The following is a 72,089-nucleotide window of genomic DNA, read 5'->3' as shown; positions in this document are numbered from 1 at the left end:
TAATATTACCTAATATTGTCCCCGATTCATCAGCATAAGCATTCACTAGATTACGTACATGCACGCCCAACCCACACTTATGCATTCATCGCACACTTGCATGACACCCACACATAGTCATTGCACACTTTACACCCACTCACACACATTTTTTTTTCATTCACCACACACTTAACACCACACATACTCACCCATTCATCGCACACTTGATCCCCCACTAACATGCGCTCACCACACACATGACCCCAACTCACGTGCATTCACCACACACTTGACATCCACTCCCACTTATTCATTCACCACACACACTCACCCATTCGTCGCACGATTGACCCCGGGCCCACTCACATGCATTCACTGCAAATTGGACACTCACATGCACTCACCGCACACTTAACCCCACTCACACGCGTTTACCGCACACGACCCCCACTCACGCACATTCAACGCAGATTTGACACTAACTCACACTTACGCATTCATCCTACACTTGACACCCACACACACCCATTCATCACACACTTGATCAACACGGGTCCACTCATATGCATTCACGGTGCATTCACCCTCACATGCATTCACCGCACACTTAATCCCCACTCACACACATTCAGTGCACACGACCCCCACTCACACGCATTCACCGAACATTTGACACTAACTCACAATACGCATTCATCCTACACATGACACCTCCACACACCCATTCAACGCAAACTTGACCACGCGGGCCCACTCACATGCATTAACAGCACATTTTGGCCCTCACATGAATTCACCGGACACTTAATCCCCACTTTACATGCATTTAGCGCACACTTGGCACTCAAGACGTCCTAGCTGGCTCATCTATGTATTTCCTTTTTTTTTTAAACTTCGTATCATCTTGTGTTATTTTGCTAAATAAATCACACACGCACATACACACCGACCCACACACCACAATTTGATACCCACTCACACGTATCAATCACATACTTGACACCCACACACTCACACATCCATCGCACAAAGGACACCCACTCACACTTTTCCATAAATACTCACAGCTGTTTCAAGTTGCTAAGTCCATCAAACGTGCCGTATTGAATTTGGTATAATTTCAAACTGACGAGATGCCTAAAGCGTGGGCGAATAAGTGGTAAAGAATAAAAGGTGACAACAGCTACCATTTTCTGTCAGATTTAGCTAAGGTGAAACGGTGAGGGGTCTACATACCACCTTTTGTATTGTTTGTTTGGATGAAACGTCTACACTTTTCAAATGGATGTTTGTAAACATTCATTCCCGTCAAATTCATTTTAACTATGACCATTGCCATCTTTCATAATAATAATAATTTCTATAAATCAATGAAGATGATCACACCTATTTATTTTCTTTTTAGAGACATAATAACTATATTTCTTTATTATTATTATGATGATTATTAATACAATTATTGTTACTATAAAGAAGAAAAGAATACAAAAAATATTGACATTTCAATTGTTAAATTATAAAAGTTGCATGCAAAACAGAATTATGTTTTGATATCATAATAGTTATCATCATCCCTCTCACAACAAGACAATCCCCAACAATTGAGTCATTTAAGAAGTCCCTTAAAACTTTTTTGTTCAAGGCAACTGACTTCATTTAATATGTCATTTTGACTTTTTGTTTGTAAAAATAAGTTACTGAAATTGTGAGCGCTTTGGGCCATGTGGAAAAAGCGCATTATAAACATTGGGTATTATTATTATTATTATCATTATACCATTATTATTATCAGTGTAATATTTGTATTCCCCTTCTCATCCTCCTCAACGGTTTTGTTAGACGTAATATCAAATAAATACAGTTTGGGAAATGGTATCAAGGGCTAATGGAAATTCGTGTCTTAAATGTATCTCTCTCGTGTCTTTAATAAATTCGTGTCTCAAATTCTCTCTCATAAATTGATATTTAGAACAAAGATAAATGAAGATAATAAGTTCATATAAATATATAAATATAAATACATATATATATATATATATATTTATATATATACCTATATTTATGTATATATTTGTATATATATATATATATATAAATATATATATATATTGATGAGGGCGCAGTTCAACTTCGCTGGATAAGGTGACCATTCCCGGAGAGTGATTAAACCCTCTATTTCTAACGTTTTTGGATATATATTTTGAGAAAGTACAAGTGGAATCTGAGGTAAATATAGTGACATAACATATATATCTATTTGGAAACTGGATGCTGTTGTATGTTCTTGATGTTTTGAGATTCCAACTTTGAGGTAAACACCCAGGCTATTTTTGAAAGATGGCGGCTTACGCAGAAAAGGCCCGGTTTAAACCTCCAATAGACTCAACTGACATTAAACCGGTGTTTGTTAAACACAAGGACTTCTCATCTAGTAATGACAAAGATGTATCAAATGAAGAACTTTTTAAGTGCATTGCTCGCACAACCAAAAGTAGCGGCATATAGAGGGATTAAAAAAATCGGAGTTTTATGGCGTTTATATCTGACGTCCCAAGACGCCCGTATAGAGCTCATCACAAAAGGCCTGAACGTTAGGAATGTCAATATCGCAGTATACGATAAAAATCCATTCCTAAATGATGGAATGGATGGATGTATTCGCCTCATAATTAAGGACATACCTCTATCAGAAAATTGAAAAGATGGAATGGTATAAAAGAATGTACGAAAAGTACATGTTATTGTGCAGGAATGTTGACAGTGGTAATTACGAAAGAAACGACATAGCAAGAATGAACGATATGTAAATAGATATTGAAAAATGGTATGCACATAGATGTAGAGGCGCATTTGTTAGATCTCGCGAACGGTGGATGGAATCTGGCGAAAAATCTAACAAGTATTTTCTCAATTTAGAAAAGAAAAATGGAAAACAAAAAGAAATGGACTGTATAAATAAAAATTGAAAAAAATCGTTACTGGTAATGAAAACGTTCTTAAAGAAATAACAAAATATTGTAAAGACTTGTACTCAAAAAAATCTTCAAGTGTACATTCCGAAATAAAAAAGTACATAGAAATACAAATTTAACTACTCTTTCTGAGGATGATGCACTGGCTTGTGAAGGCTCAATAACAGAAAAGGAATGGCTTGAAGCGTTAAAAACATTGAGAAATAACAAATCTCCCAGCAGTAATAGACTAACTGCTGAATTCTATCGGTGCTTCTGGGATGATTTGAAGTATATGTTGATCGATAGTTCAAACGAAGGCTTTGAAAGTCAAGAGTTGGCTGAAAGCCAGAAACAGGCTGTCACATTACAATGTTGCATAAAAAAGGTGACAAGAGAGTAATAGACAACTGGAGACCAATTTCATTGTTGAACATTGACTACAAGATCGTTGCAAAAACACTTGGTAAATAATTGTATACTGTGTTAGAAAACATAGTCTCCGCAGATCAGACGTTCCTCTGTACAAAATATCCGCCTAGTTTTAGATACTATTGAATATTGTCACTACACGAATTCCTCAGGGATTTTAATTTTTCTAGACTTCAAAAAAATAATTCGATAACATTAGTCACGAATTCCTTTTTCTGTTACTAGATAGACTGAGGTTTAAAGAAACTTTTAAAGTTTGGGTTAAAACTCTTTATAACAATGTGATAGGGAAGGTAATTAATAATTGTTGGGTCTCCCAAGAATTCAAAATAGAGCACGGGATAGAGCAAGGTGTGAGGCAAGGTTGCCCGTTATCAGGTCTTCTCTTTATACTGGTCGCCGAAGTCATGGCAGTGAGACTAAAGCAAAATGCTTACATTAATGGAATTCGAATTCCCTCTGAAAATCCAGTCATGCCAGCTGGTATTATTCAAGAGAATGTCGTTGTGTCACAATTGGCAGATGACGCTGTTATTTTTGTAAACTCTATAGAGTCTGGAAATTTGGCTTTGAAAGAAGTTGAAACGTTTGGTCTTTTAGCAGGACCAAAACTAAACTTAATGAAAACAAATGGTATGTCTACCACTTTCCATGAAAGGGAACTGGACAATTTAGCATGGACAAACCAGCCCATAAAAGAATGTGAAAGTTTAAATTGGGATTTAAAAGTTGAGAAGGTGAGATCTCTTTTGAGGGTATGGAAAATGAGAAACCTGACATATTATGGAAAGATAACAATTATAAAAACACTTATTGTTTCTCAATTTGTATACATTGGTACATGTTTACCAATTCCAAAGAATACCATGACTACACTTAATAAATTAATTTAGTTTTCTTTGGGATTCAAAAAAAGAAAAAGTCAAGAGAGCGGTTATTACTCGCTCTCCAGCAAATCGGGGTTTAGATATGGTAAACCTAAGAACCAAAGTTTTATCATTATCTGATTATACTTATCTTGGTTCACAAAATACCTTAAAGGTGACAAGTCACAATGGAGACTATTTTTGAAATTCTGGATAAACCTCATTGGAGATGTATCGGAGGTTTTGAGAATGAACTGTTCGAGTAAAGATATGCTTTTGTATCTACCAATGTCAAATTACCAGAGTTTTATGTCAATCTACTTGTGTACTGGAGTGAACTGAGATATGTTCATTCTTATAACGTTAAAGATGCGTTCGTTTAAGTATTATGGTACAACAGCAATATTAAACATGGAATTGACCTCTTATATTTTAAAGAGTGGAAAGCTAACGGGATTGAAAAAGTCAGTGACCTTTTTAAAAATGGGCAGTGGATATCGTGTGACTCATTACAAAGACGATAGGGCACAAATTCATTGTTAATAAATTTTAAATTTTCTAAATTGAAAAAGGCATTTCCAAAAGTATGGGTGAGTGAAATAAAAAATACAGTATACACCAAACATGAAACAGAAATCGAACCAAAAATGTTTGAAATATCATCTGGTGATTTCATTAAAGTTTGCCGCATGAAAGCAAAACATTTTTATTTATTACTAAATGAATCAGAACAAGAGAACCCCCCTGTTTCAGGGTGGTGGGAGGAAATTTGTCAACTACCTATAGATTATGAATGGAATCAAGTATTAGATTTTAAGTTGCAAAATGTTAGAGATATTAAAGTGAGACAATTTAATTTCAAATTACTGCACATTATTTTGCCTTTTAGAGAAAATCTTTTTAAATGGAAGTTCTCGTCAAACATTATTTGCTCATTTTGTAACGAACCTGAATAATCTACTCACATTTTCTTAAAATGTCACCAAGTAACTGATTTTTGGAAAAAAGGTTCACATTTATTAGATTGGTTTCAAAAAGACATTTATTTAAAAGAAAAGATTATTGTAAATGGTTTTAAAATCAGTGAGTCTAAATTTAATTTGATTAATCTATTATCAATTTATGCACAATATGAAGTGTACAAAGTATATATGTTAAATTACTTTAGGAATAAATTGTTTAATAGTCAATCAATTTGGATGGTATTTAAAAATGATTTCAGGAATTATGTTCAGTGGAAATACAAAAATAAGAAAGATGTTTTAGAAGAACTTGAAAAGTTTCTGTTCTAGATACTCATTTATTTGTCTACACCTGTTGATTAATTTTGTATACACGTGATTATATTGTTATTTGATTTTATGAAATAAAGTACCTCAGAAGAGGAAAAGAATCAAAAATATATAAATATATATGTGTGTGTGTGTGCGCGTGTGTTTGGGTGTGTGTGTGTAAGAAGACCAAATGATGGTCAACAATGAAGCAGAGTTACATTGGGTTGCAAAAGCTCCTTCTTCAGTATTTATTTGCTAAGTAAAACAAAACAAATTATAGAATAAGCAACAGAACGAACATAATGGTATATAACAGCAAATTAAAGCAAAAATAAAACAAATGGTAATTAAACTGAATAACAAAAGATCATACTCAACAGAAATAAGAATTGAAGTGAAAAGAGTACCTGACAAGGGCTGAAGCAAATTCTTGTGAAGTTAGGTTAAGTTAAAGTGAAATGTACATATTAAGAAAGTAAAGGTGGCGTACTAAGAAAATCGAAGTAAAATGAGTGCATTTGAGAAGAACTGAACTGCAACCCAGTGAAACTCTGCTCCATTCTTGAGCATCATTTGCTCTTCACACTTATATTATACGGAAATGGTCAAAGCGATTGGTGCAAATATCCACACCTCTCTCGCTATTATACGTATACATATAATAAGTGTAGGAGAACTCAGTTAAAAAAATACTTACAGCTCAATTAGTTCTGTCAAGTTATTGAAACTTCCCTTCTCAATGACAGTGATGGGGTTAAAGCTAAGATTTCTGAAATAAATACAAACATTTTATTTATACAAACACTAATACATAGGGAATTTACCATGCTATAACGTACATGGATAAGCGAAGCTGTTAGTACTCTACTTCGGTTTCTTACTAGAATTTCAGGTAACTAAAAATGACTTTCAATGTAAATTTTATATAAAGAATATTATGGTCTGATACGAAGTGAGCTTTGGAAAAAAATGCACTACTGGAGAGCCGGTAAACAACTTTGATGACTGAATTGTTTACATTTTCCAATTTTACAGCAGTTGCTTTAAATTCATACCAGCATTGATTATTTTCGCTATTAAAAGATGTGCATAGACATAAAAACATTCAAATTATTTTTTCTTTTTATTTTCACTTAAAAGGACACAATAAGAACAGGGCGAAGTTTAAGTTGGGTGAATCCTGATTTGAGATTAATCTTGAGTTATGCCTCAAGAAATTGAGTGGATTCTCAATGTTATTTGCAAATTATAAAAGATTGTAATTCTTGAAATTATTACTACTTATAAATAATAGTACTGATTTGTATAGCACATACACTATGTGCACATATTTTTCTGCGCTGTAATTAAGAGCTTATAAAATGCCTGAAAAACACAATTAGAAAGGGAAAAAGAGAAAGTATGGGAATTAATTGGTCTAAGTTTTAACGATTAGACTTAAGGAGAGGATCTAGTTACATATGGCAAGCCATTCCATAATTTCGGGAATGCGCAGGCGAAAGAAAGCACGATCTCCTAATGAGTGACGTCAAAGGCTACTTTAATTTGTATAGATAGTGATGATTTTTCAACCTGAAATAATAATAAAGCAGATCAGATTGATTTCACATCCTTGGTTGAAACTGCACCTCTGTCATGTCTATAAATAATGAAAATTAAAAAGGCAAACCTGGTCTATATACATGATAATGTTAAGCACATTTGGTTACATACAATTAAAAAATTTCAACTTACAGATCATCTAAGAATGCCATTGACTGAAAGGTCCAAGAATCTATTCTGGTCAGACTGTTATTGTATAATGTTCTGTAATAAAAAAAAACAAATTGATAATGCATTAAATATCGAGACTGGATACGGAAGACTGTCTAGACAGAGATGGAGACAATTTCAAACCAACGATGAGACATGAAGAGAACGAGAAGTTTGTGCAAAGTATCCGTGTACGTCTAATATTTTCCAATGTTTCTTTCAAAATCATAATCATTTTTAATTTTAGATAGACAAAATAAAGGGTCTTTATAGCAAAGCCTTCAGATTGCAAGAAGAGATCAACCCAGAACTAGATTGAAACACAATGTAAAAATCAAAAAGTCTCTCATCTAATTTTGGTATGGTCCCATAACAATCTTATAGATTGATTTGTAATCTGAATTTTTTTAGAAAGAAGTGTACCCCAGGGAAAATGGAATAAATTTATCTTTTCCTTTCAATATATTTCTCATTAAAATACATCTCGATGTTGAATAGCGCAATACATTGTCATAACATAGTACATGGTTTGATTTTACAGTGTTCCACAAATTGCTTGAAACGGATACCATGCAACATACAGTCTATTAACGTGCATAATTTCTAGTGATATTTAATTCTAATATGGCAAAGCAAGCAATATCAAAAAGAAAATTGCAATAATCATGATAATTGATTAACTTCTTCGAAATATGACAAGATTTTGATACTGTTCTGTAAAAGATCAAAGATTAAAAAAATCTTTCCTGTTAAAATAAGACTGCTTTTGTTAACTTTTGGCATTATTTGTTCTTCTTATGTATACATGCTAAAAATGAAATGTTAAATGAGCAATTGAAAAGTGACAACCTTTTCCAAATGCTACATTTACCACTTGAAATGGTCTTATACTTAAATTGTTGATTCAAACTATATGCAAGATTGAATTTAACATTTTGAAAGCTTATCACTCCTATAAGTATAACTATCATATTATTGAATAAACATTTCAGTTTTTATTTCAGTGTTTTATATGTCCTTTCAAGAAGATTAAAAACAAACAGGAGAGTTGCAAAAATATACATGTACTTACAACCATTGCAAAGAATACAGTCCATGAAAAGCATTGGGTTCGATAAATCTGATCCTGTTATTGTGAAGCATCCTGAAATTAAAGTGTTAAACATGGTGATAGACCTATACATATAGATGAAACATAAATGTAATAATGGTTTTTAAAAAGACTCACTGTTTCATCATAAGGTGATCCTTGACGAAATAGTAGGATTCCCAAAATGAACAGTAGTAAGAATACTTGGTTTCTTGTATTGCTTGTTACATTAAACATTACTGGTCTTCCTCGTCCCAATTTTGCCGTGCGGATGCACTTTCAAGTTTACGTTTATTTCAACAGAAAATGTCCTCTTCAGTTGATTGAAAGAGCAAAGCGAATTTATTATGTCAAACAGTATTGTGACCCATATTCAATAAATTCAATAAGCCTCAAATTCGTTAACTTTAGATGTCGAACATGAATAGAAACCTCAAAATATTATGTGCAAAAATGCACGTATATATGAAAAAAAGAAAATTGACTACGGATTGATTACTTAATACTGCATGACATAATACTCACAGACTATTCATTTTGATCGATCCGGCGAACATACCAGCTTGTATTACGGAGAGTCTGTTGTCATGTAAGGTTCTGGATTGATTTAATTTAAATATAAGCATAATTATAAACAATGGACGATTATGTCTGCGCAAAACACATTTACATGTAGTACAGTTTGAAGAGATCGTTAATACTGAATAGTGCTCCGTATATATAAACATGGCCGTTCGCGGGGGTGCAGGGGGCAGTTGCCAAAAGTATGCACGATATCATATAATTTCACTTTAAGGGGTAGTTCACCCTGAAGAAAGATTTGTTGTAAAAATAGCAGAAAAAATAATAAACATATTGGTGAAGGTTTGAGGAAAATCTTTTAAAGATTAAGAAAGATATTACAATTCTAAGTTTTGGATTTGTGACGTCATAAACGAGCACCTACCCCATATATTATGTAATAAAAAATGCATAAATTTAAATTCTTTTAATGGTTCATGATGACTTATTATTATTTTCTGTTTAGGAACGGGTGTGAAATGATTTGTCTATTGATATACTGAAGGTGCAGTAAAAAATGGCATCCCATTGATTTTTTACCATATGTAGGAAAGCTGCTCGCATATGACGTCACAAATCAAATAATTAAAATTCTAATAACATTTTTATTCTTTGATTTTTATTTTTCTTAGGCCTTCGGCAATGCTTTTTATCATTTTTTCTGCTATTTTTACAATAGACTTTTTGTCAGAGTGAACTTCCCCTTTAATAAAATTCAAAAGCGCCTCAATGGAATGTTCAGTCGCTTCGCTTCCTCGTTTTAGAGTTTTTTTCTCGAAAAAAGAATATGCGTCTCCCCCCTGAAAAAAAAATTCTGCATGCGGTCATTGGTACAATGATTCTTTACATATTTTTGATTTTCTGGCAATAAATGATATCAGTTCTCTGTCATATCTAGCGTAATAAGGAACAGGTGTTCATCGTATGAACCTCTATTCATACAATAGATTCTCAAACATTTCATTCCTTTCATCTGAAATATGTGAATTTAAATATTGGCCTATGCTTGTATTTTGATAAATCTTTGAACAACCGGAGACAAAAATGAGCATGCCTACCCTTTTCATGATTTCTTCCATTTCACATATTTCCTCATTTTTGTAAACATAAATTTATACAAAATCAGTTTGTCACAAAGAATGTTATAATATTAATACAAGAATATAAATATATACAAGTTATGTCTATGTAAGAAAGCCTAAGTCCCTAGAAGCAAAGGCTTGTGGAGGGATTGTCAAAGATTGTAGGCCTACTCAATGATTCTACTTATATCTCACTACTACGTAAACAATATTGTTTGTATCATAAAATCTAAAATAAAATGGGTTTTACGCCTTAAAAACGAACGTATGTTTATCTGACTAAATAGAAGGTGGGTTAGAATCCCTAAATTACTTGAAATATATATCCGTTATGAAATGTATACTTACAATGAAAGTAGCGCACCTATTTCTGTAAAAGTATAAGATTCGATTGCAGATATGCTGTTAAGTCCTAGTTGTCTGTGAATGGGTGGAAAAAGGCATTAATAAAATAACATTAATCAAACTGTTTGAATGGGTTTTGCCTCTACAGAACCTTTAATTTGTTCTTTAACTATTTCCCATTACGTGTCCATTATTATGCATCTAGTGTAAATATCATTCGAACAATTTTAGCAGTTATATGTACTTGTTAATTTGTTCTATATGCTATAGTTTTATTCTAGTCGAGCTGAATATATCAATAAATGTAATTACATAAAAAAGTTCACGTTGCTTTACTTTTAGGGCGATATTTGATTAGATATTGAATATTTCCCACCTGAATGGGAAACGAAAGCCTTTATACAGTCAAATAAAGCATTGCTATTAGACCGTGATATATTAATCATGATATAATTAAAATTTTGAATCACAATAGATACATACAGAACAATCATACGACAAAATTAGGTGAGAGAGCAGTTGCAATAAAACTAGCTGTTAAATAAACAAACGGAGATATTTACGCAAAACAATAGTAGTATTTTCTCACTGTTTTTTTTTCCTGACGCTTAGACCCACTTTCACGAACATTATGTATTCCTGATTCAGTGGTCAGATAAGTTTCATAGTATTCGGTGTTTAATGATTTTACATAATATGTAAGATAACAATTATATTCCAACTGGGACCTATATACAAGGTATGATTAAATCTAACTTACAAACGCTCAATCGCGTCAGTTCCATTGAAAACCCCATTCTCAAGAACAGTTATGCCGCAGTCTACTAGAGATCTATCAAAAAAATACAATGGAAGGGAATGAATGACGTCATTTTGGGGAACATGATAATGACGGTGGTGATGGTATTAAGATAATTTTTATCTATTCATCAGATTTCATTTCAAAATAAAAATCGATACATCCATATCAATAAATGAAGCACTAAGGAATTAAACCTCTTATAATGATAATTTATCCAAATAAAAAAGAGAGGTACATGATAATAATATAAATCAAATAAAATAATATAACAAACACAAAATATTTAATGAGTGAGACGATGCTAACGTTATTGCGTTCATTTATTCTTACAATTTTTCTTTTGATCTGCCTGGTCTTTACAATAATATTTAGCGAGTTTTCACAGTCAAGACGGGGACGGATTCTACAACATAGAAAATCTATTGAAACTGCCCGTCAAATCACAATGAACAGCTGAGAGGTCTTTGTCGAGAATGGGTGAACCGGGACAGCTGGTCGTCGTAAGATTCGGAGCTGCCGAAAAATATCAAATACGTCGTTCGTCCAAAGTCCAAGACGAAACTGCTGTTTTGATTCACCAATTTTCGACCATTGTCATGAAGGGATTTTGACAATGGATATTCTATTGTGTAGAATTCCTCCCCGTCTCTATTGCCAAAAAAAACTGACTTTAGATGGTTATCTGGTTTAAACACTGATAAAACAAGTAATCAATAATCAGCATAGGGCTGGAATATATACCACCACCACCACCACTCTTACCGACAATATATTTAAGCAGAGAGGAAAGTTATTAAGAAGCCAACAATCTGGAAAGTCTCACATGAAGTGATGATGAGGACGTGAAATATCGAAAGAAAATTACAAGTCCAGTTGACAAGTTCTTACTCTTTATGATATCACATGAAGGGATATTTTTTAATATTTTAATTCACTCGTCCCAAAACTTACAAAGTCCGCAGACTAGGTAGATGTAAATTTCCAGGAGTGAGTCGTTTAATTGGGTTCTTGGAATAGACCCTGTATTGAAGAAGAATACAGAGTTTATTGGTCAGTGATTAAACAATATTCGACATTAATTCACTACGGGTTAAAATAAATTACCAATCGTTTCCAAGTAAATAAGAGTCGATTTTGCTAAGAGTTTAGTCATTAAATGTATTATAAAATGGGATTTTGGGAATTTCATAAGTTTCTTGACCAGAGTTCATTTGGAACAATAAACGGAATAAAAAAAAAACACACTAAAATTTACAAACATGCAAAGCGTGACGTCACCTTTACATGCATATAGGTTACTAAATGCTGGGTCAAAATTGGAACATATTATGTTAAATTGGGAAAAACAATGTGTGCTAAAGTTTTTGTAAAGCTCTACCACTTATATTACAGCATAGCACTATTTCGACTACTAACTTACTAGAAAACCTATTATCAATATCACCTGTCACAACTTTTGCTACTATTCTATGGAGGTTTTTGTATATTCAATAAAAACAGTACTCACAAAGATTCAAGTGCAGGCAATCCAATCAATTGATCAGCAGCAATCTCTCGAATATTGTTTTTAGACATATCCCTAGTTAAATAACAAACAGAATGCAAATATGTTTTTATTTGCAGTCAGGATACATTTTACCTGTCGTTTACTGATTTGAAGAAAAAAAAGCAACAACTAAATGTGGATCAAAGAGGAAATTATAATAATTTTCATTGACAGCAATACCAATTTTGGCCTCAGTAATCATTGTAATATGTGATCTAAACTAAACTTACATAAAGTGACGCATTTTCCACATATTCCTTATCAAGATATTGTTAATTTCAATAGTTTGATTAAAGGAGTAAATGCATAACTTCTTTGCATAACTTCTTTGATCGCATGAAATGAATTAATTTTTATTGTCGACCTACTGATTCAAGGGTCCGTTTCATAAAAGCGGTTAGAATAACAAATTTGTAATAGTTAAAAGCTACTGAAATCCTTCAATATGTGATAGAAACTGTGCTTTTGTTATCAATAAAAAAGGAAAAGGGACCCAGTACTTACAGTCTCTCCAAACCGATCAATCCATCGAATGTTAATGAAACGACCTCAGACAGACCGATTCCACGTAGATATCTTCAAGTTTTTTGTGAAGTTTGAAAAAAAAAATGAAAAAAAGGAGATTAGATGTTGCAGTTAACGCCATGTAAATGTTTACAAAGACTTCAATACCATATGGAAGTGCATTTGTGTAGTTTGAACTTGAAAGTCAAATTTGCAAAAAAGGATATTAGATGTTGCAGTTAAAGCCATGTACAATTAATTATTATATCTTTACAAAGACTTCAATACCATGAATTGAAGCGCATTCGAACCTTAATGATTTCTTAAACTTAAAAAATGTATTTCATGCACTCCCCTTGACATAACTAGAACGTTGGTCTTCAGAATCATTTACATTTGAATCATGTATTATCTTCCTAGATTTCTTAATTGCAGAATATAATTTAGTGATCGAAGGTCATTAACAGCATGATCTATATTGAAACCCTATACATTTTGACGAAAAAGGAAATATGCAGTAAGTGGTTTATATCAGGCAATCCCTGGAATACTTACAGTTTATTCAGAGCGGTTAGATTGGAAAATGACCTTGGCTCAATGGTAGATATGTTATTTTCAGATAACGACCTGTAAAGAGAGGAATAATACTTTAAAATTCATTTGATAAAGGGCAATTGTGTCTTTTCAGTCTTAATCTACAAGGTGAAATACTATTTAAGAGACTGCGATTGGGAGGAAAATCTTTCCCGAAATATAAAATTGTAATGCGGTGTTGATTTTCCAATAAAGCAAATCTTATCAATATAACTGCTATGGTGCCAAGAAATATGAAATAACATTAAGACCATGTTGAATGGAAAGGTAGCATGATGACAAGCAGAAAATAACGATGAGCCAGTTCCACATGAGACATGTTTAAAAAGTACTTATTGTGAAGGATAATTATGGCGCCAGTAGTGGAAGATTGGAATCATGTATAACATGTTAAGAGTGGGTTTTAATTTCTCAATTTAAAAACAGCAGTTTTAGTGGTGTATGCGAAACCATGCACTAACTTACAGTGTCCGTAAGCTGTGTAGACTTGAAAACATCGCTCTATCAACCCGTGTTATCCGGTTTTGATTTAAAGTCCTGTGTTAAGGTAAAAAAGAAAAAGAAAAGATAAAGGAAGTAGGTATCCCTTCTTGAAAAAACACAGTGTCACAAGGTATGATCGTAGTGTGTTCATACTAGTAGACTTTGTCAAAAAATATTCACACTCATAAAATGCTCGAATTCAACAGTGTGAACATATTTTCACACTGTGGATACCTTAATAGTGTGACTGTTCACAGCGTGTTCACATGGTCGACTGTGTGAATCGCACTGTTGAAATGCTCAAATTGTAAAAGTGTGAAAAGGGATTTCCAATGTGTTCCACACACACTGTGGGCACTGTGTTCTTTCCAGTACGGAATACTCATTTAACTCATCACTTCTATTTAATTAACAATAATTCTTTTTATCGAAAAGAAACAGTTGTTTATGACAAAATAAAGACAAAAATAGTCGACCGCCTCTCCATTATCTTGATTATAAAAGAGTACGATGTTATTTTACAAGTTCATCGAGAAATTTGACAAGAACTATTCATCTAGTACAGGACTGGATGAGAAAGAACATGATTGCTAAATGTTTCAATTAGGATTAAAAAATTGTTTGGTTCCATGGATGACATTAATCATCAAATATATTTTCTTACGAAATTAGTGTCGAGTCATTAGATAATCGGAGACTTTACGATTAGTACGTTTTCTAGTGGACTGCTACGTAGATATGTCAAGATGGTCTGTTTCCTGTTCACGGCATACGCAGTCGTTGAAGCAAATAACAGAGCTTGCGCAAGCACCAGTATATTACTACCTGTTTAGTATCTTAGCGTTTCGCATTGGTTTGCTAGGAAGTTTTAGTACAGCGATGTAATGAGGATTCAATAACGGAGTAAATTAAATGTCATATGCCTGTCAAAATCAAACAACTAAGAAGTCTTTGTCGAAAATTGGTGAATCGGAACAACTGATTAGTCCTAGTTTCATGCAGACGGAGCTGTTGAACATTTGCAAATGTATTGTTTGTTCAAGGATCATACTTCTATTTTGATTTATAAATTTTCGACAAAGACTTTTCAGCTGATCTTTGACATGACCGGTATTACAACACATTTACTATGTTCTTGATTCATCCGTATGACGCTGAGCGAAAATTCCCTCCAGACGTTCGTATGTTGCCTTCCACTAATGAACGTAAAAATCGAAAAGTCACTGTTGTTGATTTCTACTTGACGTTCTTTTTTATTAATGTAAGAAGATAGACGACACTCACAACTGTTCAAGTAATCGAAGGCCGCGAAAGGCATCCCCGTCGATATGTGAGATGATGTTATCTGACAAGATTCTAACAAGAAATTTACAGATGGGACGAATGGTCGTTAAATATTTATAATTACTACGATAGAAAATCTGCATGATTAAACCCAAACATAAATCCTAAACTTCCAAAACTAAATAAACCTATTTAAATCCCAATGTTTACATTATTCTGAACCAAAAACTCTATTACAATCCTAACTCTTACCCTTCTCCCTCTGAGGATATTAAGACCGGAGCAAATGTTGCAGGAGCATGTGTCGTGTCACCGCCAATTGAAGAACACTGTGTGTTGTCATTTGACTATGTGTTTTAATGTGTTGCATCATGGGAAATAAACCTGACCAGATATGAGCAACTGAAGACTTGAGGTGGGGCTATTAAGGTTGCAGGTTCGTATGCCTTTTAAGGTGAAGAATATAAAAATAAATATGGAACTGTATGGTCAGTCATATGATTTACCAAAAGGTCATGGATCCAAACGATTTTTTTTCTTTCTCTTTGGAGTATCGTGCATTTTATGCTCCCAGCTAAATTAGTATTCCACTGGGTAAAATTGAATTTTCAGTGACAGAAATAGTAGTTTTCCAGAAATTTACTTATGTTTTCATTGATACGCACTTCAAAACATTTTACTACAATGCATTTTATTCGTTTTAATGAATTACTTACAAAATTTCTAAAACTGTCAGTGCGTCGAAAATTCCTGCTTTCAGCGAAGATATGATATTAAAACTGAGCACTCTGTGAATATGAAAATAAATTTGAGTTGAAATTAAAGTATTCTGGCGGTTATCAGAAACATTTTGATGAAATAAGATTAGTTTGGCTAGTTTTTTTAGTCCTGACCAACAAAAGCATTCTACTAACGATTTCCGACAGGCAACGAATTCATCCAAGCAGATGTCAATTTCTATGAAATAGAATATAAAAACAACAACAACAACCACAACAAACAAAACGAAAATAAAGCAAATAAATGTGACAACGTTGTTTATATTCAATGAGCCAAAAATTGTTTGGGGTTGAACACAGTGTACATGGGTAAAAATTGTAAAACAAGAGCGAAAATTTCGGCCTTTTCAAAACTTATTTTGTGATAGGTTTAGTATCCAACAAATAGTATAAATTTCCCCCCTCTTTTAAATTTGTTTTCTTCTTCTCTTTCCTTCTTAAGTCTTGATTTTTTTTTTTTTTTTTTGGGGGTGGGGCACAGCCTCCCCATTATGCCAATGGTTGCCTTACTGTAAAATGAAAAAAAAAGAATTATCCAATGTACATTAACATTCCTAACAAAAAGCTTTTCTTGTATACCCATGTGCAAGGAAGGTTTGGCAATGTATTATTGTCTGATATAGATTCTGGTGTTAACATACCTTTTTATCAAGCGTTTCATTTCATGCTTAAGGGTTGAGGTGATACCAGGCAAATGCAGACTTATACATAACTATAAACCAAAAACGAAACATTTCAAGCACATACGCAGAGCGTACATACAGGTAAAGGGTGGTTAAACAATTAAACATTACGGAGTACCCCGTCCCTATAGGTAAATACAGTATGTAATAGATGGATATTAAAACAAACACTAACAGGATACATCCTGTAAACTATTTCAGAAATCATGTTGGAATGAAGTGCTTTGTCCACATTTTACCAGATTGAAAACGTGCTTTCACGACGGTGAAATATGACTGAATTGAAGCTCACATTTTGACGAGTGACTTTGCTCCCTTGAACCACGTGCCATCCAAGTTAGAAATCATGTTTCGTGACAGGTACCTGTTTAACATTGAATTAAGCAGTAAATTCAAAACATACATAAATTATGACATATAAGTGCAGACAAAACACTTTCATGAATTTCATGACAGAGACGTGAAGAGTGAGGGGATACAGAATTACATATAGAGTGATGTAATGTTAAACATAAATTATATTGGGTGATCTATTTACCCCTATCACTGGACTTGAAATATGTTATGCATATTCTTTTTATTTCTTTCAAATTTGTGATGTAATATAAGAATGTGCCAAATTGAAAACTAACCCCGCTGCAAAGTGTCGACAACTAAATGTATTCACCATGATATTGCACAATATATACACGTATGTATTTGAAAGTCAAACAGTATCTGAAGTTAGGGCTGCTTTACATATAATGAAGCCCTTTAAACCGACAAAAAAAATCAAATCCATTATTGGAATTTTGAGGATATCCTCGATATTACGATGATTAAAATGATGGTACATAATTAAAAAAACATGATCTTACAATTCAGATAATGAAGAGAGCGCTGATAAGAAATCCACCTTGGATATGGAATTTGATTCCAATTCACTGTTGGACAAGAATCATTGACAACACGATTATAAGATCGCGAATTAAATGATGAAATCGTGACATAACAAGTAGTCTGCTGGCTTCTAAAGAATACAAGAATCAAGATTGATAAAAGAATGCCATTAACAATCACCTATTATCTCTCTCTCTCTCTCTCTCTCTCTCTCCCTATATATATATATATATTTATGAAATATTTTAAGAAATAAACGTTATAACGAAAAACAATCGCGACAACTAATCGAATTACTATTTCAAACCAAATTTTTTAAATAGGATTCGACTGATTATACCAATTTGTAGGCTACCCTTATTCATATAGTCATACAATAAAATCCTACAGGAGAAATTTAACACTGGTTTAAAACCAAATACTCACAGCCGTAAAAGTTTCGACATATTTTGGAAGGCTGTAGGTTCGATGTCCTCAATCATATTATTTCTAAGAGATCTGGAATTGAGATTAAATTTCGAGTCATCAGAACAGTACAAGCATATTTGATTTAAAACCATTCGCAGATTCAATATAAGCAATGTCAGTCATTTTGACAAAAAGGTGTCATTTTTATCAAAAATATATAACTATTTACAACGTAACAAGTTGTAAATCTCAAAATATGGACAATGATTTCGCGATCAAAGCAAGACCTTATGCAGGACTTCATTGAGATCATGCTAGTACTAGATATTTGCATAAAGAGCCTAGTTAAAAAAGGAAAAATACTTAATAACAAAAATCATAATAGGTTGAGCTTATATACGTAGCGCTCATATCAAACTAAATTGATCTCTAAGCGCTTTAAAGAAAACAAATGCTAAGCATACAATGAATAAAATAACTATAATAATAAATGAATATAGGATAAAATCGTAGATGATTTCCCTTTTCCCAATGTACAGTAAAATCGTTTTCGATTCGAAAAACACCAAAGCTTCTCAATCAATTTACATAACCCCTTTCAAATATAAAGCATTACCCACCCTCAGTCAAACTTATCTTCTTTTTGGACATAGTAGATGTAGAGGATTGTGCTTTCAATGTCCGCGTAAAATTCATATTAGAAAGTGAATTATATTGGCCCTTGAAAATCATATCGTGATCATATCGTGAATTAAATGTAGAGTTTTATTGTAGATCGCATGGATCGATTGAAAGGATAAAATAAAAAACGTATTTAATCTTTAATTCCCCGACTCTATAACTTACAGCTTCTGCAGTTTCAAAAGATTGTTGCAATCACCAGCCGTAATTCTCTCTAAAGCAGTGTATCGTATATCCCTGGAAAAATACACAGGTTGGAACCGATTTTAACAGCAGTTCTTACACCTAGATGAAACGTTTAAGCAAGGTTTCATATTCCATCTTTTACATGCAAATCTTTATCGGGCAAAGAGATTGTATTTCGTTCCTCTTTATTTTGTAATAATCGTGAATATGTCATCGATTTATATTTCATTACATTACAGCACATTATTATTGAGTTATATTACATTACATGTTATTACATTACATTATATCACATGTTATTACATTAATACATTATATCACATGTTATAACATTACATCATTTACATTACATTGCAGTCGATTAGTCTCTGGACTTTGACACAAAGGGCACAAAGGGTCGTTGGTTCGAATCCCGGCCATGGCGTAATTTCCTTCCGCAAGAAATCTATCTATCACAATGTGCTTCATTTAACACAGAGGAGTTACATGAGTCTGGCAGGAATTCATTCCTCAAAATGCGGTGAGCATCGGAATCAGTAACCGAGTTGAGCATGGGTAATATAGCGCCTTGAACACCTTTAAAGATGGATACGTGCGCTATATACAAATACCTTTTTACCATAATCATATCACATTAATGAACAAACAATTTATTCAACAAAGAAATCAATGAAGTAATTTTCTGCAGCCCATGCGTGTGAGATCTTTAAGTATCTGTTTGATTCCCCTCTTCCTCTTTCTCGTTCCTTCCCTCTTCCCGCCTCACGGTGTCTTTCTGTCCTTCCCCTCATCTCTCGCAGTATTTCGCTCCATGATGCATGCCAATTCAAGAAAAAGAAAAATGTATTGTCGAATGCCTTACATGACTATGAACAACCAAGAAGTCTTTGTCGCAAATTGGTTAATCAAAACAGCAGTTTCGCCCTGGACTCGGGACAAACGACTTATCATGCTTATTGGCAATTGTTCGTCAGCTTCGAAACTTAGGACGAAACTACTGTTCCGGGTCATCTATTTTCGACAAAGACCTCCCAGCTTTTGACAGGCATTGTGAACATATTTAATGTGTTCTTGAATCGACCTTGCGTCGCGGAGCGAAACCTACGCACTGTCTCATTATCACCTATATTTCCCTTCTCACTCTATGTCTTTAGATATTAATTTGTACTCACAGTTGCATAAGAAGAGGATAGAATGAAGGGGAAAACGGGAGAGCTATCTTCAGACTGGAATTTCCATGATATCGTCTAGATAGTTACGTAGAAGAGAAACACAATTATCTCACACGGAACATCGATATTACTCAGACGATAGAGTCCAGGGAAACTGCTGCAGTTTTAAACAAGCCCCCCCCCCAAAAAAAAAAAAAGAAGCATCTGCCAAATATTTTTCCTTCACTCATCTCGCGGTTCATGGAGTCATTTATATTGAACTATTTTTTATATATCAATCCATCGTTCTTTACTTCTATTCTACTTTAGTACATCTATATCAAACGTACAATAAAGTGAACTATAAGTTATGTTTAAACTACCGCATTGATGGCCAGGGCATCCGGGATCGAGTCCATGACCTTTCAATGGTCTGAAACTATAATATCGATTTGTTGCATCTTTTTGTATTAGGGGAAAGGAAGGTAGCTAGTTCTGTATTCCCCAAAGTTGATGAAACATTAGTTTCTCAGTGCAAGTTATTTTATTTCAGTTATTAGGGTCGTGAAAATGGATGATTGTGGGAATTCAATGATTAATTAAATTTAAATGATTAATCGATCAATCGATCGATCAATCAATCAATCAATCAATCAATCAATCAATCAATCAATCAATCAATCAATCTATTCGGCCCATATGAGGTCGAGGTGCCGTCGCCAAGTGGTCTAAGGCGGCTGGCTATACATGGAAAATCCGGGTTCAATCCCCGGCCGCGGCAGCTATGCCCGTGAGCAAAGCATTTAATCTACAATGCCTTTTATCCTGCTTTAAAATAAATGGAAATGCTATATGCATTATTGGTAACTAGGTGTGAATTTGATTTAAAAAAAATGATGAGTAAACCATACATACAAATTTCTAACAGACGGACTGAAACTGAACTCCATTTCCTCCGAGGTGCTAGCTTCACAATCTGCTTCAAACCAGGTGCATTGGGAACACTCAGACGGGCAGTGGGGGTAGTCATCTGAATATAGAATAAAATAATTAGACAGGAGATATTTCACGATGAAGAATACATTTATTACAAAAAAAAAATCTTTGGTATTGGGTATTTGACAGGAGCCATTAGTTGTTCCAGGGAAAGGTGTTGGGAGAAACAAACAGATCCGATTAATTATCCATGTTATGTTAATGAAGCATTATGATTTAATAGGACATGATAAAAGAAAAGCCTTTAACCAGTGTGTTATATCGGCAATGACTTACGGTTCCGAAACGTGGTCTGTAAGAAAGAAAATGAAACAATCTAAAAACCACTCAACACAGTATGGGATGCACAATGCTACGGATAACAAGACGTGGCAGGAAAACCATACAATGGATTAGGAACCAGACTAATAGACATTATCAAATCAATTAAAACAATGAATTGGAGATGGGGTAGCCACCTTGCAAGATCAAACGGCAATAGATGGACCAAAAACGCATTACAGAATGTAGACCAAAAGCGTTACTCTCTGTACATTGCTTGTTCCGCTGAGCTACGTTAGCTCCACTGGAATGCATCAGCACAAGACCACCTTTTGGTACCAACCTGTATAGGCTTTCGCCTTGCAGTGGGCTGAGTATGGCTAATGATGACGATGATGATGATGGTAAGCAGTAATTTTGGGAAAAAGTACACAGATTTTGCAATGTAATCCATCATGATGGAATTTACTGAATGTAATGTACATGTAAAATCCAATCTTGGTATCATGTTTCCATTATATTTCGATATTTGCATGTTAATCGGAATAATAAAGACAAAAATAGAGAGGGCAGGTAGAGAGATATGGAGATAGAAAGAGAGAGAGAGAGTGTGTGTGTGTGTGTGAGAGAGGGGGGGGGGGGGAGCGGGAATGGGTGGGGCTGGGGTGTACTAAACATACCGCATAGAATCTCATCGCTCCTATCGTCGCAATCCTGTCGACCGTTGCATACCGATGAAAATGGGATGCACGGTTCTGTTCTATTGAGACATCTGACAAAATTCGACTGACATCCTTCAGCTGACGAAGATAAATTGCAAAAAATAATGAAATTTTAAAATCCATAGAAATCTGATTTGAACAGAATATGGATAATGTGAAAATTGCATAATGTTGTTTTTATTTTTGTCAAATGGTGTTTAGAATTATTTCAACATGGATCAACAGGGAGGGACTCCCAGGGCCTTTCTCACAAAGGTTAGCAAAAATCATTCGCTTAATTTTTACGATTAGTTGTACAGTGTAGTCATTAATGATATGCTTTGTGTTACGGACCCCTGTCCTAGAATATTTCGAGTGAAGTAAATAAGTATATCTTTACAGATTTCTGTATGACGAGCAAACGATCTTTAGAGGTTTATTGACAACAGACGATAATAATAATAACATGAAACGTTAATAATGTTTCTCTGTATTGCATTATATCATCCCAGCTATACCGATATTTCGAATATAATATAAATATTTTCAAAACTGTCATTATTAGATAAACTGCCATTATTAGATATTGTTTCAAATATTACGATCATGATTGAAATGCTTGATCTCCTTATTCAATTAAAGACAATGGCTTTTGAAAATTATACCATAATATTTTTTTTCACAGAAATCACAGAATCATATTATGAAAATGTAATAATTGAAACCTTAAAATGTATTATACAAAAAACAATCGTTAAAATTTCATTTTTTTAAATATTGGCTCATATTTCGTCAATATATTTCAAAATGAAATTTCTATAGCTATGCTGTCGGCTGTTTTTTTTCTCTAAAAAATATGACACATAAGCATGATCATTTTCAAATTTGAAAATGAACTTTTATGATATTATTATGTGAAGTATAAGTTATGTTAAAATTGCCTTTAATAAATGCCTTATCACAAACTTTACATTCTGCTGAAAAAAAAAAAATGTATTCATGGTAAATTAATTTTAATCTTCCAATAGATATAATAGGGTGCCTGTATCGGTTTATTTACGTCTTATACCGGTTCGTCCAATTGCCAACTCGTCTACTATCATGTGGTCTACCATCAGTTCGTCCACTATCCACATGGTCTAATTGCCAATTCGTCCACTCACCATTTCGTCTAATAACCATTTGGTCCAATAGCCATTTAGTCTATATACCATTTGGTCTAATTGGACTCAGTGTTAATTGTGCAAAATGAATGGAAATGAAATGGATATTAGACCAACTGGTTATCAGACGAAATTGTCATAGACGAAATGGTGATTAGACGAAGTGATGATTGGACCAAATGGTTATTGGACCAAATGATTGTTAGACGAAATGTTGATGGAAAGAATGGCATTAGACTAAATGAATGTAGACCATGTGGTGAGCGGACGAGTTGGCTGTAGACTAATTGGCAATTTAAGTCTGTATCACATACTTACTGCACAGAAGCTCGTCGTCCCCATCTGGACATGTTGTTATACCATCACAGTTATCTGATTCAAAGAAGATGACGTCATCACCAAGGCAGGGAAAGGAGCCTTCACACCATGACATAAAATAGCGTAAAGAAATGGTGATTCATGTACACGCAAATAAATATGCAAATGTATTCTGTCTGTATAAATCCAACAGGAAATTAAGGCATACAAAGTAATAGAAATAAGTTGTAGGTCTAGTAATACATGTAATTATAATCTTAATATTATAAGCTTATGCATGAGCACATTGCAAAGAAGTGACTTTCATTATTCAAACATCAAAGTACACACATTAAAAAAGTTTTAAATTTTCTTTTGTACAACGCTGATTAAAGAAGTTGTTTAACAGCTTAAACAAGTGTCTTGAATTTAATTTTTGGAATTTAATCCTCAATTAAATTAACCATGGTTCTTTGAACTGTAAGACAACTAGAGAAAAAAGCGTTGTATACAATTTTAAACACCTTTTTTCATGTGCAGTATGGGAAGAATCAAAATAAATTATAGTGATGCATGTCACAGAAAAAAAATTGTGATGCAAACAAACAACTGATATTTTTCGGAATTTACCTCAACAAGGTTCTTTAAACTGAGAGTTTGTGGTGATAGACAGCCAGCAGGTTCAGAAAATTCACTTCCCGAGAAGCAACATCACGTCCAAGATGTATATTTGTTATATCTTAATCAAATACATGATCGAAAATGCCGTGGCAAAGGAATTTCATTGGTATTATTGAATACAGGGCAAATATAACCACCGTTCTCCACTTCTATGATTGTTGTTTGGAAACACTCCTGATGATCAGGCGGGTGTTTCACAAAGTGTGACATGATTATTAACGCGCAATTATTTGATTAATACACAGTAGCGCGGGTCCTCTTAGCATGAATTGACCAATGCGGTGATGCCTTTTTTCGGCACTTGTGTAAAGAGACATTTAAGTGCGACTCTAAGTCATACTTAACTCTTTGTGAAACACCACCAGGATGATAAAATGAAAGGATGAAGATCTGATAACTTCAATGTGTTAAAACGTAATGTATATCTATACTATTTTTCTTTTGAAAAATAAGGATGAATAAGTCTTAAATTCGATACCCCACGTGTCACAAGGGTGCTGTGAGGAGTTTAGGACTTTAGATCCCTTCTATAGTAATACCAACAAAAAGATGATAACAAAGTGATATGATGATGATAATAATAATGATAAAGGTAAATAATGATATAAAAATGATAATAATGATAATAACAATGATAAAATAATCGTTATATTAACTATAACGATATATATATATATTCATATAAATTTGTATCAGATCACATTGTCTACTTATTTCATGTTACATATCTGTGTGTTGGCTCAGTTGGTAGAGCGTCCGTCTCACAACTGGGAGGTCGGGAGTCCTGGCCGCGTCAGACCAAAAATTCATTTCAATTTTCAATTCAATTCAATTCAATTTCAAAAGATAAAAGTTGCCGTTTTAACCGTATGGTGTTCAAAGATTCAATAAATAGAGCAACGTCTATCGGGTGCTGCACAGTGGCTACCGGGTCCACGATCAATTTGGTAAAATTAACTTTCAGAGTATTTCTATTTCAGACGTCTATTTCGAATGATAAAATTTGGATTTTCATTCAATTATACAAGTAACATTACATTCTACTGATGTGTACGGTTACGGCGACGTGGAGGGGTAAATACGTCTGATTTTTGTGGGTTAGTAAAATATAATGGAAAATCGATTGTATAGTATAGTCAACCTGTCCTGAAACAAAGTATAGTTTGAGCTAATACTGCTCATCGCTGATTACTGTTGTATTAGAGCCTCTATTATATAGAATATAGGACGATGACGTAATAAGCATGTGAATGGCGCCCAAATAATTATAGTGAAATAACAAATTCGTGTGGCGCCTCATCTGGTTGAATTCTAGCAATGCATTACAAGTGCGAAATTACATTTCTTCTCTGTAAATTTACACAAGATTTGTCCTAAAAATGAATTGATTGAATTGGAGCGCATCTTCATTTTAGCTTAAGTGGTTTGTATGCATAGGTTTTCACATTCCAATACAGTATTTGTCTGAAATTTGAGGTCTTTTTTAATCTTGGAGAGATGAAGTTGAGAAAAATATATCTTTCGTATATATTAGAAAATGCCGTTATAGATGACTTATTGGTTTACTGATAGAAATTATTTTAATAAGAAATCATTTGTTTTGTAAACTCAACGAATGTTTCTTCATTCATCTAATTTTTTCTTTTTGAATATATTTTGCTTGTTTCTTAAGTTTGCTTTTTAGGAATGTGATTTATGGTTCGCCATAATTTTTTTCTTCTTAATGGGGCATATTCGGAAGTATCAAATATTCCCTCTCGGACTCGGAATAGAATATAAGATTTATTTACATTTACGAAATTATGATCACAGATTGTTTCATTTCCTAACTCGTATAACATAACAAGTATATCAAGTATAAAGAGAATAATGGTTACAGGGATGATGATGATTTTGATGGTGACATTAGTGACTAAGACAAAAAGATGATAATAGCAAAAGTAATCATTATCTAACTTCCGATTCTCATTACATTAGCATTAACCCATTTAGGAAATTTATTTTTCTTGCATTAGAACAATACATTATGAATAATATAACTTCAAATCAATATGGCTATACTGAACCAGAAATTGACATTTACACTGTCGTCAATTGGAATCGTTCAAAATACAAATAAAAGCAGCAACTAAATCAATGATAATAAAATAGCAAATAATAATGACGATGACAAAGTGCTCCTATATACAACTATGTTCCTACTACTTCTTCTAATAATAAAAACGGTTATTTATATGCGCTATACACAAAAAGTATCACAGCGCTTAAAATTGTCAGAAGTAAAATACAAATATAAATCTTAAGTAACAAAAAAAGTATAGAATTGTATACATTAAATTGCATCAACTATTGGTGTTCTCAATTGCGCCAGATGAGGCCTGGTGGCCTCTTGCTTGCTGCTTCGTTCACCAACAATTTAAGGGACAAGCCCAGTCAGCACATCATTCACAGAAGCTCTAGTATAGCACTTGAGGCCACCAGGCCCCAGATGGGTTAGCCAAGTCAAACCAAACAGTGATAGCAAAAATCATCAAAACAAATACATATTAAATAAATGAAAATAGACAACTAGATATTTGGAAAAACTACATCTACTTATTCGGCTCCTAGTAAAGGGTTATTTCTATAGTGATACAAGTAAACATGATATAAAAGTACAAGCATTTACTATGAAAAGTGGTGTAAAAACAATGTTGCAAACATTTTAAAAAAGTAGTTCACATAAAATTGTTTTCAACATGATTGTCTCCGAAAAAAATATACTTCAACAAACATTATTATGTCAGCTCCCTGTTAGATATGTGGCAAATTTTTACAAGCATTATGCTTGTAATTTACAATACATTTTTCATGTCAATGATTTAAATCATTTGTATATTAAATTCTGGAAATAAAGTTAAAGTGAACAATAAGATGATGACATTACCCTCTCTGTTTCCGGAAAATGGCAAATCATCCCCTCTGATAAGAACAGCAACTGCGGTGGATATGAAAGTTAATTCCAGAAACTGCTTCATTCCGAAGGTTATAACATCGGCTCGAGTCACAGGCAATCATCATCATCAGAATGACAAAATAAAAGATTTCCCATCACTGATAAGTACAAAATGTTCGAACTGACAAGTTTGATTCACGAATTCTGATCTGCAAATACGATGAGAAGTCTCGGGCCGAACGAACTTGCCAAGACGATTGTCATCTGCATGGTGGCATTTTCTTTCTCTTTGTTTATCTCTCTCTTTTTTCCACTTTCAACTCATACATTCTCCTGACTACTCACTGTATTACACATAGCACCATCCCAATACATTATACACACACACTCTCTCTCTTTCTTCTCTATTCATTTCTCTCATTCGCTTGTCTCTTCTGATATCTCTCTGGCTGGAAGTGTTCAACATCCGCCCTCCTTCGCATCTTCTGCCCCCCTCTCTTTACTTTTTTTCGCCCCATTTTAATCTGTCTCTCATGGTATTTTCCCCTATTCTCTCAGTCACTCACTAAGGTCTATTGGAGTTCTTCCTACAATCATGGGTGGAAATCCCAGGGGGGACAGGGGGGACGTGCAGGGGGGACGTGTCCCCCCTTCCAAAAATAGTAGGGGGGACACAATATCAAATGTCCCCCCTACTATTTTTGGTCTTTTATAATGGAGAAAAATGCATCATTCACATTCGAAATAATACGTGTATTTTGGACTAAATGACCTTACATTTTGGGCGAAAACCTTTGTTTTTTTTGCTTGTCAAATTTTCCAGAGTGAATAGAATAAGATGAGGGGAAAACTTGGAAAATAAAAAGAATCTTTCATGTCACTATATAAAATTTTCGCTCGTGCTTCGCGCTCGCATTGCCTGTTAGGTGATTTTTCAATATGGAGCTTAAATATCATGTATGGAAGTCAATATACATTATACATTTCACCTCGGAAATCAAACTTTAATTATTTTGTGTGATTTACAAACGGATTTTTAAAAAAGTGATCTGTAAAAGTTACAGCTTTTATGGTATGAATATTGACATTTTCTACTCGCACTGAGCGCTCGCAAAATTCGATTTATTCAGTACCTATTATTTTTTGTATTCCATTTAGTTTGAAACTATCCCTTTTCAAGTCTGATTGTCAAAACGTAGCAGATAGTGCTACTCGTATTTTGATTGGCGATTTATGTATGTCTCAATATTGATTTTCATGACAGTTTATCAAAGATTTTGGCTCGCGATTTGCGCTCGCATTGATGGTTGAAATGTTTTAACTGATGCATTCTATTCCTAATTACAAAAGTGCTTGAAATTTCCAGTTTTCAGGCCATAATATCATCAGATTTCTCGCCCGCATTATGCATTAATAAATAGATATCAATTTAATGATTAAATTGTCCCTTTTGTTTCATCTTGCGCTTAGTAAGAGGAATAGGAAGATAGTCATCATTTTCATATGACTTGTCCTAAGGATGTCCCGGTCCTATGTCAAAACTCAAATAATAATGAAAAATATCAGCTCTTTATTAAGTGTGATCCATATCCACCTCACAATTTTCCTCCAAAGTGCTTGAAATATATAGCTGAAATTTACTTTTTTTTTCAGATCGGAATATCAAATAGTTTAAGCTCGCGCTTCGCGCTCGCTGATAGATGTGTAAAATGCCGAGATTCTAGGTCTAAATCTAAAACACGCTCATGTTTATTCAGATATTCAATTTGTTCTCTATTTAAATCATTATCCAGTTTCAGATCACAATATCAAACATTTTCTGCTCGCGCTTTGTGCTCGCATTATTAATGTAGAAAGATCCCCTATTACTCATCCTTTTCATGATTTACAAAACATGAGTAGAGTGTCCCGTTTTTAGGTCTAAATCTCGAATTTTTCTGCTCAAGCTTCGCTTACATCAATTGTTTATTTATATAGCTACCCTGTTCACGATTACAAAAATTGATTAAAATTTTCGATTCTTTTTGAAAAAATGTCAAAAATTTTCAGCTCGCGATTCGCGCTAGCATTGATTGTTGAAATATGTAACGTCTTCATGGCTAAGTGCAAGCAGTCCTTAACAAGTACCCTTTCGATCAATTCAAATTAAACGTATATGAACATTTTCTGGCTGCATTTTGCACTCGCTTTATTAATGTAAGGACCGGGTGTAAGAAAGACCCCAATTACTCATCCTTTTCATGATTTACAAAACATGAACAGAATGTCTCGTTCTTAGGTCTAAATCTCAAAACCTTCCGCTCGTGCTTCGCGTTCGCATCAATTGTTTAGTTATATACCTATTATATGTTTAAGTTACAAGAAGTGCTTAGAATTTCCAGTCTTTAGGTAAAAATTTCAACAAATTTCAGCTCGCGCTTCGCGCTCGCATTATTTGATTGTTGAAATATGTAACGTCTTCATGGCTAATTGCAAGCAGTCTTTAACAGGTACCTTTTCCATCAGTTAACCTCTGCTCGCACTTCGCGGTCGTAGTAAATATTTAGTTGTATATACATCTTTTTCAGGATAACAAACATTGCCCAGAATGTTCAAATTTTAGGAAAAAAATACATAAATTTTCCAAAAAAAATTTGCTCGCGCTTCGCGCTCGCATTATATAAATAAGGACAATGATATCATATATTTATGTTGATTTATAAGGATAAAGCTAAAAAGTGACCATGAGGACTACTCCTTCAATGAAACAGACAAAAATTACTTTCGAGCTGCCGATCGGGGATTAACATATGACTGAAAATTTTTTCGCCCCCCCCCCCTATTGGCGAAGGCTGGATCAGCCCCTGTTGTCCCCCTTACCTTTCAGGACAAATTTCCGCCCATGCCTACAATATGCCCGTATCGTGTGTGTGAGTGGGAGCATTTCTTTTTACATTTTACCCCTCAACCGGTCCAATCATGCAAATCATTTTCCCTCCTCTCATTTCAAATTGTTTATTTATATAAAAAAAAAGATCCCGTTTAGCTACTAGTATAATAAACTCAAGTTGTGTGTGTAGGGCAACGCGTCCACGGTTAAAATATGAGCCCAGTTAGTGGATTAATTTGAAATATAGTGTATGAGTCCCCGATTGTCAAATTACAAGGGTGTGAGTACAGTGTGTGTGTGTTGGGAGGGTAGGCCTATTTATTTGATAAATAGACTAAATTCTAATCTAAGCATGTTAGAGAGCAGAGAAAATATTACCTGATATAATGAAAATGCTAAAGCATTCGAAGCAAAATAAGAAACATAGATCCGAGTTTCACTATTTCAAAAATTCTGGCTGTCCCTTGGTCGTGAAATGGATTATAATTCTTCCCGAGAGGTGCTCCAAGAAGCATCCTGTCGGTGAATTCCACTGAATAATTTGATCTGAGCCAATCAGATGCGAGAATTTCAGTAGCTTATAATCACACTCGGTTAAAATCACTTGTTTTTTATCATGAAATGCTCCCCTGGTCGTCAAATTACCGAAAAGGGACCCCAGAGATAAACATGACCGTACTCTGACTATTTGTTTCAAGAAAACAACTTCAGGCGCCATCATCTCCGGTAGAGCAATTTCTAAATCAAAACCAGGAGATGGATTTTCTATAATTTGTTTGAACATGTTGACAAGTGCAATTCGTGGCTAAGAAACAGACACTTTACGGCTAAAGATAATTGAATAAAATTGGCAAATGTGACAAAATCCATTAGACTAAGTAGGAAGATACACATTTTTTCGTCTTAAACGGGAAAGATCAATGTAGAATTTTACAGTGTGTTTAATGATAGAGAATTTTTCATCAACGAACACGCACAGTAATACAGTACTTATTGAATTTAGTAATAATGTCATGTTTCAATGGATTAAAAGTCTTTTAGTTAAAATATTAAGCTTCTGAAATAAAAGTTACAATTAATATAATCTCGAAAGACGAGCGATCAAAGTTATAATGTGAATTGAGTATCGAAAACAGAAAGCCAACAGAATCCATGTTTTTAATATATGATAGGAAAATTATAATGTTCTGCAAATATTCATCCACCCCCCCAAAAAAGAACTCAACCACTTATATCAAATTAGATTTTAAAAGTAAATTCATGTCATGATAGGACGTATTTTCTTGGCTTCCGCCTGTTTTATTTCAAATCCTAACAGTAAACCCATATAATTTATATTTTAAACGCAGCGATACGTGTACCGAATGTTGATATTATGACAAGGGCGGAAATCCCTCCTCAAAGTTAGGGGGACCAGAGGCTTAAAATTTTGACAAGCAAAAAAAGAAAAAAGAGTTATCACCCCAAATGTAAGGTCGTTTTGACCAAAATAAATTTGACAAGCAAAAAAAAAAAAGGTCATCACCCCATATGTACGGTCGTTTCGACCAAAATAAATTTGACAAGCAAAAAAAAAAAGAAAAAAAAAAAGGTTATCACTTAAAAAGTAAGGTCATCTCTTCCAAAATACATGTATTATTCCGATTGTAAATGATGTATTTATTTCCATCATAAAAGGCCAAAAATAGTAGGGGGACATTTGATATTGTGTCCCCCTACTATTTTGGGTAGGGGGGACGCGTACCCCCTGGGATTTCCGCCCATATATTATGGTATCATCTTCAGGTAACACTTGATTCACTACAAAATCAAACACACAAAATAAATCAAAAAGTCACGCCACATCGGAAAGAAAATAAATTGGAATGAACACTGGTATTAAAAAGGTTTGCATAAAAAGAGAGAGAAAAAAAAAGTCACGATGAAAAACAAAATGGTGAAAGTTGGAAATAAATCGGTCCAAGATTATGAGAAATAAGGAAATTTTGGTTGCTCGAAAAGTGAGATCACCAAGAGTTTCTTCATTTTTAATTGGCAACTGGGTACAGGGTGGGGGCGGAACTGGGGGCGGGAGGTCACTTGACATTTAAATTCCCCGTAGAAAAAAAGTGCCGTTTTTAAAAATGAAATGTGCCCCGTTTTTCAAAAGGAAATACCCTTTTTGAAGTAGAACATAATGCATTTTATGTTAGAAAATCACATTTTTTGGCTCGCGCTTCGCGCTCGCATCAGTTGTTTAGTAAGGTACTCATTCTGTTGCTGGTTACAAAAAGTGCTTAGAATATTTAGTTTTCAGGTTGGAATATCACAAATTTTCAGCTCACGCTTTGCGCTCGCATTATTCGATTGGTGAGATATGTATCCTATTAATAAGTCACTAAAAAAACAGCAATTTAGCTGATCTTTTTATCCTGAATAAATATTTTCTAATAAATAAATAAATAAATAAATAAAATAAATAAATGCAGTCCTTAACAGATAACTTTTCTGTTCAGTATACTAAAAATTTCAGCTCGTGCTGCGCTCGCATTAGTCTTTTAGTTAGACACACATCTTTTTCATAATTAAAAAAACTTCTTGGAAAGTTTAATTTTCATATCTTATTACATGATAAGTCCAAAAGTTTGAACCCGCGATTTGCGCTTGCAACAGCTCACAAGGATGCCCTTTTAACAGAAATTAACACCAAAATAAATGACCAAAAGTGAGTTGTACAACTTCAGATTTGATTTTTTTTTACCGCTCGCTACGCTCACTCGTGGATGAGCCTAAATACATATCATATCAATCAGAAATCAATTCAAAATGGCTCTGCTCAACTTTATTACTACAAAACACACAACTACTTCAAGAACATGATAATCTCATGGTGAAAATATCCGTTGCACCCAAATGCCCATTTTGACATATGTATATATGCCTTTTTTATGGTTTTGCCCCCCAAAACGAAAATACGTTCCGCCGCCCCTGACTGGGTAAATAGACTGTGACAAGTGGTGACTATACCCCATTGTTATGTTCTTACTGTTATAGGTCATGATTTTAAGGATTCATTATAATATCATTTAATAGAAATTTGAATATAACATCGCTAAAAATGATTTCCATTAAAGAAAATATCGTTCTCAGTAAAATTTGACATTTTAGTCATTTCTTTCATTGAAGCTCCACAAAATAATTCGGAACGAACATTTGGTCTACGATAATTATGGGGTTCTCGTAGGTGTGAGCACATCCTGCCAATCGTACGATTGCCTTAGGTTGGCGTACGATGACCTTCAGATTTTCGTACGGATTCGTGATCATCGTACGGCCTACGATTGTGTAGAGCGGAGTTATACACAATTTTTATAAATCGTAGGATCTTAGCCCTTAATTATATTGTAGGGGCGTGATATGGATCAGCACAGGGTCATCAAATGATTAGCACAGGCGAATCGTACAATATACAAAGGGGTATCGTACGATTAGGCATAGGATATAACACATTGAAATGTCATCCTACGATCAGCGCAGGGTCGTACGATATCCGTTGTGTCTCTGTATGGCTTTTTCTTTGGACCTCTACGGTGCCTTACACCAAAAGTCGTAAGATGGCCGTTTATAATGTACACTTGAAAATCGGAGCTCGTAGCCATCTACATTGTCACAACAAATAGTAAAATAATCCATCGTAAGATAATCGTAACAAAATATAAACAAGGCATATAGTACATTGTATTTTATGTTGAATGGCCCAGGTTTTTGTTTTTTTGTTTAGGTATTTAGACTTTTTTCACATATTAAGAATCAAAGGTTCAACTTACCTACATGCACAAGCCAACTGTACTAAATGAAATTGTTTTGCATATCGCAATAAGTAGGTTCACAATTCATTTAAGCTATTACCTATTTGTAAACTGTTTATTACAAGGTGCATTTTGGGTTTAGGTATGAAAGGTACTTCCTGCTCCGATAAATGTAGTGGCTCATCATAATGGCCCAATCGCGATAAGCAGGTTCATAATTAACTTTAGCTATTACCTATTCTGTCAACTGTTTATCAGAAGATGTATTTTGGGCTAGAATTTTTTTTCCAAAGTTTCACACAAGTTTATCATAATCTCACATTTCGAAAGAAATTAAGGAAATAATTAATAGTTCCATACTAAGATCTGGAAAGATGGGTCCTTGCGATTGTCCATCACTGCCTAACAAATACAGTCAGTTCTTTATAGCTCATTCATTGAAGATACAGGTGGGCATGTATATCCATCCTCTAAACACTAACTAGAGGTCTTGTCTGTAATATATCTGAAGCTCATTATGTTATTGATGTGTCCCGTTATTTAATGTTGCCAATCCTAGTGAATATCAGTCTACAAGTATCTGATTTCCTATATAAGATATCCTAAAACTTAGTGATGAATTTTCGATATAGCGTTCACACTGAGACCTGTCATCGGAAAATCATCCTTCTTCCTGCGCGAGCACAAAGCGACCAAAGAATAAAGGTATGGGTTTACAGTGGAGTTAATCGGTAAGATAAAAACCACCGCCCATGCATACAGGGATACCGGTAGGTCGATCACGCCTGTCTGAGACAAGATTCCCATGATGATGACTGGCATCCAACAACAAAAATCGGTACCGACGATCAGCGCCATCTTAATGGTCATGCGCATCTCTCGCTTCATTCTCTCTGATCCAGTGATCTTGGCCGACCTTCGTACTTGGAGAAAGATCAACAAGTAGCAAAAGAAGATGAGGATTAGGAGAATGAAATTAACACCGAGGAAAAGAGCGACAGAGTACAGCCAGTAAGGACGTTGTTCGGTCTCCTCGTGAGCGATGAACTGGTAAATGTTGTCGCGTGATGAGTAGACGATGCGGCCCTTTCTTTCTGTGTATGTATTGAAAGGTAACCCAACGCACACATCTGAGAGACCATAGAAGTCTAAATTGTACAAGCCAGTGAGGAGTGGCGCCAGGCTGAGAGTAAATGATAGAGTCCACACCAGTCCAACTCCCATCCGACCTGATGTAGACCGGAAACGGACTGTTCCGAAGGGAAAGATGATGCAGATGAAGCGATCTACGGTGATGAGAGCAAGCAAGAAGACAGAGCTTTCACTTGAGAGCAAGGCCACGAACCCTGCCCATCGGCAGAGCTGAGACTCACGCCAGATTGGTGCCGAAAGGAAGTACCACTCGCCGTAAAAGATATCAACAGAAGCAATTGTCACCATGTACACACCCATCAGAAAATCAGCAAAGGCCAAGTTGGTGACGAAGAGCCTTTGTACGTAGTTTCTGCCGTGCCTCTCCTCTCTAAAACGAACGAATATGACAACAGAGTTGCCGAAGAGAGCTCCAAATCCGATTAGCCACACTGCTATGCTGAGGACATCGTTATGCGTCAAACGGGAACAGGAGTCCAGAGGCGTTGGGTTGATGACAGAACAGGTGATGTTCTTGAACAGACAGCACAAACGATAGTCATCGGTAGATCTGAAAGTATCAAGTGATGGAGGACGTTATAACAATAATGCAATAATCAAGATTCGATGATCACTCAACTGCTCAAATTGAACCCTAATTATACACCGTCATCATGGTCAACAAGTACCAAGAGTGTCAAAGGTGAACATTATTTTTATCTGAGCATCTTCTCCCGGTACGGAGACATATTACATCATCCATGTACACTCTCGGAGTTTCGGTTTGCTCCATTCCTGAAATTCTCCTTCAAGATGATTCTGGGGCTCCAAATTTTGTTTTATTTTGTTAAAACTTTCTTCCTCCAGCATACTTAACAAACTCTAACTGCTGTTTAACATCGCAAACGCATCTTAGTTTCCTTATAACTATAGCGTACTCCTACCTAGTTATGGATGTAGTTTGGAGCTGGACCTTGGTTCAAAGTTCGGAGACCTTTTTCTACGTGTATGGCGCCCTCTCGTGGAATAGAAGTTATCAATTACACGGACCGCCTTTGCCGACGACGTCATACTTACGAAAGTGACTGGCGTGTATAATCTGGAGAGATTGAAGAGCGCCATCATATTCAACAACAACAACGGATATGACATTATGTGGGACTATTAAAAGTAGCGATTGTCAACACTCGATATCAATTTTCTGACCAGACCGCGGAATTTAAAATAGTGCAGTGAGTCCAGTCCCATTAAGGTTTAACGTTAGATTTTATTCAACAATACTTCAACGTGGAGCATAGAATAGTGTTGATGAGCAATGCAGAGTTAGATAAGCTTTTGGACGATAAGGGTAGGTAAGAAGATTTAGGCCTAGATCTAGGCCTATTACTATAAGATAGGTCTAACTTTTTAATGTGTCTAATCATAATTGCTAACCTTTTAATAGTGCTAGATTTGGTCCCGGACCTGGTTCGACGACATAAAGATCAGGACCAACACAACAGCACCGTACAGTCAGTAGCCAGCCCGGTAGCCGCGACCTAGAACCTAGATCTAGAATCTATTCATGTCTTATCTCGTCCCCTAGCTAGATCAGAATCTGCACCTAATCATGGCGCAACATGCATTCTCGGTCTAACGTGAGTCCTGGACCCGGACCAGACGCTCACCTCAAATGAACTTGGACTCTGTGTCAAACAAACTCAGAAAAGGTTCAATCAGTACCCAACGTTAGAAAACGTTATACCACTTCCATCAGTCACTGGTCTACTGCATGCATCCTACACCTACGGTATCTAGATCTTGAACCTTTATCATTCAAGGTTATCTAATATAACATATATTGACTGACTGGGTGTGTTAAATAACATTCTTTGGACTGCCTAAAGGATTGATTTTTTCCCTCGTGATCATATTTTGCGCTTCGGGAAAATATAACCTAATATTAGCTGAACAGCTGAACAGGCTACTCTGGATAAGGATTTGCAATAAATAAATTATTAAATAATAACGCCTCGAGAAAATATATATCCGGCTGTCCAAAGAATGTTTATATTACACACTCCATCAGGCAATATCTGTATACTATTTGTATTAAAGTTTCAATTGTTTCCTTTATTAACGAAAGGAATCTCTCAATAATTGTCACCACACTTACAGTTTCTCTAAGGATGGTAACCCAGTGAATGTGTCCAAGTGAAGTTGTTTTATCTGGAGTTCAACAAGGTGACTGAAAATATACAAGTTATGAGGGTCATATTAATCACTTGATAGTCATGTCATTGCAATGGATAGAAACGTGTGGATAGTGGACGGTGGGAGTGAATAGGCCTAAGAGGAATATCGATATACAGTGGCATATTTTGTCAGGATTTGAGGTGAAACAACCGAAATTATACCAATATGCATGGAGAATGATACACAGTGCCGGATCCAGTGGAGACCCAAATCGATTGTTCTTAGCAAGATATTTTGAATAGTGGATCCTTCCCACTAACCTTGATGGAGAATTGGAGATGGAGCCATATTCTGATATTCTTCAGGACAAGAAGCTTTCCTCCTTTTATTCGCAAACGATAAACTTTAAGTCCTCTATCCTTGGTCTAGCACCTGCCTTAGATCATTTCCATTTCTAATTGTCGTAGGCCTATACTATCACCCTTTGGTAGTGAGGAATTCAACATTTGATATCATGATGAAAAAAAAATCAAAGAGTAGTATCAATCCTGGAGTTATACTTACAGTTCACGAAGTCGAGTCATATTGTCGAATGACCCCCTCTCAATGAAACTAATCGGATTAAAACTGAGATTCCTTAAAAAAAATGGAAAAGATAACGATAAATCTATCCCCATGGCTATTCAAGAGCTGGCCATTAAGGTGCAATGTATCCCCAAAAGATCAGATGAAAGTGATTGATTAAAAAAGTAAATCCACGTGTCCCCCTCCCAGAACTGAGATTTAAAAAACAAAATAATTTGTACAGTAGCCTATTGGAGACAGTCGACTCTGGCCATCAGACCGTGGCGGAACGTTTTAAGAAAACGGCTGGATGCGCAATGATTTAATCATTGTGCATCCAGCCGCGCATACCCTTTAAAGTTGTTAACAACCCGTACAAGAAGTTTTGAAACCAAATTATTAAGAGAACAATCCCCTTCATTCACACATTGAATCACTCCTCATCTCAACCCTACGGCGTCCTCAACATGTACAGAGATACCCACCCGAAGCAGACTTGCCGAGGGAACTACTCGCCCTTTGTAGCCGTTTTAAAGTTTGGTTTTTCATTAATTCAATGCATATCATTATTGCATGCACTTAAGTTTCCATAGTCAGCACCATATTTTTGTTGCCATTTTCTAGCCCATTCCTGTCCAAAATCGTTCAATACGTCATGTACTTACAACTCTTCTAATGCATTGAGATCTTTCAGTGAGCTCCGGTTTCCCCTTTCGAGTTTGTTTTCGAGCAGCCTCCTATGATTAGAAACCATACAAATTAATGACACATAATACGAGACTTTATGCTAAACCCAATCATGTTGATTAAAAAAAATTCCATTACATGCAGAGATAGAGTGATTTTTTGTATAATTACTGAAATATATCCTTTTTAAAAGGTTCATCTGATATGGTTAATACGAATACGTTTTACATCGGGGGGGGGGGGGGGTATGAAGGATGATGTAAAGGGTTTTTGCCCAGACCCCATTTTCTCTCAAATCTCTCTTTTTCTCGTCTCCTTTTCTTTCTGTTCCCCTTTTCCCCCTTTCTCTCTCTTTGTCTATTAAATATTTATTATAATGCCCTAGCTGTGTTGTATAGTAGACTTATAACCAGCATGAGAAATAAAATTTCTTTTGCTCTTATTAACAAAATTGTATTTTTGGTAAAGCTGGAAAAATTACGTATAACAATTCATCGTTTTTTAATCATAATGCCTACGAACACACCACCAAAACCGACATAAATTACCGACCGATTGTTTGTCATTGTAAATAAAATAATAACTGTGGCCATGCTGGTCAGTTCGTAGTCGGTTTGGCCAATAGGTAATTTTTGCATTTACTACGGGGCTGGGCTACGGGGGAACTCTCTACAACGCATCGATTCCTTTGAAAATGCAAGTTAAATCACAATGGAGAGCTGAGAGGTTTTTTCTCGATAGTTGGTGGACAGGGACAGCAAATCATCCGAAGATCTGCACCGGACGAACAATTGCAAATATGTCGTTGTCCAGAGTCGAGCGATTCCGATGCTGTCCCAGTGCCCCAACTTTCGACAAAAGCCTCTCAGCTTTCCATCGTGATTTGACTTGCATTTTCAAAGGGATTGGTGCGTTGTAGACAGTTTCGAAAGGTCCAGAATTTTTTTATAACACTTACAAACTTCTCAATGATGTGAGTCCACTGAATACATCAGGATCGATATGGGAGATGGCATTTTCTTCCAACCACCTAAAAGAGAAAGACCGAAAACTAATACATGTCAATGCAACTGGGACTTTTGTTTCTGTACAACGCCACCTTGTGACACCATGCTCTTAAGAACGATTTAATTATGCTATGCTTCCACCATGACCCCCTCCCGAGAATAGTTCGTGTTTAATTATAACTGAAAGGAGAATTGAACCCTTGAAGCAAGAAAACTTGTGTGAAATCAGAAAATCAAACAACAATATCAACAAAAGTTTGAGTATTATCGGACAAGCAATTAGAATGCTACTGGCCTTAAATATCGCGATCACTATCTACGGAGACCCTACCATTTTCAATGCAACTAAGATAGTTCCATCTAATATAGGTGATGTCACTGACAATAAAACTTTTCCCTTTGGACACTGGAAATATATCCTCAAACCAGGGGTGGGTCCACTCTTCACCTTTATTTTCTACGATTGGCCGCTAAAAGGTGATTCTTTTCGGTTTTTTAAGGGAGATGTCCTAACTAATAATCTTAAAAGTACATCTTAACTTTATTCTTACAAACAAGATAAGATTTTATCATAAAACTCGTAAATTGTGCAAGTGCGAAGGGCGGGCTCAAATTTGTATATATATGTAATTGTGATAACTTTGTAAGGTATGTTCTTGTGCATGCGCTCTTCGCTCTAACCAAAATCCATATACATTGCAACGTTTCGCGGAGTTCTACTGACTAAAGTTATTTTAACCTCAATTCATCAATTACCAGTCTTCATTGTGATTTCCCCGTAAGCTTGATGTCAGTGAAAAATTATACTTGTACAACAGCTTTGGCAACATTTTATGTTGCGAATTGTAAACTTTCCCAGAGCTACCCTCCCTTTAACTAATTTCATCTTTGATCTCAAGAGCGTCTGTTACATGTAAACTTGTCATCATAATTTGTATTTAATTTCACAACATATTTATATTTAAAAAAGAGTTGCAAAAACTGTTATACATGTAAATGTTCACCCTTATGAAATGTCAGATACTGATTCTACGGACAATTACACTGAGCAAGAATATTCTCGATTAATATCCAGATTATTACATAACACGATAAGAAAAAATGTATCCGAGATCACGTGGTTAGAAGAGCCAATCTAATATTTACTCACAGTTCCCTCAAGCTGTGGAGTCCTTTAAACATGTCCGACTTGAGTTCAGTTATTTTATTCGTCCTCATATTTCTGAAATAATGTTTACAAATGCAGCAAAGAAAGTTGAGAGTTCAAGGGTTAAGTCCATCAGCAACAAATTAGTCGAATAGATGAAGAGAAATCAGGCAAAATAAGGGCTTCGCTTAAAAAAAAAAGAGCCTATGCACGATATGAGTGATGGGAAAATGAAGGAACCATTGACGTCACAAACTGATTATATGTTTTGTGTGTTATCATAGAGTTTTTCCATTTTTCCTCTTAACATCGACTTATGTAATGATGAGTTAATCAAGAGCTTGTTTGTTGACAATTAAGTTTACATAATCGAAACATTTCTCATTTCGTTTAATTTAGTGATCGGTTAAAATCGGTTCTACCCATCGGTATCCAGGGCCCCGTAATACAAAGATTAGCGATGAATAGCAATTATGAAAGAACACTCCTGATTGGTTCCTGGTCAGCATTTTGCGACAGACGCGCGTGTAAACTTGATTATAATTGGTCATTTCATTTAGCGATTGATCGCTAATCTTTGTGTTACGGAGCCCAGGTCACACGGGCCTAATTACAACTAGCAGGCAAAATATATTCATTCGAGCCAACCCATAGCTCAATTTTTAAATATGATATTGCTGACTGACAAAAATGAATGAATATGATTGACAATCTAACACGGATTCTAGTGAGGGTACAAACTGAACTTACTTTTTCAAAATTGGAAAGATATATCACTTCTTTGGAACTATTTTTTTTTACTGGCGGAAGAATTAGGGCCATTTTACTCTCTCAAGTGATGAATTTGATCATGTCAGGTGTAGTCTTCATAAATGCAGTTTTTTTTAAATGAGCCAGTCGAGGTACCATTTTCTGGTCAGATATGGAATGTCAGACATTTATCCTATCCACTGGTAGTAAACATTCAACCCTCAAATTTCCTCCTTATTTTTTCTGAATTCTTTTTAAGTGCCACTTTAACACACGAGTCTATGGGAAATAAATTAGGTCTGTGATGCCTCCACAAGCTGGATGGAGCTTGTACGCTTGCATGCAATTCCATATCGCACGACCGGTTCCATGACATTTACCCAGGCGACAATTGCTCCGCTACAAATTCAACACACGCAAGGAATGACCAACTTCAACCCTGGATTTAACACTATATATCCTATCCTATAAACCTAACCCTATATAAAGCCCTGAGCAATTGTCGCCGGAGGACGAGTCAAAATATTCCATGGCCTTACCAACGTTTAAAGGGGGAGTCAATTGTGTGTGGTCTCTCATTGACTGTGTGTTATAAATACATAGTCTTAAAATATACGTTTTCAGAATTCAGATATCTACTAATACTACAGAGAATAAATTGACCTATCATTGTATTTGTATAGAGAAACTAAATAGTTTTTGAGAGGAAAGGTAATTGTTTTGCTACTTGGTAACATAATTATTGCGGTATACACGTATTGAGTAGTGAATTAGTATATTATCATTCAAGTGGGTCTATATTACTAGACTACACTAGCATTATGGGTCATGAAACTGGCCAGGTATGAGTAGTTGAGGACTCGAGATGGTGCTATTGATTCGTATCTGCTTTAAAGTACTCCACGTACGCACATGCATACGCACACGCAATAGAAAAGTGTGGAACTTTGTGCGCGTGGAAGCTCTATTCACCAAATAATATCGATGGTTATACCATTAGCATGTCATCCCTGTTAACCACATACATTTAAAAAGTGATTGAGATTTTAATGTAATAATCATTTTATTTCACGTCACCATATCCACGTTAACCTTATATTTGGAATGGTGGATCGACAAAGTGATTCGAATAAGTTGAAATACTTAGAAATTGTAATATTGTATACACGTATCTGGAAATCGATCAAATTCAATATTTTTTAATAAATGAAATATAAAGAAGATTTGTTAAAGAATAAATCATATTAGTTTCATTAAAAAAAAATAAAAGTTTCAGAAGTGAGATTGATACGCACTTTGCCAATATTAAAGTGTTTTATTCTTATTTAGAAAAAAAATAATGTGTAGATGATATATCAACTCACAATGTTTGAATTGTGCTGCTGTTTTCGAACGCACCAGCATCTATTTGAGATATGTTGCAGCCACTTAGCAGTCTGTATTAGACAAAAGAGATACTATTATCATCGGTTGCCAAAATGAGACACAGAATAATAAAACGTGTATGGTGTTTACAGGAATATGATTATCACTTTCAAAGTTATTAAAACAAGCAGTGATAAAAGCATTGCATGATTCATAGTATCTACTAAAAATTCAGCATTACCGGCAAAGAAATACGAGGACTTCTTCACATACAAGATATATGTTGTATTTAATCAATTCATTGTAATATTCTTTCAACTAAGAATGTATGATAACACACTGTATCGTAAAATCCTTTTTTTAGGGTAAAGTGACAGTTTATTCTACCACCGACGTTATAGTTTCATATACTCCGTTATTTCCTGCTATCGTCCTCAAATACTTTTGCTGGGTCCTTTTGTGTATTTTTTTTTTTTTTTTTTTTTTTTTTTTTTGGGGGGGGGGGGTTCCCGCCATATTATCGTGAAAGACTTTATGAAAGTCTACGGGTACCACGTGACACCATGACGGCGAACAATTAGCGCATTTTCACAATCACTACGCAGACGTTATTCAAAACGCACCAATTATTCCTTTGAAAATGCAAGTCAAGTCACAATGGACAGCTGAGAGGTTTTTGTCGAAAGTTGGTGGACCGGGACAGCATATCGTCTTAAGATTCGGACTGGATGAAAAATTGCAAATACGTCATTTTTCCAGAATCAAGGACGACACTGCTCTTTTGATTCACCGATTTTCGACAAAGACTGTTTTGCAATGGAGGGCTTTTGACAATAGATTCTCTGCGGTATAGAAAGCGTCTGCATAGTGGTTGCAAAATGCCCTATTATGGCTCAGCGACGGACGGATGATTCAAGAAGAAAGTACGTCATGACAAGGAAAAACAAAGAATTCTTTGTCGAAAATTGGTGAATCAAAGAGCATTTTCATCCTTGATTATTAACCAACGACCTATTTGCCTTTTTTTTCGTCAGCTCTGAAAGTTACGACGAAACTGCTGTACCGGTTCACCAATTTTTGACAAAGCCTATCCAGCTGTTCTTTGTCATTTGAAAAGCATTTTTAATACATTTACTACGTTCTTGAATCCTTCGCACGTCGCTGGAGGTAAAAGTTCTCAATAAAGACTTCTCGAGAACACACAACCCAGACATTACTCACAAATCATACACACTCCATGGAATATTGGTTTCATGCCCTCATGCAAGCATGGTACCCTTGCGTGCGTCACCGACACATTCTTTTCACAGCTAACGATTTTGTCTGAACAAGGACCTAGTAGGTAATGAAAACAAAGACGTAGCGCGGTAGCGTTCACGCATGCGCAGCAGAATATTCAATTTGGCTGGTTTCTTATTTATTCACTATCTTGTCCCGTAATAGGTTCCTGTTGCACTTTGTAAAGAAACCAATGTTTCGGTTACACTAATAGCTCTCATAAATATGAAGTTCTTAGTACCTATACTCATAAAATCTTATTTCATTTGTTAAATATTGTAATTCGGTTATTTAATCATCTCATTAAATATGTATAAATCATGTTGTTTACTTTTATGAGAAATATAAGCTTAATACTTGGTATGTGGTTTCTACTTTTTACTCACAGGCTTGACAGAACCTTCATCCCAGCAAACGCTCCAGTCTTCAGATGCTCGATAGGATTGTTTCTTAACAACCTTTAAGGTAAAACACACAAGCGGAGGCATAATTGCGTCAAGATGGAATTCAAGGAGAATAAAAACCTCGAAGCCAATAGAATTCATATAAATGATGAAAATAAAAGAAAAAGATCAATTAAAAATTTGAGGAAGATTGAATGAATAATAAGAAAGTTATGAGTACTTGAATTTTGAGATCACTGATACTTTGTAAATCATCCCATCGGCAATGGAATGTGACCAAGATCTGTGATGTCACCACTTATCTCTATACAGATCAGTGGATGCCACACACGGACAATTTCCCCATTACTATAGTTCATATTTTACTTAAGTTTTCCCTTCTATTTGCATATCAGAAATCTTTATAAGAAGACTGTATCCTAAAAGTTTCTTCCATGCACCTAACGTTTGCAAAATGATTTATACGAATCAGGAAAAAAGGTTTTTTTTGAGAAACCGACAAACATAGATTTAGACAGTTTGATAACATTAACCACAGACCAAGGAGCTTTGAAGCACCTTGCATTTACCAACAAAAATCACTTTTCAGATAAAATCATTAACAAAATAAGGCAGTCTGTTTTACTTTTTTGGGTCTTTTATTTTTTTTCTGGCACTGAATTCCAGCTTTGAAAATATATAATCATTACATTTAAAGGCAATGGTTGATTTGCAGTCACAGAATTCATAAAAACTCACAATCAAGTGCTTTTGAAAAGCGAATGACCAGAAACAGCGTCCGAATCTTGTTCCATAATACTAACATGTGCTATATCGATTTCCAGGAGATTAAGTTAAAGATGAATTTTCAGTCACAGCTATCGTGACAGTTTCTGCACGATTCGTATTTATATTTTTTCCCTGAGTGTTTTTTAATACATTTGAACAATATACAACACGTATTTAGGATAAGGATAAAAAAAATATTTGCGCAATGTTAACCGATGTATATAGGATTAATTAAGGCCACGAACTTACAAGGTTTTGAGGGATGGTAGTTTACTAAAAGTCATCGGTTCGACATCAGGTATCTGATTTTCAGTGAAGTCTCTAACGATAGAAAAAAAGCACAAAAAGGAACAAAAAATGAAACAAATACATCTTATCGCAGATTGATGCAAATACTCTAACTTTATTTCATTTAACTTACACTGTTAACATTTTTTTAAAGAAAAACAACCACGTTACTAACATTACGTACCAAACTACAATTATACATTTTTAAAGGCCAACATGAAACAGGACACAATTTTCAAAAAATCTATATAAGAATTCATGTGCCGGGGAGTTTGTCATGCGTGCTATTGAAAATATTTCATTACAAAGATGAAAAAAGTTGCTTACAGGCGTTCGGAAGATTTTGTTTAAAATCGAGATAACCCCACCACCATCAGGAAACACATCATCAACAACAACAACAGAAAAAAGACTTATAGTATCTTTTGTATATAGATGCCAAATAATTTACTTACAGCCTCTCAAGTAGCGGTAAATCTAAAACAGCGAACGCGTCTACATTGAGTATATTGTTTCCAATCAAGGTTCTGGGTTTTACGGAGAAAGATTGTGAAAACAGATTAAACAAATCCCTGATATACATGTATGTGATAATACTCAACATCAAACATTCATATTCCATTATATCGATATCATCCATACGTCAAGTTGATGTATACAAAACCTCGCAAAGTTTGAGAGAAAATTATGTGCGATTTAGATCAGTAGATTGTACACACTAAAAACATGTTTGATACGTACATGTATGTATTTCAACATGACAAAATAAGGATTGTTACGATCGGAAAGTGTTCTATAATCCTCAAAAACTTGAAGTCAACCAGATCATTTGGATTGTTTAACGAAAAACATGCACACATTACAAAGTGAGTTTTCAGAGTCAGGATGTGTTAAACCGTGTTAGATAGCAAATATATAAGCTGTGTATGTAAACAGTCAATTTACATACATCAGTACATAACTGCTATAAACATATGCTATTATACGATTAACAAAAATGACGACTAAAAATCATTAGAGCGGTGAAGTTGAAAAATGTTGATAATTGTGGATACCTCCCCCACCCGATAAATAAAACCTAATTCTAAAATGCACACGATGACAAAAAACTGGAGTATGTTTAAAATAATTCTGAATTAAATTAGAAAGTTTTGGAACCATGTTATTCCACAATGCTTTCATTACAAATTGAGCATTAGTAAACGACAAATTTGTCGTACAGTATCCCGCCCGGAACTTGTAAAGAAAATGTAAAAATTGATGTTATGAACAAAAAAAATCAGCAAATATGTCTCAGAAAGAATTTCTCCAATATTCAATTAAAAAAAATATTAAAAAATCAATTTGAACGCCATTTTCAAAATGAAAAAAACTAAAATCAGCTTTTGGAATCGTCACTTGTCCGAAGCCTTTGTTATTTGTGAGATACCAACAGTGCTTGCCGCTAATTCTCATATTTTGATTCGATAGTGGAAATATACATATACTTTCTTGGGTTTTTCTTCTTTCAACGAACTTTTTTTTAGAAAAGAGCTATTACCCCGTCCAGAGTGGACTTTAGGAGTCCATTAGGACTTGAAAACTAGGCTGAAAGTTGTTCTCGTAATATTCACAAGCAGAGAAAGGTAAAATATACAAATACAAATACAAAACGCATTGGAAGAAAAAGAAATAAAAATAAACTTTGTAATGTTAACTTACAAAGTCTTCAAGGAAGTGAGGCTAAAGAAAGCTCCCTTTTCAATAGTAGATATGATGTTATGGGACAGGACTCTACGAAGAAAAGAACATCGATAGAGAATGGTAGTAGCCTAGAAAACTCTTGCATCTCACTCTGTTACTCTGAGCAGGCGCGGATCCAGGGGGGGGGGGGGGGGCACAGGGGGCACGTGCCACCCTTTTTTTTGGGGGGGGGGGTTGTCAAAATTTTCCTCCGAAAAATTTGCTCCCCCCCTTTTGGAAAATCCTGGATCCGCCCCTGACTCTGAGCGAGGCAATGGAAACACCTGTCTATATTTGAACACAGAACACTTGAATAATAACCATTACATACTATAAGAAATTATAAATTGTTATTGTTATTTATTATTATTTTTATTTGGCAGAATATCAAACAAGTCAAATACAATGATAAAAAATGATTGTTACAATAATACAGTAACACAAAAAAATTCAAACACTGGATTCACCTGGATGAGCTGCAAGGCATTGGGCAAAGTTAACCAAATAACTATAGTCCGCGGACCGCCCTAACCCATACCCCGTCCAGGTGAATCCACTGTAGTATTTTCATGCGAAATAAACATAGCATAACATTTCATTCAAAGTTACATATAACAAAATGTTCAATTACTCAGAATCAAAACATAAAATCATACAAACAAATATCAATAAATACATTGCATTACAAGGTGAGAAATTGAATAACAGAAAGGGAATATGCTGACCAATTATCTAAATCAATTTTGGTTGGCTTTGTCGTGCTATTCGGTATTGCAATAAATAATTAAAAATTGAAAGTACTGTGGTATCTTGGCAAGGAATACAGCATATATTTATTCAATTTTATTTATTATATTGCACTTAACATGTTGAATACAACCCCCTGAGTTATTTAGTAAAGCTGTAAGAAATGCATATATTCCTTTAAGAATTCTACGTTAGTTGGTGGTTATCTTAAAGATGTTATAAATTGCAAATCACCCCGGGTAAAGCACAAGTTTGTTCCGATGCATCAACGCATGATGTTGCTCAAACTGTCATTCACATACTTACAACGATTTCAGGAATTTTAGGTCTTCAAAATTTCCGGCACCAATATGGGATATCTGATTTTGAGATAATATTCTGATGGGCAAAATGAATGAAAATAAAACATATAATTACAAATGTTGGAATCAAAAGCATAGATGTGATAGATTCAAGGAATTAGAAACAGTGACAATTGTGAATTTATATATGTTATTTTTAATGAATATCTTTTTTGAATATTACATTTTATGTAAAAGTGTATAAAATATATTTTTCATTCAGAAGGGGGTCTGAAATGAGTTGTCTGATGATAGTATATCGCAGAAATAATTTCAATGTATTTTAGTTTTTTTAAATCGAAATTTCGGGGGGAATATGTAGTATTGAGAAGCTCCTCTTCTGTGACGTCACAATATCAAAATATAAAAATCTAAATTCCGTTATCCTTTGACTGATTTTTATCAAACCTTCACAAACATTTTCCTTTATTGTTCTGCTCTTTAAAAAAATAGTTATCGTCAGGGTTAACGTCCTCTTTTAAGGCAATCACCGAAACAACCTTAGTGGGAAAAATGAATAAGTAACAAAAAAGTATGAATAAGTAAGTGACTTACATCATTTCTAAAGAAAGCAAACCATCAAATGTCCAATTTGAAAATGAGGTTATAAGATTGTTGTTTAGATACCTACGGGAATAAATCAATGATTATTAAAGAATAAATCCACACATTTCACCGAAATATGCCAAACAATAAAGGCAACGGAGTGATCTCAATCACATAGTGACAAATCATTGAAACATTTTAAATACAGAATCCCCATCCATTATGTTGTTATTAATATATCAGTGAGAATATATCATCTTTAAAATCATTAGCCTATATGTATATAAGGTTATAACGTTATATTTACTCATGGGAAAATATATCATATATATCTCAATACATATTTTTAAAATTTGATTACACATCATTTGTGATATTACCGTATTTCTCTTTTAAAATGAAGTGAACATTAATTGAATTCAAACCTATGTTTAAATGCCATCATGATACCATTACTATAAAACATGGGAATGTTAGCATCCGATAATTGTGATACAACGCAATCTGTAATTTGACTTCGATGAACTTATTTTACTGTAGATCTATCAAGAATATGTATATCATAACTTTACTCAATACAACATAATTATACATACAGATATTTCAATTTCTCAGATTGTCGAAATGTGCCTGGGTAGATGCTTCGAATCTCGTTGTATGGCACAAACCTGTAACGAATAAAAAGGTTGCAAAATGGCAAATTTAAATGTACAGCTAGAATGTGCGATGGAAGGAGATACATACATATATAGAGGGATAGACAGATAGATAGAAAGATAGATAGTTAGAGTATTACATAGATAGATAGAAAAAAATTCAGTGATGATATGAAAATATAACATGTTCTGTTCTGGATAAAAAAAACATATATATTTACTGCGCTTAATAGATTGTACATCAGTGCTTTTCATATATATTACGCAGGTCAAAATAATCGCCGTTATTTTTAAAATGTACACCATCTCTATTCACTTCAGTCTGAAAACAATATACCCATATCTAAACCTTTTCAGAAGGCACTTAATATAAGTTTTATAAAAAAAAAAAACATTTATGAGAGGACAAGTATCATACCGTATAAGCGATTATAACCTATTCGTTTTAACAAAGACATTCTAAAAAGAAATAAATGTATATCATATGTATCCCATTGATAATGCATCTATTTAAATTCGGAAGGATTGTTTTTTTTTAATCTGTAGGGGGATTTTTATATGAAGCACCCTCTTTCACATGACCATGAAAATATTATACATTGGGAGATACATGTTTTATTAAAAAAGTTAAATAATCAAGTTAATTCTATTGAGGTTATAAAGAATCTTAGATGAGTGTGTAAATGATATTCTAATAATCCAAATTAAAACAAACAAATAAAAAAAAAATTTCGTACAACGTCTTGAGATGAGAAAGGTGCATCAGAAAATCCAAACGAGTGAGGGCGTTGTGTGAGAAGTCACTGGAAAAAAAATGTTTTAAAAGAAAACACAAATGGTGAACACAATACATGTCTACATATTCATGATATTGGTTAATGAAGGATAAGTATGATCTTTCAAGGTATGATTTAAATTATGGTTTTATCATGCTTCTTACATTGTTAACCTTGAATCATTAAAAAAGAGCAAATCACAGCCCCTCGAATAGAGAATTGCAATAATTGTTTTGTATAGGAGCCACACCTATAAATATTTCCACATACATGTAGAAACTCGTGTTCAATAACGTAAAACAAAAATTCGTATAAAGTAATGATCAAATTAGGGGTACAAATGTTTACAATCAGAAGACAGGAAGGTTATTTGAGATTTCATATCCGACGATCAAAGGGTATGTTGATCAGCTTATCTTGAAAATAATTTAAACATCTTGTGACTAGATCCATTTATCTTAAAAACAATCCTCCAAATTTTTTAAGAAGTCAAATAGCTCCAAAAGTAAAGTGAAATTTCTTTGCCATTAGTTTAAAAAAATTGAGAAATTTCCCTTCGTAGAATCAGTGTTAGATGACGAATCTTATGCATACAATACATTAATCCGTCGGTTATCAAGTGAAAAGTTTTGGGAAAGAGTTAGGTCGAATTTATGTATACTAGGCCGGTGAAACCTGCATGTCATTGTATGTGGTGTTCAACAGGACCACCCCATAATATAATAATAAAAAATTGATTGAAATAAGATAAATAAAAAAGTAAAATATTAATAAAAAAAAAACAGAATTATAATAAAGCAATATGTCTCCAGATTAAATGAAAAAAAATTGTAGGTATACTTACAGTCTTACCAGCTTACTGAGATTGGTGAATGCTGATGAATCGATGTCAGAGATCAAGTTGCGAGAAAGAATCCTGTAAAATAAAAAATACGGATATATTGTTTTGTGCATCTACAAAAGATTGACAACATGATGATCATTAATTTGGTTGTCAATTCGTCGGGTAATTATGCTTGTAAAAGCAAATGGAAGAATGTAGCTATTTTTTCGTGATATTCTTACATAATTTTTTTTAATACTACATAATCATATTCCATAGAAAAAACAAACCTTCAAACATTTTCTAACTTTTGAAAAGAGTGAGATGTCTACAAAATCATGTTGACTTAAATTTTTGTATAGATATCAAACCTGCTTGAATATGAAGTCTCGACGAATTTTATGCTTTGCTTTAATGGAATGTTTATTTGACTATGCTAATGCGGCTTGTTGCGGTATAGTCTGGGCGTGACGTTCTCAAGATACAAATACAGCATATAATATATTTATGAAAATTTTTACTTCAAATTTAGATAGACATGTACCATTGGTCAGTAAATGTAATAATCATAAAAAGAGTCCAAGACTTCCTTGGATATCGAAATCAATATTACTTATAAATAAATAACTTATACTATGCCGATAAAATTAATCGCTCAGAAAAGTCACATCGTAAATATACTACATATAAAAATACCCTCACTAAATTATTGCGGAGTGAAAAACGAAAATATTTCACAAATCAATTAATTCGTTTCAAACACGACATCAATAAAACATGGAAAACAATAACAACTGCCATAAATAAACAAAGCACAAAAGCACGCATAAAAACAATAAAGCACAATAATGTTGAAATTCATGATCCTTTTCGTATAGCTGATATATTTAATCAATACTTTACACAAATTGGAAAAAGTCTTGCAGACAATATACCATTAACACAAAAAAAATTACGGATTTCATTCACCAACCAAACCCTAATTCTTTATTTTTAGTACCAGTACATAGAAATGAAATAATAGATATAGTGAACAACTTAAAAAACAAAAAAAGCTGTGGTCACGATGGTATTGACAATATTTTATTAAAGAATGTTATAGAATATATTGTTGATCCATTGGTATACATATTCAACCTTTCTTTAAGTAATGGCGTCGTGCCTGACAATATGAAAATATCAAAGATAATACCAGTGCACAAAAAAGGAGAAAAGATTAATGTGTGTAAATATAGACCGATAGCTTTATTACCTACTTTGTCTAAAGTTATGGAAAGGGTGATCTACACAATAATATTAAATTTTTTGAATAAATATAATATAATCTCTGATTTTTAATTTGGATTTCGCCAAAAACATAGTACATCTCATGCCACTCTCTCATTTATTGACAAAATCACAAAAGCTATTGACAACTTTGAACATACAATAGGTGTTTTTCTGGACCTCTCCAAGGCCTTTGACACTATAAATCATGAAATACTGCTCTACAAACTTGAAAATTACGGAGTTCGTAGGAAGGCCTTGGAGTGGTTCAGAAACTACCTCGTAAATCGTAAACAATTCGTAAGCATAAATGAACAAAATTCTTCTCTACAAAATGTTAACTGGGGTGTTCCCCAAGGCAGCCTCCTGGGCCCTCTTTTATTTATAATCTATATAAATGACATCCAGAACTCCTCTGAACTATTATCTTATGTCCTTTTTGCAGATGATTCAAATGTACTATACTCTCATCCTAACCCCGATATTTTAATAAATGTACTGAACACTGAACTGGATAAATTGGTACAATGGATTAGGGCTAACAAATTGTCAATTAAGGACGTTCCACAGTTATATTTGTGCGCATTATGATCTGCGCATAGTTTACACTCTGCGCGCTGACGTCACAATGGATGAACAGGTGATTAATTAGCTGCGGGTATGAGCTGATTTTTCTCATCTTCTGCACTTTAACTGCAGATCCAATGCGTTATTTCATGAAGCTAAAAAATTGAATTATTCCATGGACCATTCAAAAAAATATTCTCTACAATTTCAAAATACTTTACTCTGCAGTGCTGCCAAGAATCACGAATATTACCCCGAGTTTGAATAAATGGTAGAGTGGTTTTGATTTTTTCTTCACATAGATACTAAGCATTCGGCCCATTTTTGGTGTTTTAAAAAGCACATTTGCTCTAATAAAAATGCTGATAGTTTAAAAACAAGCACATGAACCCCTATTTTTTAATGTTTGTACCTCTTAGGTATACCTTCCTCTACAACTCTGCAAATTTTGGTGAAAATGACATGGATTTTGAATATAGTGCAGCATTTATTGTACGTTTGTAGTTTGTTACTGAAATTTTACATTTTTTAGATTGGGATTTTGTTATCTTTTACGCCATTTTTAAGAACTGACAGTGCTGTTAAACTTAAAATTGCAAACAAATAGCACTATTAATAGATTCTCAATTCTAACGATACAATTATTAACTCTCTTGCGAAATTTGATGACTTTTTCATGTATTTTGACTGAGTAATGGAGGTTTAAACTCATTGTAGTAATCTTGGGCTGTCTAAAAATGCCAAATTCTTTTGAATGCGCAATTCTTAAGAACATCAATTTGGGTGAACTTTGAAGCTCTATAGCAAAAAATCAAGCACATGGACCTATGTTAATTTTTGCATATTTCGAATATTAAGGTTCTAAAGTATCTATGTGCAAAGTTTGGTGAAAATGACATGGATTTCATTTTAACTGTGGAACGTCCTTAATGTACAAAAAACGAAATGCATGCTTTTTAGCAATTCTTTAGAAAAATTGCCATTTAATATCAAATTGGACAATAAAGACATTGAAGTTGTTACTACAACAAAATTTTTAGGTCTCATAATAGACAACAAATTATCTTGGAAAACACACATTGACTTTATATGTCGTACAATTTCACGCAATATTGGTGTTGTTAACAAAGTTAAGTTTTTTCTTCCAACTTCCTCCCTAAAAATGCTTTATTCAACATTAATTTTACCATATTTAAATTATGGAGCAATTGTTTGGGGAAATACACACTCAACCACTGTACCAATATAACTTAGGTCAATTCATGTATCAGTTAAACAATAATATGTTACCATTCATATTTAATTCTTCCTTTAACAAAAACAAAACTCTTCACAAATATCCCACACGTCAATCAGATGAATTCCATTTACCACTACCCCGGACCATCCTTGCAAAATCTATTTTTACCTTTGAAGGCCCTAGACTCTGGGGAACTATTAATAAAAACATCAAAGAATCACCGAGCCTTAATTCTTTCAAATATAAGTTCAAAAAATTTCTCCAAGATAACCATTGAATTTAACTCTTCATCACTCAAACTCTTGTATTTAAAAAAAAATCAAACATGATTATCATGTCACGTACGCTTTTCCATCTCTTTCGTTTTCCTGTTGATCAACGAGGTCCGTCTATGAGTGCTGGGGCTGGATTCTGGAGACCTTTAATCTCGTTTTTTTATTTCCTTTTCTATTTTAATTTCCCCTATTTCCTTTTAATTTAACTGGTTCATGCTCTAGTTGTTATTTTGATTTTTATATGTTATGCAACTACAAGAATATTTATTAGGAGGCTGCACTCTACAAGCTCCGCTTTTTGGCAGCCTCCTCCATTTCCAACCTGATATGTAATAATCTTGAATATAATTTTTGCACAGGAATACTTGAAATATGTTTTGTTATTTATATGTTAAAATGTACAAAATAAACTGTAATTGTTGAAAATGGAAATAAACGAAATGAAATGAAGAAAAAGCTAGGAATAATTCAAAATAAGATTGTAAGAATCATAAATGTTTTAGGCCCAAGAACACATGTCGGATGTAATGAACTTGAAAAGGCAGGATAACTCCGTGTAGATCAAAGATCAAAACAATTAGTATTGTACTACGTACATAAGATCATGAAGATAGGTTTGAAATAGAAAACATGATAGTATTTTTTTTCTTTAATGTGTTTATTATTAAATTGCATTCATCCTGATAGGTTAGGTACAAAGTTACTTACATATTTTGTAAGTTCACTAATCCACCCCAGTCCTCGCTACTTATCGTCGTTGTGGATGTGTCCTGGATTTTACTGAAAGTAAACATAATTTGATTTCTTCATTACGACGATTTTGGACAATATGTTACCAGCCATCCCTAAACCAACAACAAGTCTCCAGGGAATGTTCCCTGTATCGAAAATACTTATTTTGGTCCTCCAAAAGCACAAGAAAGGGATTATTTGATGAGTTATTCTTCTCTTCTTTATACTGTCTAAATTCAATATTGTAAAGTTGAATTGAAAACAAGATGCAAGAGTTACTTTAACATGAGTTTTTTGGGGACTATTTGGAAATTTCACTCAGACTGCATATTGTGTGCACATTTCACGCTTGAGTGAACCCCGATCTTCCATACTTTGTTAATATTTATTGAGTTATCTATGTGTTTCTTCTGCATCCAATCAATTACTTGTGTGGGTTACGAATAATGAATGCAGGACAACCTAAACCTACAACAATACACTGATAGGCGATATAATATGAATAGATGATACTAACTTTTACACAAAATGTCTTCAAAGGAGAGGTATTATTTAGACATTCTGAAAATCACACGGTTTTAAGAAAGGCCATTTAATCATATTTGCTTGTGTTTTAGTGATACTTACATCTTCATTAAGAGAGGAAAAGATGAAACTGTCAACGGGACATCTATTTTAGAACTCGAATTTACTCGCATTGCTCTAGAAAGGAAAAAAAATAGACATTCCATGTCATGATGTGCTAGGCCCTTTATAATTAATGAATATCCATATACCGAAGAAAACGAATAATGTCGTGTTCGAAGAAAATAATTGGTGAAATCTTCCATCGCAAAGTAGGAATAGATAAACTTTTCAAAAAATTCAAATTTATACTTTTAAGCAATGAATGGATTTTTCCCAACCATGTCTAATCTACACTTTCAATAAACACTGCACAAATTTGCTTTGCGGTTCTACAAAAATGTTGGGTAAATATAGTCATAATTTTTTTTTCGCTCTCCTCAGTCATGACATTGAAATCTGATTACAAACAACAATAAAAAGGGGGACTTTGTTAAACATTTTAAACGTCAGTAATCAGAACGAATACTTACAGTTTTCTTAAAGCCGGACTAAAAGTGACTCCATTATTTCTCTCGTCTCCAAATAGAACACAGTTAGCTTCAAATAATGAACATTCGCAGTTCATGGGACAGCTAACCATGTCTTCTGAAATAAATAGTACCACGATTAAGAGGTAGAGCAAAAATTACCAATTTGGTTACGCTCCAACTAGTCGGTTCATTTTTGTGCCAATGAGTGTGTGTGTGTTCGTGTGTAAGTTTACTTCTGGAGACATTCTCTTACATTTTACCATTGAACAGGGATGTCCAAAAACCGAGCATCTATTCAACCAAGATAACCATGCCAATCAACTTTTTACCTCATTTCAAACCGTTTATGGGAAACGCATGGTTTGCAAAAGACCCTGTTCGTCTAAGCTTTGTGTTTCGGGGAAGGAATGTTCCCGGTATTAGATTGGTGGATTTCTTTTTAAAGTTTGAGTGAACCAGACCACACTCACACACACTTTTTTTTTGTTTTGAATAATGTTTTTATTCTGATTTCATGAACAAAAAAAAATACATAACATTTCAAATTAACATTTTAAATTAACATTTCAAATCACATGTAATACTTGACATTTCATATTTTCACATTTTTTTCACTAACTTAATAAAATCATGAATCATATATATCTTAAAGAAAACAATGAAATCAGTTATTATAAAAATGCTTAAAGACCAAAACTTCCCCCTCCCCCTCCCTCCCCCCACCCCAACACACACACACAAACACACACACAAATACACACCACACACACACACACACAACACACCACTGTCCAGAAGATCTGCTCACACTCATCATAAATAAATCATGTTTAAAAGTACAAAACAATTCGATAAACAATTTTGAATATAACAAGCTCACGGGAGAAGCATTACATATATTGAAAGTAAATAAAGACTTACAACTTAACCTTATCACAATTTTACTGTTTCCCATTTTTGCAAGTGCCGCCCTAATTTCCCCATTTTAATAGCTATTTTCTTTTCTTGATCCTTATATTCTAAAATAAGTTTATGTATATCGTCAATGGTTGAAAATACCCCCTCCTTTCTAAATATAAATAATATATATTTTACCATAAAGATAATAGTATTACAACTTTTTATTCTATTTGTATTGCCTGACAAACCAACAAATATATCCCGCCATTTCAAGTCCTTTATTTCATCTAATTCAAATCGCTGTATCAAAGTTTCCCATATCAGTTTGACCTTTAAGCAAGACAAAAATATATGTGAATATGTTTCTGTTTCCCGTTTACAGTACGAACAGAGATTATCTTCAACAAATCCAAATCTAAACAAATTAACTCTAGTGTAAATTGCCCCATGCAAAAGCTTAAATTGAAATTCCCTATGTCTTCCAATTAATAATGTTATTCTTGGTCTAAAAAACATTCACCAATTTCTTTCTCTGTATAATTATAATTATTTTGTCCATCTCTTATCTGTAAATCATAAGACTTTTGCAGTTCTTTAATAAAATATTCATATATTTTTCTTGATGGTACCTCCTTAAAGCTAATTTAAGAAGCAAGTTTATATTAAAATTAATTAAGTCTATCTCACAAAACTGTATTGAACCTAAATCATTTCTCCAATCACTTGGAATTGCATGATATATTTCGCCTATTGTAAACAAAAGATCACTTCCCATACCAAGATTCAAAAAGTATGCGACCGGTTTAACATGTCCATTGTCAATGATATGTTCAACCTTTACTAACCCTCGTTCTAATAAATCTTTATCAAATATCATCTTATTTTTTATACAAATATTCTTATTATTGAAAATGATTGGATTTTTAGAACCATTGAAATGCCCTAAATAATCAATCTCTTGCCAAGCATCTAGCATTTCCAAATAATAAGATGGAATATTCAACTTACTTTTTATCTTTTTCATTTCATAATCACATAGAAAAATTAACCTTCCTCCAACTGAACTTAGGGAATAATCAAAAAATAACTTCCACCCCAGATTTCTTTCTCCATACAAAAGTCTCTTTACCCACATTATACGCTGCGTTCTAACAAATATTTCAAAATTTATCATTTTAACCCCACCACAATTATAATTCTGATACATAATTTTTCTTTTAATACGATCTTTCCCTCCCCATATAAAATCGAATGATAATTTCTCGATTTCTATATACACCCATGAGGGGACAACAAGGATGGATGAAACATAATTTAACTTTGTCAATGCATATGTTTTCAATAAATGTATTTTTCCCATAATAGTCAAGTCTCGTTGTTTCCACCAACCTAAAAGCTTTTTTATTTTACATAATATTTCTTTATAGTTCAGATCATCTTTTAATCTAAAATCAACTGAAAATATTACTCCTAAGATTTTAACTTCCCTAACATATTTTCCAAATACATATACAGGGTCATTTGTTTTTCCATTTTCCTTACCCATGTACATAAAATGTGTCTTGTCCATATTTACCTTTAAGCCACTGACTTTTTCAAATTCTTCAAAAATATAATGCAACCTTTTTATTGAATCCATGTCTTTCAAAAAAAAATTGTCATATCATCGGCATACAATACCTGTCTTATTTCATGCTCCCCCAAACTTATCCCTTTAATAATTTTGTCTCTTCTTATTTCATGCGCCAGTAATTCTATTGCAATAAAAAACAAATAGGGCGACAGTGGGTCACCTTGTCTGACCCCCTTTCTACATTAAAGTAACCGGTGGAATACCCGCCATTCATAACACAACTACTTATATCCTTATATAGTATTTTCACCCAAGAACAAAATGACCCCCCAAAACCAAAAAAATTGAGTGCTTTCAATAAGTATTGATGAGATACAGAGTCAAAAGCTTTTTCAAAATCTACCGCAATCAAAAATCCTTGTCCTTGCTCCAAGTAATGTCTAGAGTAAAATAATATATCTTCTATTAGTCGAACTGCTTCCCCAATATTTCTATCTTTTATGTATCCCACCTGATCATAATGAATTATTTCGTTTAAAACCTGTTTGATCCTTGCTGCCAAAACCTTAGATAATATTTTGTAATCAACATTTAATAACGTAATAGGTCTGTAATTTTTAATATATAAAGCATCTTTTCCTTCCTTCTCTATCAATGTGATAGTCCCTTGTTTTTGAGAAATTGTTAATTTCCCTCTTATATATGTTTCGTTTAATACTTCTACCAACAAATCCCCTAACACTGGCCAAAGTATATCATAAAATTCTACGGTAAAACCGTCATTTCCAGGTGACTTTTTCCATTTCATTTCTTTTAACACCTTAAAGCATTCTTCTTTTGTTATTTTACCTTCACATAATTTTCTGTTCTGTTCACTTAACTTTAAGACGTCGTTAAAAAATAAACTGTTATTATAACAACTTTCATTTTTCAAAGAATATAATTTTTCATAGAAAATCTTTATTTCTTATTTCTTTTAAAATATTATTTTGTCCCTAATAATTTCTCAATTTTCATTGACTAATTCTTTAATAACACTATTCCTCTTATTTATTTTTAACAGTTGTTTGAAGTGCTTCATATTATTTTCCCCCTCCTCAAACCAATCTGCTCTAGAGCGAACTTTAATTCCTTGCCGAGAAAAATTATATTATTCATTTAACTTATCTTTTTTCAATTTAATTCTATCAATCACAGATCTCGATGAATCTTTGAATATCTGCTTTTCTAAAGTCTTGATTTCAGCCTCTACTGTTTCTATTTCGCGTTTTCGTAATTTTGCTTTTTCCCGAGAATATTTCATAGCAAATTCCCTCATTTTCATTTTTAAAAAATCCCAAAAGACTAATTTATTCGAAAACCTAGGTGCCCATTCATTTTTCAATTCAGATATAATATCATACATCTCTTTAATAAAATCTTTATCCATACAAAGACTATTATTAAATTTCCAGTATGAATTTCCGTAAACATAATTTTCTTTCAAATTCTGAAATTGTAGAATAATGCCCGAATGATCCGGTGTTACTGATACTAAGATTTCACACTTATTCACTAATTTTTCTAAACTGCATGATATAAACCAATAATCTAAACGACTTTGGACTAAAGGCGACCTTTGTCTAAAAGTAAATTGTCGAGCATTAGGATTCCCTTTTCTCCATATATCTTCTAAATCATACTTATTCAAAAATTCTTTCAAAACTGCACTAAACCTAGAGTTTGATATGTTTGGCCCTTCATAATCCATACTCCCGTCCATTACAGTGTTAAAATCTCCTCCTAATATTATCGAATAATCCGAATAAAAAACTTTATGAATACTTTTAAAAGGTCACATTGCAGTGCTACTTTGTCTCTTGTAGGAAAATACACATTTCCCAACAAAAATTTAACCCCTTGGATTTCTGCTTTAAGTATAATGTATCTTCCTTCTTTACCTGTAACAACAACATCCCTTTTAAAATTTAAGTTGGGGGAGAGCAATATAAGAACACCCCAACTGTGGTTTGACCCATGACAAAAGAACATTGGCCCAACCCATTCTTTTTTCCACTGTTCTTCTACTTCTATAGTACTATATGTTTCCTGTAAAAACGTCACATCACTCCCTTTTCTTTTACACCACTCCCAGATGCGTGTTCTTTTAACCTTATCCCTTAACCCTCTAACATTTAAAGTAATCCAGGAAGAATTTGGCATTATAAACCCCTGTAAGTAACCAAACGTCTTATTGTACTAAACAAATGAAACCAAGTAATACATTCGTGTCTCCCGTGAGCTCGTATACCATATATCAATTTTATCACCAAACAAAGATAAGACGAACTGAAATAAATACCTCTTCCAGACTTCGAGCAGGCCCCAAACCCAAAACACCCCACACTACATCCAAATAACATTGTATACCCCTTTTCAAATAAAAGAAAAAGTGTGTGAGGGATACAATCGCACACACAAGTACCGTAAACCATCTTTATGTACAACAGGACCACGCGTGAAAGGCCCTCCCGTAACCAATTAATATTTTTTTTAAAGTAAAAGAGTTGTTTTCGATCTTTAATCAAAAACAGATTTTTTTTCTTTTCTTCCTTTTTTAAAGAGGAAAGGAAAAGGATTTATAGATGTGTCAAGGTAAAAAGGTTGACGTTTGTATAACCTATATAAACATTTTCAGTTAGATAACAGACCGATTTAAACAGATTCGCCAAGCCCAGTCAGTCTCGTATACCACCTACACGAAAACTGTGCAACTTCAAAAGAGTTTGAATATAGTGCACCGAACCAATACGATATAACTAATCTCGTATAAACATGCATACCGGTATTTCATTCTGCATAGCAACCTCACACACACACACACCCACACACACACACACTCCCACCCTTCCAAACTCATTCACTTTAGCGCTTAAAGGAGAAATATATTGATTATGAATATGGCCTTGTTATATCAGTGGAAAGGTCATGATGTGAGGATTATCATTTTGTCATTCAAAAATAACGAAAGTAATGACATAAGGTGGAAATCGCCAATCAAAAAACGCTAAAATGCCTCTCCGAAATACGCCTCCCATCGGTCTCTGAATTGACTCGAATTTGATCACGTGTATGAGTGTACAAGAGACGTGATTGGCTCTCTCACGTCAAGCTCCACTTGCATGCAAAACCTGTTGCGAGGGTACGTTTTCTCCACACTGTCACTGAATACTTCGATCACGAAATGAAAGAAAACCCAGAAGTTTATCTAGATTTTGGATTTTCAAATTGACGATTTTGCAGATGAAGAGAATGATGATGAAGTTTCTAGCTCTAGTGACGTGGATGGAGGTAAATTAGGGGATATACGTCTATGATGATGAGTCGGACAATTCAACTTGCATGCCGATTCGCTACCAACTCATGCAGCTGCTAGTGCTAGCTGCACGTACCGCGGGCCAAAATAAATCCATGAAAATGAATTCCAGCCTGACCATCCAGACAGAGTCTCTTCCCTCGGTCAATAAAATTTACTCTAAAGAATGAAAATAATGATATAACTGTACTTACAAACAAGTGAATATATCCGAATCTGAAGGCAAATCAACTCAACTAATAACAGCAGACGATATGCACCGACGATAAATTTAACGTGGCTGGGATAAATTGTCACTCGTTCTGTTAGATATAATTTCTATCTCATTATTATGACAAAATTACGAAACTCGGGGAATTATTTATCTATATAAAAATATAGTAACACATCGTACTATTTTTAAATTACGATAAAACCTTTTTTGAAGCAAAAAGTTGAGGTAAATTAAAATTAGATGTAAAAGATCATCCCCAACATGCGTAGCTCGTATGTGATTGTAAACAAACCATCACAAACACACATTGCTTGCTCGCCTTGGCTGAGAGAGTAGATTGATGCACGTGTTGCACAGCTCTCAATCGGCATTTTGGCCTTGGATGGTTTGTTTACAATCACATACGAGCTACGCATGTTGGGGATGATATTTTACATCTGATTTTAATTTACCTCAACTTTTTGCTTCAAAAAAGGTTTTATCGTAATTTAAAAATAGTAAGAGGTGTTACTATATTTTTATATAGATAAATAATTCCCCGAGTTTCGTAATTTTGTCAAAATAATGAGGTAGAAATTATATCTAACAGAACGAGTGACAATTTATCCCAGCCACGTGAAGTTTATCGTCGGTGCATATCGTCTGCTGTTATTCGTTGAGTTGATTTGCCTTCAGACTCGGATATATTCACTTGTTTGTAAGTACAGTTATATCATTATTTTCATTCTTTAGAGTAAATTTTATTGACCGAGGGAAGAGACTCTGTCTGGATGGTCAGGCTGGAATTCATTTTCATGGATTATTTTGGCCCGCGGTATACGTGCAGCTAGCACTAGCAGCTGCATGAGTTGGTAGCGAATTGGTATGCAAGTGGAATTGTCCGACTTATCATCATAGACGTATATCCCCTAATTTACTTCCATCCACGTCACTAGAGCTAGAAACTTCATCATCATTCTCTTCATCTTCAAAATCATCAATTTGAAAATCCAAAATCTAGATAAATCTCTGTGTTTTCTTTCATTTCGTGATCGAAGTATTCAGTGACAGTGTGGAGAAAACGTACCCTCGCAACAGGTTTCGCATGCAAGTGGAGCTTGACGTGGCAGAGCCAATCACGTCTCTCGTACACTTATACACGTCATCAAAAAAACCCAATTTCGCGTACGTAATTGTGCGTGTTTGAAGCATTTAGAGAGAGAACTTTAAACTATCAATTAAGTGAGTTTCATCGGTCTCCACGATAAATGATGAACACCATCATGTTGTTCTTATTTTCCCCTTTAATTTGATATATAATTCTTCATTTTTATGATTTTCAATATATTTCTACTTTAATGATAAATGAGCCCCCGATTGTCAAATTACATTGCGTATGCAGTTTTGAGGGTGCGTGTGGGCGTATTTCTGTATTAGCTCGCTTAGCAACCGAGGACTTATATTATGCGAGAAGTAAGGACTTGCTTGGTTCGCTGAATGTTTCAAAATGGTCACAAAACCTAATACTTTTGCATAAGGTACACTGTTTTATCAAAGCAATCGATTTAGAATGAAATAAGATGTCCTCATATGGTTTACCAGATTCCTACTGACACACAATATACTCTTTGTAAATTGCTCTTCCGGATGGAAACTCCAATTCTTATTGTCAACGTGTGTGTGGGTGTGTTTGTGATTGAGGTTGTGAGTGTGGGGATATCGTATTCCATAGTTTTATTATTCCGATTACGCTTAAACAGTGTTTAAAATTTCTTCACTTCTCCCACACATGGAATTAGGAATATTCATTTTTCAGCAAGCTTGAATAATTGAAGAATTTAGCTTTGAACTAGTTTTTGCCATATTTTATTTCCTGCTCATATGCTTTTCAATTATATTTAAATTGATTTATTTTTTTCTTCTGCATTCATAGCATTTGTATACAATGCAATTTTCATTACGTAACAAACATTATATATCGGTAATTTATTTTGGTATGAATCATAACGGAAAAAAAAGTCATTCTAAACAATTATGATCTACTACCAACAAAGAAAATTTAACATTTACAGTTTGCAGGAGGATTGTCATTATAAGCCGATTGTCTGAAAAAATGACAAATACGGAATAAAACTCATGAAATTAATACATACATTTATAAAGCAGAATGCAATTGTTATTTTGTTCACTATTTTATAATGATGAAGATGGAGATGAATGAGGATGATGGTGATTTGTATTCAGATAATGTATGACAACTTTTTCCTGACATAGCAGTTTATGTCAAATTAGAGCCAAACGAAGGAATCGAAAAAAAAAAAACAGTGAGGGAATGTAGGTTTCCATCCATCTGAGCACGAAATGATTTTCAGTATCAGTTTCCATTGACAATTGAAAAAAAATATCGAATTCATAATCTGGAAATTAAGAAAAATTATATTTTCTCCGTAAAAAACCTATGGAGTTTTAATCCTCAAGGAGTTAGATCACCTAATTCGGGCCGTTGAGAAACTCGATTGTCGAACCCAATTGTAATTTGAGTTTTTCTTATGCAAAATATTAAACTACCACAGGTGAATATGCATAAAACTGCTATTGTTGTATTATGTACTTAGATATTTCCTATCTGTCAGTTTCACTTTTGGCCTCTGTCGCGATTTTTTCCGTCAGTACTTGTGCACCCGACACAAAAGGGTAGTTTTGGAGGCCCTTGCTGAATCAGACTATAAATCTTTTACTTGAATTTTTTCAGTCTTGCCAAAATTTTCAATTTAAAGAAAATGTTTGAAATATCTCTCAAACCGAGACTTTAAACTGCGTCAATACCTCTCAGCATGATTAGTTTTACTGATTGATCAACACTATAGGGCTCACAGGCCTAATTAATTTCCCATAGACTCGTGTGTTAAAGTGGCACTTAAAAAGAATTCATAAAAAATAAGGAGGAAATTCAGGGTTGAATGTTTACTACCAGTGGATAGGATAAATGTCTGACATTCCATATCTGACCAGAAAAGGGTACCTCGACCGGCTCATTTTTAAAATATATCAGCATTTATGAAGACTACACCTGCCGGGACCAAATTCATCACTTGAGTGAGTAAAATGACCCTAATACTTCCGCCAGTAAAAATATAGTTCCATAATGGTGATATATCTTTTTAATTTGGAAAAAGTAAGTTCAGTAGGTACCCTCCCTAGAATCAGTGTTAGATTGTCAGTCATATTCATTCATTTTTGTCAATCAGCAATATCAAATTTAAAAATTGAGCAATGGGTTGACTCGAATGAATATCTATGGCCTGCCAGTTGTGATTAGGCCCGTGCGACCTATAGACTTATTTCTTAAAAATTTACGGCTAGGGTATACTGCCCTCTTGAGTCGGGTATACAATTACTGACTGGGCCTTTAAGATGTGAGATCTTTTGATCCATACTCTCACCGCACAATATTTCGTCACTTCCGTCATTGCAATCTTCCTGTCCATTGCAAACCTTGCTAAGAGGTATACAGTTTTCCGATCGGTTGAGACATCGAACGTACTCTGACGGACAATCGTCACCTGTAAAGAAACAAACAACAACAACAACAAGAAACATAAAATAAACTTAGGCGGTTCCTATGGAAGTCGAAAGATTATTAAAGAAGACAGTTCAAGTTGTTCTTGATGGGGGTAGATTGAAATGAAAAAAATAACCCAACAAACTAAAAGTCATTTGAATTAGAAAGTAGAATGCCGACTAGTAGAATTAGTAATGGTAGTAAAAGAAGTAGTTGCTGCTGTAGTATAGTAGTAGTAGAAGTAGTAGTAGTAGTAGTAGTAGTAGAATTAGTAGTAATAGTAGTAGTAGTATGGTTTATTTACTGTTCGTAGCCGGCTGTATTGTTCTTACAATGGATGCGATACAGGGAGAACTGATGACAAGGAATACAAAAAACGAATTCCACTTTCAAAAGGATTGATTAGATATAGTTTAGATGTCTAGATATAGAATGACGGAGAACCTGATAAAACTGCCATTTGAATGATAAAAAAAAAGATTGATGTAAGAAGTTCATAGAAATCAGGAACTAAAAATTAGATCAGAAATCCAGAACACCGGTTTCTAAATCACACACTACTATTCTGTATCATACAATCGGAACGTCATTGGAGTGACTTTAAAGATTCAGCGTGTATATTCATCCAATGCCCATTCCAGCTTCTCTAAATCTATTACGAAGTTTGAAAGGTAGGTTCATCCTGACCAAATGTTTATTATGAAAATAGCAGAAATTATCATGAAAAAATATTGGTAAAGGTTTGAGGAAACTCCGTCAAAGATTAAAAAGTTATTAGAATGTTATGTTATTATTGGTGACGTCATTATGCGAGAAGATTTCCACGTATCGTGAATGTAAAAGAAAAAAAAAATTCATTTTCTCAGAACATTGAAAATGCTTTTTTTTACCTTCAGTATACCAATAAATCATTTCACACCCGCTCCTGAAAAGGAAACAAATATCCAACATGACCCATGAAAACATTGCAAGTCATGCATTGTATAGGCCTATTATATGCATAACAATTTGGGCAACTGCTCGTTTATGACGTCACAAAAAAAGAAAATAAATTATAATATTTTTATAATAATGATAGATTATTCTCAAACTTTCACCAATATTTTTTTATCATACCTTCTGCTCCAAGCTTTTTGTCAGAGTGAAGTTCTCCTTTAACAAAATTCTTGGGGCATCTGGATAAAACATATAACAAAAAGTAAATGTACACTTACTGCACAGGAGTTCATCGTCTCCTTCAGGACACTGCACCTCAATATCGCAATGATTCGCCAGGTCAAAGGTCACGTTACTATTAAGACATGGCAGCAGACCTATTAAGGAAACATGAATAATATAAGATCATCATATTACGTCAGAAGAAAATAAGAGAGAGTGGGGGATAAAAGCAATTAAAGCAATGACGAAAACAGAAAACTTGTATTTCAAAGTTTGTCTTTGTTTATGATAATGTTAACATATTATATAATTTCAAGAAATCCATAACTGCATAAGGCAGTCTATTCGTTTACTCTTTGTATGCTTGATGCAAACATCGAAATTGATGGCTGCGCTAGTTGTAATTATACAACACATGGATAGATCCTTGACAGCAGATTGGATGAAAGCGTGTCACGTGACATTCAGAGGAATCAGCTATAGCACGCTACGATATGCTATTTTGTTTGGGTGAAAATTGATAAAAAGTGAATTTTTCGATTAACCATTTCAATTCAGAACAAGGAAATCGTTCTCTCTCATTTTTAAAGTATTCCTTTTGGGCATGTGGACCTATTCTACAATTTATACAAAAGTAGTTTATAATTTTGCTACCTATCAACATGCCATCACCTCGGAAGAATGATTATCAAAAACATAAGTTGTTCCCTCTCACATTTTGACTAAAGTGTTTGGCGCAAGAAACGTTATTTCGTGCAAATTTGAACTTGACGGCTAGCCATACACACCGCGCAAACAAAACGGAGGCGCCACGTTTGCGTAGACCCGTTGCATCCACAGAAGTCTCCGAATAAATAGCATAAAAAGCTGGCAAAACATCGCGACAATGTTGAATGTTCTTCCATACACGAAATTCTATCCTTGTAATTTAATAGTCTTTTAAAAGACTTCCAAAGGCACGCGAGGGCCATCGATCTGCATGGTAAATTTCGTTCTGTAACTAAAAATTGAGCCGTCACATTTGTTATCATTGTGCACTTGAAATGGTAGATAGTGTAAGCACTTTATTTCCATTGAGGTTTGAAAGGGTATCAACCAACCCACCTGGTTATGTTTTCTCCTATTTCAAGTACGTACGTGTTATTGATTTCCTATTAAACAGAACACGCTACTCGAACATGTTAGCGACTGGAGGATTTTTATGCTGCATTTATCACTTAAATGTACAGTATGTAAGACCCATAACAGATGCCTGTCATTAATGAACACCCAATGACGGCCCCAGAAGAAGGGTTTATCCCCTTGGGCACCCGCCTAAAATTACAATGACCTATCCCAGCCATGGCGTAGTTTCCTTCGGCAAGAAATTTATCCACATTGTGCTGCACTCGACCCAGGTGAGGTGAATGGGTACCCGGTAGGATTTATTCCTTGAATGCTTTAGCGCCTATATGGCCGCTCAGCTACAGCCGGGGTAATAATAATATACCAAGTATATTTCAGCGCCTTGAGCACATAATCAATGTGGATTTGGCGCTTTATAAATACTCTATATTATTATTATTATTTTGCTCTAGGAAATATTATGACAGGCTTAGAATTGATAACTTATTTTCTTATTTTGTTTGTCCAATATTCAGAAAGGAAAATTATATTCATTTATGTACTGATTGATTGAATAATTAATCAAGTATTTAATAACTTGATTAATTAATCAATTCTTTATTTCTTTTATATGGGGGGGGGGGGGGGTCGTGGACCTTGCATTTTAACTAGCGAACCTCTCGTACTATTATGACTGGCGACCCTCTTCTGCTATCATGATTGGCGACCCTCATAATATCATGACTGGCGAACCTCTTCTACTATTATTACTAGCAAACTCGTGTCAATTGTTTAGATAAATAAACATCCTCTGTTCATGGGTACAAAAAGTGCTTACAACGTCCATGCATCATTTCAAGATATTGAAAACTTTCAGCTCACGCTTCGCGCTCGCATTACTTATTTGGTGAGATATCATCTTAAAAAGTCACTGCAAACAGTCGTGAACAGGTCCCTTTTCAAGTAAGGCCAATTTTGTAGCTCGCGTTTCACGCTCGATTTTGTGAAAAAGGCAAAAATTGTGTCTCCGCCTTTGCCCCCAAATACATGTATATTCATTTTGCCCCATTCTCCCCTTAAAAATCCTGGTTCCGGCACTGATACAAGGCATAGCTACATGTGCACAGATCATTTTAAAATAGAATGAATACAAGAAAAGTGTGCAAAGAATATAATGAAATAATTGGAACGATTGTGATATAATCAAATAAAATACAGAAGAAAATTTGGAGACATGGCAATTTCCTAATGAAATCACGCGTTACATATCCATAATCTGAGAATTAATGCAAACATTTAAATTGACATAGATATTTCATATTTCATCCGATTTAATTAAATTTTCAGGAATTTTCTTAAAAATTTTACTCAAATCATTTGTTTCAGCTTGGAATACCCCATTTAAAATTGGTTGAGGGTGTGTCGCAGAATTAATTCAAAAAGTTATTAAGGTTTGCATTTTTCGATAATAATTCCACCAATTAATAGTTTGGTGAAGTATGGACCTGGTTTATTAAAAACAAATTATATGTTATTTATATCCACTTTAATTTGAACATCATTTTCTTTCTGTTCAAAATAATTCATAATTTATTTCAAACTGAATTTTGGACTGTATTCTTTGCTGCAAAGAAATTAAGTGACCTTGACATAAAAGATTTATTTTGTGCATGGAAAAGGGAGAATAGCGGTATTTCTCCAATCAAGTAGAGTGAGATGAATATAAAAAAATATCACACAAAAAAGCGTCGTAATCGAAGATCAATATTTTTGTCATACTGCCTTTTTCCGTATTTTGCATTTATCTAACATTGGGAATTTTCGTGCTATGTATGTATTTCTATATTTATGTGTTTTATTGGATTTACAATCACAAACATAATTACAATATTTACTAAAATCAAGGAGCAAATGTTTCACTTTAAGTCTTTTAGAATAAAATAAATTTTAGCCGAAATCTAGAACTATTATTCCATAACAAGATGACTGATATTGTCTTTTTATTGCATCATAATAATATCTATTATTTCGTGGAATATTGAATATTGTGTTCAGTGGGATAAACATAGCTCCCGTCAACGACTCGTGAAATATCTATTAGTTAGATGAAAATAGCAGAAAGGTCTATTCTACTCAAGGGCAGTCAATATATATATATAAAAAGATATTTTCTTTTTCAGAATTCGAAAAACCAACTCGCAAAATTTTAGTTTGAAGCTCAATTCGTAATATTACATGAAACATATATCGCTATGTAATTTTTTTCTTTCGATGCTAAATTAAAATATTTCATAAAATATTACATGCATATCGATATTGGAAATTTGAAGAGTTCTGTAAAAGAAAAGGAGACATTACTTACACATAAAATTTATATAAATTTCAACCGTTAAACGTCGAAGGACGTTAAACGGTTCATAGCATCGTACTATAAGTTGTTATAAGCGATTATAAAGTATTTTGACAAAATAATGTGAAGTCGATTTTCTAAAAAAATGTAGGGAAATAACTGGGAATTCCTAAGAATTATGGAGAATGTGGAAACTCTACTACAAATTACAGGATTTCCTATCTTATAATAATTTACTTATATTTTATAATTCTATACTTCCCCGCTGAAAAAAGGCCCGATATTTTGAAAGTTTGCGATGGGGCAATATTTTTTATTTACTTCTTTATAACCGTCTCTCCCTCAAAATAGCTTAAATTACCCGAAGAAATCAAATTCTTCGATTTTCAACAAATTTATCAAATAAGATTAGACGCAGAAGGCAGGATGAATGCAGTCCATTTTTTGTTTTTAGTAATGATATGACACTTGACACTGTCATGAGTGCGATGAAATAATCGCCAGACCTCACCAACAAAACAAGTTTGTATAAAAATTTAAATCTTTAAATGGCACTCCTCAAAGAATAAAATTGGATACAAACCCTTCGTCCTTGTTGAAGATATTCCATATTCTCCTTGCAGGATGACTGCAACAGATATGAGTGAAAGGCCTAGGATTGAGACGTACCCCATTAACACAACTATATTAAACGATCCTGCATGTCCCGGTGGCTCAGCCAGCGAATGGCACTTCAACTTCTAGGCATCCTATAAGTATACTATTTCAAATCGGACTTTTACATTGCGGTGCAGCGGCAAAGTGTTTGCGTGTGTGGGTGTGAGTTAGTGCATGGGTAAATAGTCCGGCCAGGACTTTGCCATGATCAGGCAGTAAACGTCTTCATGGTCTAATCTAGTGTACTACAAGTTTATTCTTTGATAAGATATTTTCACTAATATTATTTTTACCATTATTATTATTACTGATAGTATTATTATTATCATTATTATTTTTTATTATTATACAACGAATGATATTATTATTATCAAAATCATTGTCATATTTTCCCGTTATTTTTATTTTTCTTATCATTAGTAGTAGGCCTAGTCGTAGTAATGACATCAGCATCAACAAGAGAAGTTGTAGTAGTAGAAGTAATAGTAACAACAGCGTTATGACAGTAAGCAGACAAGTTATAGGTCCACATGAAGGGAAAATGACCAGTGATGGGATACGAATATTATAAATATTGACTAAACTCTGATCAAATTTTCTTTATACATTTTTCTAAAAAGCTTATATGTGAAGTCTTTGAATGAGCAAAAAAATATATAAAGTACATATACAATGTGTCCAAGAAAAAATGATTTACCATTACTTATTCACAAAAATTAATAAATCTCAAGGCAGAATACCAAAAAGTCATTTGGCGGACAGTATTTGAATATCTAAAACAAAATCAAACGTTTAAAAAGTTTAACATCTACTATTTGATATGAACCTCATTCAAATGAAATAATCAACAAACATCAAAGTTGAGTTTCTTTGATAATG

At 34.0% G+C, this 72,089-nt stretch overlaps 1 protein-coding gene across 1 annotated transcript; it reads right to left on the bottom strand.

Annotated features, from left to right (window-relative positions):
- Positions 1 to 33,942: 33,942 nt before the first annotated feature.
- Positions 33,943 to 46,091, bottom strand: LOC129271553 (G-protein coupled receptor GRL101-like). Its single transcript, XM_054908878.2, has 10 exons — positions 46,026 to 46,091; positions 45,532 to 45,603; positions 44,497 to 44,568; positions 42,832 to 42,903; positions 40,721 to 40,792; positions 39,522 to 39,593; positions 38,542 to 38,613; positions 37,877 to 37,948; positions 37,293 to 37,364; positions 33,943 to 35,708 (listed from the first exon to the last, which is right to left on the bottom strand). The coding sequence occupies exons 2-10, from the start codon at positions 45,564 to 45,566 to the stop codon at positions 34,616 to 34,618; spliced, it is 1,632 nt and encodes a 543-aa protein (XP_054764853.2). The 5' UTR covers positions 45,567 to 45,603; positions 46,026 to 46,091; the 3' UTR covers positions 33,943 to 34,615.
- Between the last annotated feature and the right edge of the window lie 25,998 nt (positions 46,092 to 72,089).

The sequence above is a fragment of the Lytechinus pictus genome, chromosome 11 (assembly GCF_037042905.1).
Source record: "Lytechinus pictus isolate F3 Inbred chromosome 11, Lp3.0, whole genome shotgun sequence".
NCBI classification, from domain to species: domain Eukaryota; kingdom Metazoa; phylum Echinodermata; class Echinoidea; order Temnopleuroida; family Toxopneustidae; genus Lytechinus; species Lytechinus pictus.
This window is presented reverse-complemented; position numbering and strand designations above follow the sequence as displayed.

Bases quoted from the DNA above. Each gene is read 5' to 3' on its own strand.
- LOC129271553 (XM_054908878.2), bottom strand. From the start codon at position 45,566: ATGACTTTTAGTAAACTACCATCCCTCAAAACCTT. The intron at 44,569-45,531 runs GTAAGTTCGTGG...TTTACCTTAAAG, and splicing joins CTACCATCCCTCAAAACCTT to GTTGTTAAGAAACAATCCTA. The intron at 37,365-37,876 runs GTAAGTATAACT...GTATATTTTCAG, and splicing joins ATGACTCGACTTCGTGAACT to TCACCTTGTTGAACTCCAGA.